This window comes from Xenopus laevis, chromosome 1S (assembly GCF_017654675.1).
Source record: "Xenopus laevis strain J_2021 chromosome 1S, Xenopus_laevis_v10.1, whole genome shotgun sequence".
NCBI lineage: Eukaryota > Metazoa > Chordata > Amphibia > Anura > Pipidae > Xenopus > Xenopus laevis.
The window spans coordinates 202,224,670-202,296,758 of record NC_054372.1 but is presented as its reverse complement, the minus strand read 5'-3'; the positions used below and the strand labels follow the sequence as shown (position 1 = coordinate 202,296,758).

Sequence of the window (72,089 nt, the reverse complement as noted above, 5' to 3'; positions counted from 1 at the left end):
TAGTCTTCATATACTGAGTGCAGGCTAAGAACCTGGACAACTTGCCCTGCTACTGATCAGAAGGAATATCTGTTACTGGGAGAGCAATATCTGTTACTGGGATAGCAATATCTGTTACTGGGAGAGCAATACCTGTTACTGGCAGAGCAATACCTGTTACTGGCAGAGCAAAGCCTGTTACTGGGAGAGCAATGCCTGTTACTGGGAGAGCAATACCTGGTACTGGGAGAGAAATACCAGTTACTGGGAGAGGAATACCGGTTACTGGGAGAGGAATACCGGTTACTGGGAGAGGAATACCGGTTACTGGGAGAGGAATACCGGTTACTGGGAGAGGAATACCGGTTACTGGGAGAGGAATACCGGTTACTGGGAGAGGAATACCGGTTACTGGGAGAGGAATACCGGTTACTGGGAGAGGAATACCGGTTACTGGGAGAGGAATACCTGTTACTAGGAAAGGAATATCTGTTACTGGGAGAGACTGGTGGCAGAGAGATGGGAGGATTCCTCAGAATTAAGAGCTGGGGCTGTTCCTGCTGTACAAGCCATGTTATATAGTCTCTAGTCACATCTTGGCACTAGTCCTGGCATCAGTTCATGGGAGTCACACATTACTTACCTGGTGAGCGGAGTGGCTGCTGCTGGGGATTCTCCTTAATTACTTCTGTGTAAAAGACGTGGTTTCCTCTTAAATAGTCCCATTCCTCTGAGGAGAAGTAGTTGCCCGCTTCCTCGTGCCTTATGGCAACCTGGCACACACAAGGTCACAGTCAGAATCAGGACAGAATTTTTTTTTTCACACCCTGGTACCAAACTACTGGGCCTGGGTGGGGGGCACTTACCTCCTCAGTCAGCATGTGGAAGATGTTGGAGATGAGTTCCAGGACCTTTCGTGCATTTTCCTTCTGTAAGACGGAGCGGGAGGAATGGGACACGGTTGGAATGTGGCGCTGGCAGAATCCGTCCAACAAACAGTCACTGCAGCTCTGTACGACCCTGGCACTGGAACGCTTGCTCACAACATAGTCCTACAGGTTGCACAGCACACGGTCACTATTATTCACCTACAGACTATACCACTGCCATCTTGCTCTGACTGCCACCGAGGTCACAAGGCCAAGGAGGGCAGCCTGATCATGTTTGAGGAAATGTTACCCAGAAAACTGGAGCCAAGTGTCACTTCCTCCTGCAAATGACTTCTCTAGTTATTCTGGGCCACCTACACATCTACCTACCACCCAACTGCTGCCTCGCTCCCCTGATAGTCTCTCCAGAACTGATGGTTTAGACTAGAGGTGCCCAAAAGGTAGATGGGGATCTATCAGTAGATCTTTAGCTGGAGATCAGTAGATGTCAAGACACTGTCAGCAAACAGCTTGACTACTAATTACCTTCCTATTTCATCCTTTTCAGATAATTATTATGTTACGGTTACATAAGGAATAGTTGTTTGATAAATAAAGCAATACAAATGATCTCATAAATCAATATAATATTTAAGTAATATTTTCCATGGTACAGAATACTAACAATACTTTTATGGATGTTACTCATAATGGCACAACATCGCTAAAAGCAGAGCTATCCTCCATCATTCATTGGCCTTTGGTGCGAATTCGATTTCGTAATGTAAGGGCCACATCACAGTATCACTTGTCTGTCTCACGACTCCACTCACAGTATCACTTGTCTGTCTCACGACTCCACTCACAGTATCACTTTTCTGTCTCACTACTCCACTCACAGTATCACTTGTCTGTCTCACTACTCCACTCACAGTATCACTTGTCTGTCTCACTACTCCACTCACAGTATCACTTGTCTGTCTCACTACTCCACTCACAGTATCACTTGTCTGTCTCACTACTCCACTCACAGTATCACTTGTCTGTCTCACTACTCCACTCACAGTATCACTTGTCTGTCTCACTACTCCACTCACACTATCACATGTCTGTCTCACTACTCCACTTACAGTATCACTTGTCTGTCTCACTACTCCACTCACAGTATCACATGTCTGTCTCACTACTCCACTCACAGCATCACTTGTCTGTCTCACTACTCCACTCACAGTATCACATGTCTGTCTCACTACTCCACTCACAGTATCACATGTCTGTCTCACTACTCCACTTACAGTATCACTTGTCTGTCTCACTACTCCACTCACAGTATCACATGTCTGTCTCACTACTCCACTTACAGTATCACATGTCTGTCTCACTACTCCATTTACAGTATCACTTGTCTGTCTCACTACTCCACTCACAGTATCACTTGTCTGTCTCACTACTCCACTCACAGTATCACTTGTCTGTCTCACTACTCCACTCACAGTATCACTTGTCTGTCTCACTACTCCACTCACAGAATCACTTGTCTGTCTCACTACTCCACTCACAGCATCACTTGTCTGTCTCACTACTCCACTCACAGTATCACATGTCTGTCTCACTACTCCACTCACAGTATCACTTGTCTGTCTCACTACTCCACTCACAGTATCACTTGTCTGTCTCACTACTCCACTCCATGTCCACTCTCCATATGAGTGTGCCTCGCAGTAGCACTCACCTCTCCTGTCAGCACATAGACAATCTCCAGTGTGACGTTGAGGATTCTCTCACTCAAGGGGATTTTGTTCTTCCCCCCCATGGCTGAGTCAGTTCCTTTCTTTGACCTTTTCATTCTCCCTGTAATTAAGGAAAAAGAGATGTCAGGGTGAGTTACCCCCAATATAATATCACCCCATAAAGCTCCCACATACCTGCAGGGCGGGCTCCTCTCTTACTGTCTCCAAGCGAGTGGGGCAGGCGCCAGCGATGGGACAACTCTGCCACTGCTGCTCTGTAAGGGGGACAACAAATTCTGTTACAGGGGAGTGCGAATAGAGGCGTAACACAGGGGATTGTGGGTAGAGGAGTGACAGGGGATTGTGGGTAGAGGAGTGACAGGGGATTGTGGGTAGAGGAGTGACACAGGGGAGTGCGGGTAGAGGAGTGACACGGGGGATTGTGGGTAGAGGAGTGACACAGGGGAGTGCGGGTAGAGGAGTGACACAGGGGAGTGTGGGTAGAGGAGTGACACGGGGGAGTGTGGGTAGAGGAGTGACAGGGGAGTGTGGGTAGAGGAGTGACAGGGGAGTGTGGGTAGAGGAGTGACACGGGGGAGTGTGGGTAGAGGAGTGACACAGAGGAGTGTGGGTAGAGGAGTGACACAGAGGAGTGTGGGTAGAGGAGTGACACAGAGGAGTGTGGGTAGAGGAGTGACACGGGGGAGTGTGGGTAGAGGAGTGACACAGGGGATTGTGGGTAGAAGAGTGACACAGAGGATTGTGGGTAGAGGAGTGACACGGGGGAGTGTGGGTAGAGGAGTGACACAGAGGAGTGTGGGTAGAGGAGTGACACAGGGCATTGTGGGTAGAGGAGTGACACAGAGGATTGTGGGTAGAGGAGTGACACAGAGGATTGTGGGTAGAGGAGTGACACAGGGGAGTGCGGGTAGAGGAGTGACACAGGGGAGTGTGGGTAGAGGAGTGACACAGGGGAGTGCGGGTAGAGGAGTGACACAGGGGAGTGTGGGTAGAGGAGTGACACAGAGGAGTGTGGGTAGAGGAGTGACACAGAGGAGTGTGGGTAGAGGAGTGACAGGGGAGTGTGGGTAGAGGAGTGACACAGGGGAGTGTGGGTAGAGGAGTGACACAGGGGAGTGTGGGTAGAGGAGTGACACAGAGGAGTGTGGGTAGAGGAGTGACAGGGGAGTGTGGGTAGAGGAGTGACAGGGGAGTGTGGGTAGAGGAGTGACAGGGGAGTGTGGGTAGAGGAGTGACACAGGGGATTGTGGGTAGAGGAGTGACACAGGGGAGTGTGGGTAGAGGAGTGACACAGGGGAGTGTGGGTAGAGGAGTGACACGGGGGATTGTGGGTAGAGGAGTGACACAGGGGAGTGTGGGTAGAGGAGTGACACAGGGGAGTGTGGGTAGAGGAGTGACACAGGGGAGTGTGGGTAGAGGAGTGACACAGGGGAGTGTGGGTAGAGGAGTGACACAGGGGAGTGTGGGTAGAGGAGTGACACAGGGGAGTGTGGGTAGAGGAGTGACACAGAGGAGTGTGGGTAGAGGAGTGACAGGGGAGTGTGGGTAGAGGAGTGACAGGGGAGTGTGGGTAGAGGAGTGACACAGGGGAGTGTGGGTAGAGGAGTGACACAGAGGAGTGTGGGTAGAGGAGTGACAGAGGATTGTGGGTAGAGGAGTGACAGAGGAGTGTGGGTAGAGGAGTGACACAGAGGAGTGTGGGTAGAAGAGTGACAGGGGAGTGTGGGTAGAGGAGTGACACGGGGGAGTGTGGGTAGAGGAGTGACACAGAGGATTGTGGGTAGAGGAGTGACACAGGGGAGTGTGGGTAGAGGAGTGACACAGAGGATTGTGGGTAGAGGAGTGACACAGGGGAGTGTGGGTAGAGGAGTGACACAGGGGATTGTGGGTAGAGGAGTGACACAGAGGAGTGTGGGTAGAGGAGTGACACAGAGGAGTGTGGGTAGAGGAGTGACAGGGGAGTGTGGGTAGAGGAGTGACACAGGGGAGTGTGGGTAGAGGAGTGACACAGAGGAGTGTGGGTAGAGGAGTGACACAGAGGAGTGTGGGTAGAGGAGTGACACAGAGGAGTGTGGGTAGAGGAGTGACAGGGGAGTGTGGGTAGAGGAGTGACACAGAGGAGTGTGGGTAGAGGAGTGACAGAGGAGTGTGGGTAGAGGAGTGACAGAGGAGTGTGGGTAGAGGAGTGACAGAGGAGTGTGGGTAGAGGAGTGACACAGAGGAGTGTGGGTAGAGGAGTGACACGGGGGAGTGTGGGTAGAGGAGTGACACAGAGGATTGTGGGTAGAGGAGTGACACAGAGGAGTGTGGGTAGAGGAGTGACACAGAGGATTGTGGGTAGAGGAGTGACACAGAGGAGTGTGGGTAGAGGAGTGACACAGAGGAGTGTGGGTAGAGGAGTGACACAGAGGATTGTGGGTAGAGGAGTGACACAGAGGAGTGTGGGTAGAGGAGTGACACAGAGGATTGTGGGTAGAGGAGTGACACAGGGGAGTGTGGGTAGAGGAGTGACAGAGGATTGTGGGTAGAGGAGTGACACAGGGGAGTGTGGGTAGAGGAGTGACACAGGGGAGTGTGGGTAGAGGAGTGACACAGAGGAGTGTGGGTAGAGGAGTGACACAGGGGATTGTGGGTAGAGGAGTGACACAGGGGATTGTGGGTAGAGGAGTGACACAGAGGAGTGTGGGTAGAGGAGTGACACAGGGGATTGTGGGTAGAGGAGTGACACAGGGGATTGTGGGTATAGGAATATTAAGAACAAGGAGGAGGAGGAGACAGAATTAATGAGGATGCACCAGATAACGCAAGGCATTGTGGGTAGATATCAGTCCATACACAGACAAACTAATACCAGCAGAAATAACCAGTTCGAGCAGGGCCCATCTCTATAGGTTCTGGTCCATACAGAACTGTGTGCCCGAGGCCAGTCAGGCCAGACACAAGGAGAAGGTACCTCGCTGGCACCCGAGACACGACCCTACAAACCGATACGAGTCCCAGAACTCCCTCAGATCTCTCAGTACCAACCTGCCGCCAACCGGAAATAACGAAACTCCACTTCCGGCCCATGTGTTCCAAGCCTCGCTGTCTCTCTGCGCGAGTGTTGGGTAGGAGAGATTGGGATGTTGTCCGTATGGCGCAGGCATTGACGAACTACATTTCCCAGAGAGCATTGCGAAACTCCGGAAACGGATGAAAAGCCCATGGCTTGGTGGGTTGTTAAAGGGTTCCTCGGAAAGGACTTTGGTGAGTGTGTAAAGTTATGTTGTACTAGAGGACGAGCCTGCTTCATTAAATACACTTAACGCAAGTGTATCACCCTGCCAGCATTACCTGTGTGTCAGTGACCTGTGGCCTCGGTATTGAGACTCCTCACACTGGACTAGAGACAGAGAAGAGTCGGCTCATTAATAACTCTATAGACTCTGTGTGTGTGTGTCTGCTTCTCTGGCTTTGCTCTGTCTCTTCTGCATATTTCCCCTCACTCATTCCTCTTACTCATTCCTCTCACTCATTCCTCTTACTCATTCCTCTCACTCATTCCCCTCACTCATTCCTCTCACTCATTCCCCTCACTCATTCCCTCTCACTCACTTATTCCTCTCACTCATTCCCTCTCACTCACTCATTCCTCTCACTCATTCCCCTCACTCACTCATTCCTCTCCTTCATTCCTCTCCTTCATTCCCCTCACTCATTCCCCTCACTCACTCATTCCTCTCCTTAATTCCTCTCACTCACTTATTCCTCTCCCTCATTCCTCTCACTCACTCATTCCTCTCCTTCATTCCTCTCCTTCATTCCTCTCCTTCATTCCTCTCACTCATTCCCCTCACTCACTCATTCCTCTCCTTCATTCCTCTCACTCACTTATTCCTCTCCCTCATTCCTCTCACTCATTCCCCTCACTCACTCATTCCTCTCCTTCATTCCTCTCACTCACTCATTCCCCTCACTCATTCCCTCTCACTCACTCATTCCTCTCACTCATTCCCCTCACTCATTCCTCTCACTCACTCATTCCTCTCACTCATTCCCCTCACTCATTCCCTCTCACTCACTCATTCCCCTCACTCATTCCCTCTCACTCACTCATTCCCTCTCACTCACTCATTCCCTCTCACTCATTCCCTCTTAATCATTCCTCTTGTTTATTCCCTCTTACTCATTCCCCTCACTCATTCCCTCTTACTCATTCCTCTCATTCATCCCCTCTTACTTATTCAGCTCCCTCATTCCCTTCACGTATTCCTCTCATTCATTCCCTCTTACTCATTCCCCTCACTCATTCCCTCTTACTCATGCCTCTCACTCACTCATTCCCTCTTAATCATTCCTCTTACTCATTCCTCTCATTCATACCCTCTTACTTATTCCGCTCATTCCCTCACTTATTTCTCTCATTCATTCCCTCTTAATTATTCCTCTCATTCATTCCCTCTTTCTCAATCCTTTCATTCATTCCCCTCACTCATTCCTCTCATTCACTCCCTTACTCATTTCTCTCATTCATTCCCTCTTACTCATTCCCCTCACTCATTCCTCTCACACTCATTCCCCTCACTCATTCCCTCATACTCATTCCCCTCATTCTTGCATGTTACAGATTGAAACATGCCATACAGTCCTGGATGGGGTTACATATTTAAATTGGAGTAGGTCTGCACACATTCATTGACACTGTCAGGGGGCCTATTGGCCCTATAATTGGGCGCGGTTTCAGCGTCCAGGGCGCACTTTTATTACAAAATCCCGGCACCAGCGATGACGTCACCATGCAGCGACGCCGCACCCATGTGTTCCGCATGGGCGCAGCCGTCTTGGATTTTCATTGCGACCGCCGGGAAGGTAAGCAGCGCCATCGGGTACAGCTCTCCTCCCCCACGGGGGGCCACTGGACCACCAAGTCTTGGTTTCGGGGGAAACTTTGTAGAATAACTTCACCAAGCGAGGGGCATGGACATCAGAGTGCTTTTCCTATGAACATACTTTGAGACCGAAGCCTTTCCATTGGATAGGGAATTGTAAAGACCCTCTGGAGAATCTCGAGTCTAGGATCCTATCCACTTCATATTCTTGTTGGCCATTCACGGAGAAAGCTGAGGGGGCGAAGAGATCAGGGATCAGAAGAGAAGCGATTGGAAATTGCTGGTTTCACCAGGGAGACATGAAACATGTTGGGAAGGATTGACAATCTCCATGATGGAGAATGGACCAATACATTTTGGACCCAACTTGGGTGAAGGCACTTTTAAGTGAATGTTCCTAGTGGATAACCATACCTTGACACCAACCCTGTATGTAGAAGAGGACCAGCGTTTCCGATCAGCAAACGTCTTGTGCACAAGATCGCTCTTTTCCAAACTTGATTTGGTTGCAGCCCAAATAGCAGACATATGGGCTGCATGATCTTCTGCCGCAGGGACGTCAGATAAAACAAAGTCTTGTGGGAAGGTTTGAGGGTGTTGACTATACACCATCATAAATGGAGACCTTCCAGTGGAGGTGTGGCATGCATTATTATGAGCGAATTCCACCCACGGGAGAAGATCGGACCAGTCCTCCTGACAGAGGGAAACATGATTCCTCTACAATTGCTCCAAAGCTTGACGCTCAATGTGATAGAAAGGAGGTAATTGCAGGAAGTCCACGGCAGCAAGCTGAGTCTGCAAGTGTATCTTTATTGGGGTAGTGAACAGCACACGAGCTTGACGCTCCACTGCCTCATTGGTTTGGGGATGATAGGCAGAGGAAAACTGAAGAGTAATACCTAAGTCTTTACATAAGGAACGCGAAAACTTAGCTGCAAATTGAGATCCCCTGTCAGAGACTATCTCAGCTGGGAAGCCATGCAACCGAAAAAATAAACTGGATGAAGAGCTCTGATAGTTCCACTGCTGAGGGAAGTTTTCGCAATGGTATAAAATGCGCCATCTTGCTGAAGCAGTTAACAACTACCCAGATCACAGTGTTCCCTCTTGAGGGTGGAAGCTCTACAATGAAGTCCATTGCTAAATGCGTCCATGGACGAGAGGGGATGGGTAAAGGTTGTAATAACCCGCTAGGGCAAGTATGGCTAGCCTTGGAAGTGGCACAAATAGTAAAGGCAGCAAAAAAGTCTTTGACATCTTTATGGATAGTCGGCCACCAGACTAGGCGTCGTAACAGCTCAAGAGTCTTTTCAGGACCAGGATGTCCAGCTTGCTTGGAACAATGAGTCTGTTGTAGGATGGGCAGGCGAAGCTCAGGGGGTACAAACGCCATCCCAATGGGGGTATCCATAGGAGAGGAAGACTGACCAGCCAAGGTTTGTTCAACAAATTGAGGGAACAGAGATGCAATCATTTTGGCAGGAGGAATAATTGGTTCTTACCTTTCAGGAAAACGATCCACCGGAGTGAAACTTTGGGATAGAGCATCAGCTTTACGATTCTTGGAGCCAGGGCGATAGGTCAAAACGAAGTTAAAGCGAGAAAAGAAGATAGCCCACCTTGCCTGTCGGGGATTCAACCTCTTGAAAGTTTGTATGAACTGAAAGTTTTTATGGTCAGTATAGATGATCCTTCAAGAAGGTGACGCCACTCCTCGAGAGCAAGCTTGACTGCCTAGAGTTCACGATTCCCAATATCGTAATTCTGCTCAGCAGGAGAGAATTTTTTGGAGAAGTAAGCACAAGGATGTAATTTCCCATCAGCAGGATGTCTTTGGGACAGGATAGCACCTGTTACAACCTCGGATGCGTCCACCTCAATGGAGAAGGGTAACCCAGACTCAGGATGTCGAAGGACAGAGGCAGAGGTGAAAGCATCCTTCAGAGACTGGAATGCTTCAACAGCTGAAGGGGGCCATGAGCTAGGTTTACCCCCTTTTCGGATGAAAGAAAGGATGGGGGCAATGCGGGAGGAAAACCCCTGATGAACTGTTGGTAGCAGTTCACAAACCCGATAAATCTTTGTATTGCCTTGGTGCTCAAAGGAAGGGGCCACTCCTGGATCATGGACACTTTAGCAGGATCCATTTCGAAACCCTCTGGGAAGATGATATAGCCGAGGAAAGGGAACTTGCCCACTTCGAAGACACATTTCTCAATCTTGGCAAAGAGGGAGTTCTTCCTCAAATGAGAGAGTACCTCCTTCATTTGGGAGTGATGACTCTCCAAGTCCTTGGAGAAGATTAAGATGTCATCGAGGTACACGACCACAAATCTCCTTAAAAGATGGCGTTATTCATGAATTCTTGGAAGACGGCTGGGGCATTACAGAGGCCAAAGGGCATCACAAGGTATTCGTAGTGCCCATCACGAGTGTTGAATGCCGTCTTCCATTCATCTCCTTCACGAATGCAGATCACGTTGTATGCCCCGCGTAGATCCAACTTAGTGAAGATCTTAGCCCCTTTCAATTGATCAAAAAGTTCAGTGATCAGAGGCAAAGGGTAACGATTCTTCACTGTAATCTTGTTAAATCCGCGGTAATCTATGCAAGGGCACATTCCATGCAGCACGCCAATCCCCGTAGTGCTCGTCCGACATCAGGTGTAGCTTCCTCAGTGGGGTCCATGGCCGAATTATAATGTCTGGGGGCCTATCGGCACCCAGTCAGGACAGAGGAAAAAGCCCAACAAGGGTTAAAGTCTGAGTATGCAGTACAAATAAAAATCAGGCACAATTGTTAGTAAAATTCCAGGCATGAGTTCAAACAGGCAGGCAGATAAGGATCAGAGTCAGGATCACAGCAGGAATCAAAACCAGGAATCAGACAGACAATAATACACCCAGGTACTCACAGGATTGAAGACCTATAATTGGGCAGGGTTTCAGCGTCCAGGGTGCCCTTTTATTACAAAATTCCGGCACCAGCGATGACATCATCATGCAGCGACGCCGCACCGATGTGTTTAGCATGGGCGCCGCCATCTTGGATTTTCATTGCGACCACCGGGAAGGTAAGCAGCGCTGTCGGGTGCTTCCGGCAGTCCTGAAAGACACACCCCAATGGTTAGGGTCATACAGTAATCAAAACCCCCTAGACACTGGAAAAGTTATACTTCCTACCCCACCCCAGAGCTACTCCCAGTACCACCGAAGACTGCATTAAATAGAGACAACACCAGAGCCTTTTATAGATATTCTCCTATATTTCACTTCCTATCACTAAAGGATTCCTCCTGCCAACACATGTTTTGCCCAAGTAGCAAAAAAGGTTGCAACCTGACGCTCTCTATTAAGAGTAGCTTCCAACCAATCCATATGATAAGCAAAATCAAGTTTAGTAAGCATCATTTCAAGTGATGGGGGCAGACTTGATATCCAACAGTGAAGTATGGCTTTTTTACTAACTGCTGAAACAATATTTGCTAATTTCTTATCTGCTTTTGAAATTTTTGTGGTATCTCCAAAATTTGCCCAAAGAGATTTGGGATGGAGTTATTTACCTTTTTATTCAGCAGCTCTTCAATTGTATTTTAAACATTCTGGTAGCAAATTCCCCTAGCAAACATGCACTGATGTGAATAAGAGCATACAAATTACTTACATGTGATTGGTCCGCATCTACCCTCGTGGTGGCCCTCCGCCGACTGGACTCCGCTCCAGACATAGTGACAACGTCCAAAGTGATAATAGATAGACGGGAGCCTTAACAACGGGTAGTGTTTGAATAAAAAAAGTCTTTATTGCCAAGCATCTTTAAAAACACAAACAGGTATCTTCCTGGAGCTCTTTAACTAAACCATGACGTGTCTAGTCACCTGATGCGTTTCGTGCCTCTCTTTGGCACTTCAAAAGAGGCACGAAACACGTCAGGTGACTAGACACTTCATGGTTTAGTTAAAGAGCTCCAGGAAGATACCTGTTTGTGTTTTTAAAGATGCTTGGCAATAAAGACTTTTTTTATTCAAACACTACCCGTGGTAGTGTTCACGGTTGGCTTTTTTTTTTTTTTTTTTTTTAAATGTGCCATGAGCTGCTGAAAAATTTGTAGCCTAGGGGCCTCATATGTCCTTAATCCGCCACTGACTGGTTAGGGATCACTGGTTTAGGGGAAGGCTCAGAGGAAGGAATGTAATGAGGAAATGGAAGGCCACAGGCACAGTTGCTGTAAAACCCAGGTCTGACAGGCCAAGAAATATCCAGGAGCGGCATATGCGGAGGATTGTGAGAATGTTACAGACAAGCCAAAGATCATCTCCAAAGACCTGCAAGAAGATCTTGCTGCAGATGCAGGTGTATCTGTACATCGTTCTACAATTCAGCACAATTTGCACAAATAACATGTGTATGGCAGGGGGATGAGAAGCCCTTTCTGCACTCACACAAACACACTCGCTTGTTGTATGGAAAAGATCATTTACACAAGACACAGGCATTTTGGAACAAAGAGCTTTGGACTGATGAGACACAAATTGAGTTATTTTGTCATAACAAAAAGCGCTTTACATGGCGGAAGAAGAACACGGCATTCCAAGAAAAGCACCTGCTACCGACTGTCACATTTGGTGGAGGTCCCATCATGCTGTGGGGCTGTGTGGCTAGTTCAGGGGCTGTGTGGCTAGTTCAGGGGCTGTGTGACTAGTTCAGGGACTACTGGGGCCCTTGTTAAAGTCCAGTGTTGGATGAATTCAACCCAATATCAACAAATTCTTCAGGATAATGTTCAAGCATCAGTCACAAAGTTGAAGTTCCGCTGCAGTGGTTGGAAATTCCAACAAGACAATGACCCTAAACTCACTTCGAAATCTACAAGTACAAAATTCTGGAGTCGGGGGGACTTGAATATCATGGAAAATCTATGGGATGATTTGAAGCAGACTGTCCATGCTCGGCAGCCATCAAATTTAACTGAACTGGAGAGATTTTGTTGGACGAATCGTCAAAAATAGCCACATCCAGAATCCAGACACTCATCAAAGGCTATAGGAGGCGTCTAGAGGCTGTTACATTTGTAACTAAGTATTGATGGAATATCTCTGTTGGGGTGCCCAAATTAATGCATCTGTCTAATTTTGTTATGATGCATATTGTATATTTTCTGGTAATCCAATAAACTTGATGTCACTGCTGAAATACTACTGTTTCCATAAGGCATGTTATATATTAAAAGGAAGTTGCTAACCAATGATAAACAAAACTCCAAAGAATTAAGAGGAGTTCCCAAACTTTTTCATATGACTTTTTAATGAAATTAGTCAATGGTGAGCAGGCAGCAGAGGACAAAGGAGCAGAAAGACAGGGAACTACAGGCTTCATCAAGGAAAACAGCAGTTTATTTTCCCACTTTTAAACAAACACAGTCAATTATGCACAGGGATGATCATTATATCATACAAATAAATCATAAAATAAAACCTAGCCCACTGGGCACTAACTTCACACTTTGGAGCAGTCACTAACTAGGCTGGGCCCCTTGTGGACTATTAGCAAACAAAACAAAGTTGTGGCTCACCCCTGTACTCACAGGTCTCCTTCCTGGTGGTGATTGTTCATCCTCCTGGCACAACTTTGTCAGGGTCACAGGCTCCCTCTGCTTCATGCAGTATCAGGGGGCACCCCCAGCTCCTCTGGGACTTCCTAACACAGCCACGTCTCCTACCTGCTGAGAGACCCACTCTCCCATTCTAATTAACTTTAAATAGCCTTTCCATAGAACAGCTTTCCTGTGGAATGTGAACTCCAATGTCTGGACTGGATCTGTGGAATGGAGTCCCTGGCTACTAAAGTCTTTAAATAGATCACTGATTCTCTGTTTAGTAACTCCCTTCCTGGAGCCTCTCTCAGTACCTGGAGAGAAATTAAAGGCTAGAGTGATCTTTTTCCTCCTTTTCCCAGTCACTCTACTACAGACTGTACATCCAAAAGTCCTGAGTGGCCAAATTAGAACATAGCGCTACATCAGCACCAACATCTGATTCTACCTTCATGTAGTTACATCTTCTGCCTGGATTCCAGCCCATGTGGGATGTGGCACTAATGCCCCCTAAGTAAGTTATGTCTGGGAGGGTGAGACCCCGTTCAGTGTTGCTGCCATGGCTTTCTTCATGTATGTGAGATGCACCCGCAGCAGACACAAAAGGTAACAATCCTTCTACATTCTATTGCACTCTCTCTACAGTCCATAATGATCAATCTATTAAATCAGGGTCAGGGTCCAATTGCAGTTGGAACCATCAGAAATCAGTTGTTCATGGCCATGTGTGTCTTTCAGGCTGGGCAGTGAGAACAAGTCCAACGTGATCTACAAATCAGACACAGCAGAAGACAATCTCGCATAGGGGGGAGATGCCATATAGTGTGTTTGTGAATGTTGGGGTACAGGGCATTAATTTGGGGTGTGGTGTGAAAGGACAGAGGTTTCATAGTTTGGGCAATGTTTTGTTTGCAAGGAACTGGGTTTCTTAGGCGTTAAGTGGAACCCATCACCCTGAGGAATCATTAAAAATCCTATTTTATTTTGTTATTCCACCAAACTTTACTTATTGAAATCCTCTTTTCATGATTCAGTTTAAGTACAATTTGAGTCTATGCGGAGGTTCTATTTGATATCAAGTGATGTCAGCAGAAGCTTTGCATCATCCCCAAATCTTATTGTGCTCCACAAACAAGGAGCTGATGCCCATACCCGAGTAATTATACACTGGGGGGCATCTGGGGGGCAGGCAATACTGTATTTGATTGACAGCTGAAATGTTTCAAAGAGTTGATAACTGCTATAAAAAAAACAAGCATTTGTTTATTTAACTTGCAAATAACTTATTATACAGCTTTTATATATGGGTGCCAAGTCCCCTTCTTGGGGGGTCTGTGGACATTGTTTTCTGAATGGGCTGGGCTGTTCAATAGTAGAGAAATGAGGAGAGCAATCTTTAAGCATATTAATGTTGTGGTTATTTGTTTATTTGCCAACTACCAGTACACAACATGTTTCTGGCCTGTGTGCCCTTTATCAAGTGTAACTTACAATCAGAACGTGAGGGCTGATTGTACACTCCCCTACCATCCCCCACCAGTGTTAAAGTGAGTGATTGGACCCAAAAAGGAGGGAGTTGTGTGTCAAGTCCATTTTTTCAGTCCATGTGTAAATGTCCAGTCACATGTGTATCTTTTTTTTTCATTTAAAAACAAAGTGTCCATTCTGTAAGATTTCCACACAGTTGTAACATAGTATTGTTTCGATTTCCAAGAAAGTCTTTGATGTTACTATCAATCTGCTTAAAAAAGAAAATTGTGAACATATATCAGTTCATATATTATGCATAATACAAATCAATACTAATATATATCTTAGCATTACTTTCTATTCATATATGCTGCTGGTGTCGTCTTTACTCAAATTCATGGCCTGCAAAATGAAAGAGATTGAGGGCTGGGATGTTCCTTGTACTGGGAAAGTGGGGCGATTGACTGGTTCCCTAGGGAAGGGCCACTATTCCCTGGGTTTGGAAAGCTGTAGTAACGTTAGAGAGAGACAGACAGAGGGAGAGAGAGTAAAAGACAGAGAGAGGCAGAGGGAGAAACAGAGAGAGACAGACAGAGAGAGAGAGAGAGAGAGAGAGAGAGTAAAAGACAGGGAGAGGCAGAGGAAGAGACAGACAGAGTGAGAGGCAGAGAGAGTGAGAGTAAAAGAAAGGGAGAGGGGAGAAAGGGAGAGACAGAGAGAGGCAGAGGGAGAGAGAGACACACAGAGAGAGGCAGATGGAGAGACAGAGGGAGAAAGAGTAAAAGACAGAGGGAGAGACAGAGTAAAAGACAGTTTAGTCCAAACAAAACGAAGGTCATGGTTTTCCAAAGGAAGAATAAACAACACAAAAATCCCTCCTTCACACTAAACAACTGCACACTGAATGGCACTGACAGCTATACCTACCTTGGCCTAGAAATCAGCCAATCCGAAAGCTTTAAACCAGCAATAGCTGCCCTAAAAGACAAGGCTTGCAGGACCTTCTATACCATCAGAAGACACCTGTACCACCTTAAACCACCAGTGAGAGTCTGGCTTAGAATCTTCCACAGTCTCATCACTCCAATCCTCCTCTATGGAAGTGAAGTGTGGGCTCCTGTCACTTACCCAGACCAATCCAAATGGGATTTTAGTCCAACAGAAATATTCCACCTGGAATTCTGTAAGTACCTTCTCCAGGTCCCCCGGAGCTCGTCAAACTCTGCCTGTCGGCCTGAGCTGGGCACATTTCCCCTAATGTTTGTCATACACAAGATGGCGCTCTCATACTGACACATGTCCCTAATGTTTGCCATACACAAGATGGCGCTCTCATACTGACATGTCCCTAATGTTTGCCACACACAAGAGGGCGCTCTCATACTGACACATGTCCCTAATGTTTGCCACACACAAGATGGCGCTCTCATACTGACACATGTCCCTAATGTTTGCCATACACAAGATGGCGCTCTCATACTGACATGTCCCTAATGTTTGCCACACACAAGAGGGCGCTCTCATACTGACACATGTCCCTAATGTTTGCCACACACAAGATGGCGCTCTCATACTGACACATGTCCCTAATGTTTGCCACACACAAGATGGCGCTCTCATACTGACACATGTCCCTAATGTTTGCCACACACAAGATGGCGCTCTCATACTGACACGTCTCTGTTTGCCACACACAAGATGGCGCTCTCATACTGACATGTCCCTAATGTTTGCCATACACAAGATGGCGCTCTCATACTGACACATGTCCCTAATGTTTGCCATACACAAGAGGGCGCTCTCATACTGACACATGTCCCTAATGTTTGCCACACACAAGAGGGCGCTCTCATACTGACACATGTCCCTATTGTTTGCCACACACAAGATGGCGCTCTCATACTGACACATGTCCCTAATGTTTGCCACACACAAGATGGCGCTCTCATACTGACACATGTCCCTAATGTTTGCCACACACAAGATGGCGCTCTCATACTGACACATGTCCCTATTGTTTGCCACACACAAGATGGCGCTCTCATACTGACACATGTCCCTATTGTTTGCCACACACAAGATGGCGCTCTCATACTGACACATGTCCCTATTGTTTGCCACACACAAGATGGCGCTCTCATACTGACACATCTACACAACAGCAGCCCCATGAGCCACCACCATAAAGTCTGGCTGAACAACCAGAAGGAAGAAATAGAATTTTCCTGGGTGACGTTTGGACTGTCAGCTCTTTTGGGCAGAGGAGTGATTGTCATTTTGACTGCTGCTCTCTAGTCGGTCTATTCTACTACAACACTAATAACTAGTAACTGGGGGCGGAGTCAGGAAGAGACAGGAGCGGAGTAACTGTGACTGAGGAGCCAATCAGAAGGCAGGATGGGAAAGAGACTGGTCGGGCGCTACAGTAAAGGAGCAGCAGCAGCCGAATGTGTCTCACTGTCCCGGGGCTTGTGCACAAATAAATACGGGGCAGGGAGGCAGATTATAGGGACTGGTAGCCGCCTCTCAAACAAACGTGACTGCAATAAGCCCCGCCTCTCACGTGAGGAGACGTTGCGGCTCAGCGAGTCGCTCTCAGGTCTGTGGTACCTCAAAGCTCCTCCCCTCAATGACTTTCATCCCAGCACATCTACCAGAGGCGGGGCCTGGCTGCTCTAAACCAATAGCAGTTTCTTCCTGTACCGCCGAATGCCCCGCCCCCGGACTAGCGGCCTCCTCTGTCTCAGTTCTCCGCTCCTGAGCAGCGGCACCGACTCTACAGCTTCCCGGGACTCCCGCTCTTTCCTGCCTGAGCTTCAGTCCGTCCGCTCGACTAAGTAATCGGGAGAGAGGAGGAGTTTACGGAACAAACACGGCTGCTCGGCCTGAAGTGTCTTTCACTGCCATGTCCCTCCGGCATTCCCTGGGGCCTCTCCCCGACTCCTCCCTCGCCGACATCCACAACCTGCAGCAGCTCACTTCCCAGGTACCGGCCACTCCCACTGTCACGTGACACACGGGGATGTCCGGGAAACACGGATGTGAGTGACAGGGGGAGGGACACGGGGATGTGAGTGACAGGGGAGGGACACAGGGATGTGAGTGACAGGGGGAGGGACACAGATGTGAGTGACAGGGGGAGGGACACAGATGTGAGTGACAGGGAGAGGGACACAGATGTGAGTGACAGGGGAGGGACACAGGGATGTGAGTGACAGGGGAGGACACAGATGTAGTGACAGGGGAGGGGACACAGATGTGAGTGGACTAGGGGGAGGTAAACACAGATGTGAAGTGACAGGGGAGGACCACTGGGATGTGAGTGGACAGGGGGAGGGACACAAATGTGAAGTGAACACGGGAGGGACACAGATGCTGCATGACAGGGGAGGGACACAGATGTGAGTGACAGGGGATGGACACAGGGATGGGAAGTGACAGGGGAGGGACACAAATTGGTGTGACAGGGGAGGGACACAGGGAATGTGAGTGACAGGGGAGGGACATCAAATGTGAGTGACAGGGGGAGGGAACACAGATGTGAGTGGGACAGGGGGCAGGGAACACAGATGTGAGTTGACAGGGAGGAACACAGGGATGTGAGTGACAGGGGGAGCGACACAGGGATGTGAGTGACAGGGGGAGGGAACACAGATGTGAGTGACAGGGGAAAGGGGGGGGGGGGGGGGGGGGGGGGGGGGGGGGGGGGAGGGGGGGGGGGGAGGGGGGGGGGGGGGGGGGCGGGGGGCGGGGCGGGGGGGGGGGGGGGGGGGGGGCGGGGGGGGGGGGGGGGGGGGGGGGGGGGGGGGGACACAGGGATGTGAGTGACAGGGACGGACACAGATGTGAAGCTGACAGTGGAGGACACAGGGATGTGAGTGAACAGGGCGAGGGACACAGATGTGAGTGAGCAGGGGAGGACACAGCATGTGAGTGACAGGGAGGGACACAGGATGTGAAGGTGACAGGGGCAAGGACACAGATTGAGTGGACAGGAGAGGGACACAATGTGAGTGACAGGGGGAGGGACACAGATGTGAGTGGACAGGCGGGTAGGCAAGACACTGGACTGTGAGTGACAGGGGGAGGGACACAAGATGTGAGTGAACAGGGGAGGGACACAGATGTGAGTGACCAGGGAGGGACACAGGGATGTGAGTGACAGGGGGAGGGACACAGAATGTGACAGCTGACAGGGGAGGACACAGGATGTGAGTGACAGGGGAGGGACACAAATGTGAGTGACAGGGGGAGGGACCACAGGGATTGGAGTACAGGGAGGGACACAGGATGTGGTACAGGGGGAGCGACACCAGGTGTGAGTGACAGGGGGAGGACACAGATGTGAGTGACAGGGGAGGGACACAGGATGTGAGCTGACAGGGGAGGGACACAGATGTGAGCTGACAGGGAGGGACACAGGGGATTTGAGTGACAGGGAGGCGACACAGATGTGAGCTGACAGGCATGGCGGAGGGGAGCACAGATCGTGAGTGACAGGGAGGGACACAGGGATGTGGAGTGACAGGGGGAGGACAACCAATGGAGTGACAGGGGGAGGACACAGATGTGAGTGGACAGGCGGGAAGACACAGATGTGAGTGACAGGGGGAGGGAACACTTGGGATGTGAGTGACAGGGGAGGGACACAGATGCTGAGTGACAGGGGAGAGGGACACAGATGTGAGTGACAGGGGAGGACACAGGCCGATGTGAGTGACAGGGGGAGGGACAACAGATGGGAGTGACAGGGGAGGGACACAGATGTTGATGGACAGGGAGGACACAGATTTGATGACAGGGGAGGGACACAGGGATTGTGGAGTGACAGGGGAGGGACACAGCTGTGCAGTGACAGGAGGGGCACACAGCAATGTGAGTTGACGGGCGGACGGGAACAGGGATGTGAGCTGACACCGGGAGCGGACACAAATGTGGGGACAGGAGGGACACAGGATGTGAGTGACAGGGGGAGGGACACAAATGTGACGTGACCGGGGAGGGACACAGATGTGCTAGTGACAGTGGGGAAGGGACACAGATGTGAGGACAGGAAGGACACAGGATGTGTAGATGACAGGGAGGAACACAGGGATGTGCGATGACCAGGGGAGGGACACAGATGTGAAGTGACAGGGGGAGGACACAGATGTGAGTGACAGGGGAGGGACCACAGATGTGAAGTGACAGGGGGAGGACACAGGGATTGTGAGTGACAGGGGGGAGCGGACACAATAGTGAGTGACAGGGGAGGGACACAATGTGAGTGACAGGGGAGGGACACACGAGTGTGAAGTGACAGGGGAGGGACACAGGATGAGTGACCCAGGGTGAGGGACACAGATGGTGAGTGACAGGGGAGGGACACAGATGTGAGTGACAGGGGGGAGGAGACACAGGGATGTGCAGTGACAGGTGGGAGTGACACAAAATGTGAAGTGACAGGGGGAGGGACACAAGGGATGTGAAGTGACAGGGGGAGGGGACACAAATGGTGTAATGACAGGGGGAGGACACAGATGGTGGCAGTGCACAGGGGGAGGGACACAGATGTGAGTGACAGGGCAGGACACAGGATGTGAGTGACAGGGGGAGGGGACACAGGAGATGTGAGTGACGGGAGGGGAGGACACAGAGTGTGAGTGACAGGGGATGACACAGGGATGTGAAGGACAGGGGGAGGACACAGATTGTGAGTGACAGGGAGGGACACAGATGTGCAGTGACAGGGGAGGGACACAGATGTGAGTGACGAGGGGAGGACACAGATGTCGAGTGACAGTGGGAGGGACAACAAGGGATTGTGAGACAGGGAGGGACACAATGTGATTGACAGGGGGAGGGACACAATGTGAGTGACCAGGGGAGACACAGATGTGAGTGACAGGGAGGGACACTGGGATGTGAGTGACAGGGGGAGAGGACCACAGATGTGAGTGACAAGGGGGAGGGGGACACAGATGTGAGTGACAGGGAGGACACAGGGATGTGAAGTAGACAGGGGGAGGGACACAGATGTGATGACAGGCGGGAGGGACACAGATGGGAGTGACAGGGGAGGGACACAGATGGACTTCGAGTGACAGGAGGGGAGGGACACAGGGACTGTGAGTGACAGGGGGAGGACACAGATTGAGTGACAGGGGAGGGACACAGATGTGAGTGACAGGGGGAGGGACACAGGGATGTGAGTGTGACAGGGGAGGACACAAATGTGAGTGAACAGGGGGAGGGACACAGGATGTGATGACAGGGGAGGGACACAAATGTGAGTGACAGATGGGAGTGGACACAGATGTGAGTGACAGGGGAGGGACACAGATGTGAGTGACAGGGGAGGGAACAAGGGATGTGAAGTGAAGGGGAGGACAACAGTTGTGCAGGTTGACAGGGAGGACACAGGGATGTGGTGACAGGGAGGACACAGATGTGAGTTGGACAGGGGAGGGACACAGATGTGAGTGATCAGGGGAGGGACACAGATGTGAGTGACGTCGGAGGGACCACAGATGTGAAGTGACAGGGGAGGACACAGGATGTGATACGAGTGACAGGGAGGAGGGACAACAGAATGTGAGTGACAGGGAGGGACACAGGGATGTGAGTGACGGGGAGACACAATGTGAGTACAGGGGAGGGACCACAGATGTGATGACAGGGGGAGAGGACACAGGGATGTGAGTGACAGGGGAGGGACACAGATGTGAGTGACAGGGGGTCAGGACACAGGTGACTGTGAGTTGAACAGGGGAGGACACAAATGTGAGTGACAGGGGAGGACACCAGCGATAGTGCAGTTACAGGGGGAGGGACACAAATGGCAAGTGACAGGGGGCAGGGAACACAAGATGTTGATGACAGGGAGAGCGGACACAGCATGTGAGGACAGGGGCAGGACACAGGGCATGTGAGTGACAGGGGGAGGACACAGGGATGTTGCAGTGACAGGGAGGGACACAGGGATGTGAGTGACAGGGGGGCACACAGAATGTGAGTGACAGGGGGAGAGACACAGATGTGAGTTGACAGGGGGAGACAGAGGATGTGAGTGACAGGGGGAGGGACACAGGGATGTGAAGTGACAGGGGAGGACACAGATGTGAGCGCGGAACAGGGAAGGGACACAGATGTGAGTGGAAGGGGAGGGACACAGGATGTGGAGTACAGGGGGAGGACCACAAAGTGGAGGACAGGGGAGGGGACCACAGATGGAGTGACAGGTGGGAGCGGACCACAATGCTGAGTGGACAGGGGAGGGACACAGCGAGTGAAGCTGACAGGGGAGGACCAGGGATGTGAGTGACAGGGGAGGCACAACAGGGATGTGTTAGTGACAGGCGGGAGGGGACACAGATGTGAGTGACAGGGGGAGGGACAAGATGTAGTACAGGGGGAGGGACAGAGGGATGTGAGTGACAGGGGGAGGGACACAGGGAATGAGGGGGTGCAATGGAATGTGGAGAATGTGGGGAATTGGTGAAGTGCTAATGGCGGCACATGAGGGGCATTTAGTCTGCGCTCAATGACATAAATAAAACCCATTGACTCACCAGTTGCAGCTGAAAGTGATTTATTCAGTGAATTGAATGAGTTTTGCCTCAGTGAATAAACGTTTAGTTTCTTCCTTCAGACGTCTCTATGAGTCTGACTCAGGGGCCACCAAATGTATCACATGGCAACTGCTTTATTCTTCCCACATGGGGTGTCAGTACAAGTCCTGGCTATGACTGACATAGTGGGGCTCCCCATGTATCATTTCCACTGCCAACAACTGCCCCCCCTGCCTTTCCTCCAGTCACATCAGCCCTGTCCTTTATACCCCACATGTCATAGGCCTAAAGCTCATCTAGTTCTTCATCCCTAATATTTATTCTCTTTCCTCAACAGCAGGTCTCACGTCTCTGCAACATCATCTTTGTATTTCTAAAGGAGCAGAAGGAGGTGAGAATATCAGTTGTTCCCATTCTCCTACTTATTGATGTTCTTATTATTTATTGATGTTCTTTATTGAGATTGTGACGGGGATGGAGAGAAATCAATAGTTGGATAAATTGGATTCCATGGGAAGGTCATTCCTGTCCTTTTAGCTTAATACCAGTTGGTCGACCCCAGATTCAGCCTAAATGATTTTGGATCCACTGGATTCTACACCTACTGATCCAACAGACCAATCACTGCACTGAAGTGTCCCCATAAAGAGTCAGTCAGTCTGTGATTGGGAATCTGTGTAAATTCAAGGCCTTTTCCCAGAATTTCTTCTCTTTCATTAAATCTCGTTCTCTCTGACTTTCCTTCTCTTCTTGTCTTGATTTTGTCACTGCTGTTTCCCATTTGCTTCTCATCGTCTCCCCCTCTCCCGGCAGCAGGACTTCCAGCCTCAGATTGATGATTTTGCCAGGGACAATGGGATCAGCCTTGGGCCATTGAAAAGCATTGTGAAAAGTACCTTCCTCATCCTCAATGGTAAGAGAAGGCCTGGAGCTAAAGGTAGAGGGTTAGAATGGCGGAGCTGATATAGATCCAGGAGCTGCATGTGCTACTTCATATGATGATCTCTATACAAGTCCCAGATCAGTCCATTGATGTGTTGCTCTGTCTCATTGTATTGGGGCACAAGTCATGGCATGAGGGGGCTCTAGATTAGCACTGACTCCTTCTCCAGTCACTAATTATTAATGAATCGTCCCCTGTCAGCACTTTCCTTGGTTACTGAGTCTGTATGTGGGGGAAGCTGCAGCCCCGGATAATATCACTACAACTGGAATAATGACAGTTTTGGATGGTTTTATAGAACACACTGCAGAGCCTTAGGGTCAGGCTGGGGATATTTCTAACTGTCATTTTCTTTACTTTCAGATGCATTAAAAAGGAATGTGAGTGCGGAGCAGCTGAGAGCAGATTTGATAGGTCTGGGTAAGTGGCTGGGCTTGTGTTATTTAATTTGTACGTCCAACAGATCACATAGAAATATTCACTGGCACAAGATCTCAATAGAGCTTACAATCTAAAAGGAGAAGGGACTGTGAGAGAGGTGGCACTGAACACTTAGCAGGGGTCGTGGTGTATAGTGAAGGAATGTGTGCAAGGAGGAAGAGACCTGAGTTAAAGGGGAACAAAAGCTTAACAAAGAAGTAGGGTACAAAAGCTGCCCATTGTTTTTTCTGTATCAGCCCAAGGCAACCGCAACTATTGGAAATGCCCCAGTAGCCCCCCATTTTGTTTTCTGCTGACTCCCAGGACATGCCCTGGGCTGCTGTCACCTACCTGAGAGCCACTGACAATATATTGTATGTAGAGACTATAAAAGTCACAATGGAGGGTTGGTTGGGATATAATTCAGATTCTCATTACATGACAGCTCAGAAACCAGCTCAACTAGCATCAGAATTTAATGATCAGCCCTGTAGCAATTTGCAACAACTTCATAATGTCAGCTTCCCAACAGTTTCCCAGAGACCCCTGAGCATGTGAGTCTCATTCATTTTGTACACTGATGGAAAGTGGCCATTGGAGACTGTGCAGTACAAGAGAAGATAATTAGATGTCATACTGACTACTTGCTTCCACATCACATGTGACTCTCGCTGACACTTGTAACTAAATCCAAGGTAGTGACAAAGCTGAAGTCCTGGATCATTACTGAACCTTTAGACTGGTTCAGAAACTAAAATATAGCATTTTTAGCTACAATATGGTTTAGTTCTCCTAGGGGAGTGTCTGGGGAAACACAGGGGACCAGTTGATGTGTGTGAATCTGTTCTCTGTACCTAGAAGTTGTTGCCCAGGACTTATTATTGAATTCCAGGCTTGGAGGCAAGTTTTAGTTGTATAAAAACCAGGTGTAATGCCAAACTGAGTCTCAATGTAAGTTGACAATCCACATAGGGGCTACTAAATGGCCAATCAGAGCACTTATTTGGCACCCCAAGAACATTATTCATGCTTGTGTTGCTCCCCAACTCCTTTTACTTCTGAATGTTGCTCACGGGTTCTACAGGTTGGGGATCCCTGTATTAAACAAAACAGCTTTTTGTACAGAATCGTATTGCGCCATCTACTGGCAAACTCATTACACGTTTGTTACAATATTCAGTTTGTTACATTGTCACCAGGTGACTTCCCATTAACTCTTAGAGGGCTGAACAACCAAAAGCTAAGCCAAGTACTAAGGTATCTCGAACACACAAGAGTTAAAAACAATTCAACCCGGAGAATAGCCTGTAAATCATTATATATGTTTTTATGTATCTAGATATGTGTGTGTGTAGCTTTATGTCTGTGCTGCTACTGGGGTACAATTGTACAACATGTATTTAATAATAATAATAATATGTATATCATAATAACATGTACCAGTATATAATAACATGTATATAATAATAATAACATGAATATAATAATAACATGTACCGGTATATAATAATAACATGTAATAATAATAACATGTATATAATAATAATAATATGTAAATAATAATAATATGTATATAATAATATGTACGCGGTATATAATAATAATATGTATATCATAATAACATGTAAATAATACTAATATGTATATAATAATAATAATAATAATAATAACCTGTATATAATAATCTGCCCATTGTGTGACCCACAGGACTCGATGAAGAAAAAGCCTCGTACTTTGAGCATCAGGTGAGAAATGTGCCAGTGAATACGTCAGAGAGTTGGGGGGTCAGTCCCAGTCCTGGGCAACAACCTCTGGGTACAGAAACAGATTCACACACAATTGGTCCCCTGTGTTTCCTTACCATTGTGAGGGGGAGACATTGGGGGTTCAGGTGTGTGTGAATAATACAGAATTGGGGGGTCAGGGTGTGTGTGAATAATACAGAATTGGGGGTCAGGGTGTGTGTGAATAATACAGAATTGGGGGTCAGGGTGTGTGTGAATAGTACAGAATTGGGGGTGTGGGGTGTGTGTGAATAATACAGAATTGGGGGGGGTAGGATAGTATGATTTTAGTTGCCCTTTAGCCCTGGCATTAAACTGACTGGTTGACGGCTGGTATTTGCTTTGCAGTGGGGCACTGACCTGTCGCTGCTCAGTTGGATGGCTGCAGAACGAACATTACTGATAAATCAATTGGTCGACATGGAGTGGAAATTTGGAGGTACCGGTGGTGATTGTTTTTGTCTGCTGGGTGCCCTGTGCCCACCTCTTATTTGCACCCCTTAATGTCAGTTCTTGTGTCGGTTCCTTCCCATTGTAGTTACAGCTGCCAGCAGCGAGACGGACAAATCTGGAAGTATCTTTCTACAGGTAAGTACTTGTGTGTCTGTTAGTAGGGCCCATGTGCTGTACATATAGGGACACACGTACGTTCCATATAGAGGCGACTGTGATTGGACGATGTCACAATGGGCACTATATGGAGTGAATGCAGTGGGTGGGACAGACGGGTGTATGTGTGGGTGACAGACATGTTCTGATTGGAAGGAGGGCAGGTGGTACTTATTACTCTCCCTCACAGTATGTCAGGGGGGTTCATTTTCTTAATTAAATGGGGGAACTACATCTGCCAGACACATGTACACTGGGCCCTGGGTTACACTGAACTACATCTCCCACACTCCCTGGTCAGGCCCAGTCACTTCCTTGTGTTTTGTTTCAGCTGAAGATGATGATACGGAGAGGCAGCGTCACTGAGCCCGTGTATGTAGGTAAGTGTCATGTTCCCACAAATCTGTAGGTAACGATAGTGATTCCAGGATCTGCACTTCCATGTAACCTTGTAGGATCTATTTCCCAGAGCTGTGTCACAGTCTAATAACGTTTCTCTGGCTCTTTCCCACAGAGCTGACGCTCCCTCAGTTCTACAGTTTCCTGCATGAGATAGAGCGTGCCAAGAACAGCCTGGAATGCTTCAGCTGAGGGGCCTCATGAGGGCTCACTCCCTGCATCTCCACTGGCACCTCCACTGGCACCTCTCAGGTTCCACCGCTGGCACATAAACTGAACTGATGAACTTCCCATACCAGTGACATAAGGAACTCACCCCCAAACTGGAACAGGGGCTCATGACTTTGTACACTGGGTGCCCTGTCTCACCACATTTATATACTCTATACTCTACTGTATACTCTACTGTATACTCTACTGTATACTCCACTGTATACTCTACTGTATACTCTACTGTATACTCTACTGTATACTCTACTGTATACTCTACTGTATACTCTACTGTATACTCTACTGTATACTCTACTCTATACTCTACTGTATACTCCACTCTATACTCCACTCTATACTCTACTGTATACTCTACTGTATACTCTACTGTATACTGTACTGTATACTCCACTGTATACTCCACTGTATACTCCACTCTATACTCCACTCTATACTCTACTGTATACTCCACTGTATACTCCACTGTATACTCCACTCTATACTCCACTCTATACTCTACTGTATACTGTACTGTATACTCCACTGTATACTCCACTCTATACTCCACTCTATACTCCACTGTATACTCTACTGTATACTGCACTGTATACTCCACTCTATACTCTACTGTATAGTCCACTGCAGCAGTAACAGGCCCCTATCAGCCCAGTAGCAGTGCACTATTAGGAGATCTGTCCCTTTTCGGCCTCTGGAGCATTATTCCCCCAACATCATTGTGTATTCAGGCTGTTTAATATCCCCCCGTACTGTATATAGTCCAATGTGCTTGGGCGGTTTTGCCAATTCCAGTGTTACTGTCTGACCAGCTGGGCGAGGCCAATAATCCTGTGACACCAGTTGATTGAGAATTCTGGGCCCTGATTTCTCTCCGTCAGCTGAAAGGGAGTCTCAGCTCTGTGGATCCTCCACTGCTTGTCCATAGGGGCATAAACTGACCAATCAGCTGTGCCAGCAGCTCAGTGCCATCCACACCAGCCAATCATGTGTTTGTACAGAAGATACATTTCTTTGGATTGCATTTCAATAAAGAAAGATGTAAATGTAATGAGGAAATGTTGAGTCTCATTTCTATGTGTCTCATAAGGTGACAGCTGGGACACTGACAGTCAGTTCATCCCAGAGAAGGGAAAGAGTCTCAGCAATGGCCCTGCCCATAGTGGAAACCTACTCCAGCCTGTAGCTAACTGGCTTTTTGGAAAGGTCAATGGTACAGGTTTCCCCTTTATATGAAGTAGTTGGGGGGTCACTGCTCTCTGCCCCTCACTGGATCATGTATTTAGGGTGCGGGGATATTGTACTTGAAAGTCACTGTACCATTATCTCCAAGTGTATGTATGTGTATATATATATATATATCATCCTTTAATGTACATGTATCGGACCTGTTATTCTGTCTTTCTTTAATTCGGATCTTCTACCAAAAATCATTTAGACATTTAATAAAACCCAATAGGATTGTTTTGCCTTCAATAAGGATTAATTATATCTTAATTTGGATCAAGTACAAGGTTCTGTTTCATTATTACAGAGAAAAGGGAAATCATTTTTAAAAATGTAATTATTTGATGAAAATGGAGTCTATGGGAGATGGTGTTCTGCTGGAGCTTTCTGGATAACAGGTTTCATACCTGCTGACCAATCACAAGAGGACTTTCCAATCCATGTCAGACAAAGGCCCTTTTTCACTACTAGAGATTACCCACTTACATGAAAAGTATAGGAAGAGCCAAACACTTCTTGTACTAGAGCTGTCAGTCTGTGGTTTCCTCAGTAGTAAAGTAAACTGCAAGATAATCCAGCCATCACTTTACACCATCATTTCAAACCAATATTTTAATTGTTTTTTTTTACCAATTAAATGACAATAACAAAAAAAAAAAGACAAAACTTTATTTTACTCCATCAAGTCAACTGACGAATGGACCTGATCCCTTATTTGTGACTCTGGAATTCTATCCACATCCAGCGTAGTATAGAGCTCACGTCTCTCTTCTTCTGACCAACAAAGTCTCACATTTCATTATCAGTTTTTTACTTATATTGTTCAAAACCATCTCACTTCTTGTTGTTCCTTTCTTTTTTCTACTTGTTTAACTGGAGAGTTTAGCTGCTGTATTGGGACTTCCATTTGGGAACTCTCCGCTTTATCTTTCTTTTTCTCCTCTTGTTGACCTGAGAGCTTCACCTGTTGTACTGGGGATTCTTTTTGCAAACTCTCACTTTTGGCTTTCTTTTGCTTACCGCCTATTCCAATTTTGGACACATCCTTTCTTTTAACGGACAGCTCCTCCGCTTCTTGATTTGTCTTCTGAAAAGACATTGGCTCCAAAGAACTCACCTCTGGTTCCTCAAAGAGGACTTGTGTCTGCGTAGGTTTTCTTTGGCCATGAAGCTCACATATGACCACTTTCAAAAAAAAATTGAATTTTTTTGGCTGCAAATAACTTTTAAAGTCATGACCAGTTTCTGGCATGTCTCACACTTTTCCAAAATGTGGCCATAACTCCTGCACCCCCCACAGAAGGCAGGCATATCATTGAAGTAACAGTCTAAGTTTATCTTGCAAAGTTTAAACCTGGCAGGCGGGTAACAGTCTCTCTCATACACAATCTTAAATCTGTACTTCAAGGTCCAGAGACCTATCTCGTTCATTATCTTACCAACATAAGAAACTTTTTTGCAAAACTTACCCAAACCACCTCAATTTCCTTTTGTGGGACAAAGGGCAAATAGATCATAACCACCACATTTGTCTAGTTTTGCTTAAAATGCGGAAAAACCTTGAAGTCTTTCAAGCGGCCATCTTCCAGATTCTCCTCCAGGATCCTCAGGAAAACTCCTTCTCCATTGAAAGTGATGTCAAAGATTCCGCTTCTCGGATAATCCTGCATTGCCAGGATATTACTCTTCCGTACTCAGCCTAATTCTCCCAGGATTACGTCCACGATGTAGGACATCCTCTTCTCCAGGCTCACAGCATCACCAGCAACAACACAAACAGAGTGCTTGATTCAAGCATATCCAGGAACTTCCTCCATCTCTTCGAAGCACTCCCAGCTTCCACCTCAAATCAAGGATTCCACTGGAGCGAGGAAGGATCGCCTCTCGTTGCCCAGAGTAGGAAGCCCCCAAAAGCAGCTTAAGACAAAATGTGCCAATGCTACAAGGCCAAGGAGCAACATCTCCAGGCACCCCACGACTCAGACCAAATTCTTCACCAAAAGGCCGAGAAGCGACCAGGGTACAACTGACAAACTATGTGTCAAGCTGTACCCAACAAGCTTCAACCTTCCCATTTCTTACATTACTTGGCCGTTCAATTTTCCCTCATAGCCATAGGGAGAGAACAACCCACCAAGTGTTCTTCATTTCCATATCAGTCAAAGTTGACCAATCACAAGAGGACTTTCCAATCCATGTTAAAGACTGCCTGTCAAACAACATAGCCTTTTGCCTACTATAGATTCCTCCTTGCCATACAAAGAATAGGAAGACCCACAGCCTTCTATGACAAGAGCTGTCAGTCCCATATCCCTTTGCCTAGGCTCTATGGCAAATTAGCCATCGCCTAAGCACTCCCATGATAAAATCTAACATTCCAACACATGACCATGTGTTGACCTGTGCCTAGTAAGCCTCAACTTCCCTATCCCGTAACACCATAGGGAGAGAAAAAACGGCAAAGTCTTCTTCATTTCCATATCGGTCAAAGTTGACCAATCACAAGAGGACTTTCCAATCCATGTTAAAGACTGCCTGTCAAACAACATAGCCTTTTGCCTAGACTCTATGACAATTTGACATTGCCGCTATCCCGTAATACCATAGGGAGAGGAAAAAAATGGCAAAGTCTTCTTCATTTCCATATCGGTCAAAGTTGACCAATCACAAGAGGACTTTCCAATCCATGTTAAAGACTGGCTGTCAACAACATAGCCCTTTGCCTACCCTCTATGACAATTTGACATCGCCGCTATCCCGTAATACCATAGGGAGAGAACAACACACCAAGTCTCCTTCATTTCCATATCGGTCAAAGTTGACCAATCACAAGCGGACTTTCCAATCCATGTCAAACACTGCCTGTCAACAACATAGCCCTTTGCCTATTATAGATTAGCCCCTTCCATACAAAAGAATAGGAAGACCCACAGCCTTCTATCACAAGAACTGTGAGTCACAAAGCCCTTTGCCTAGGCTCTATGACAATAAGAGATTACCCATTTACATGAAAAAGTATAGGATCACACAAACACTTCCACCACTAGAGCTATCAGGTCATCACCACATTTGTAAATCTTTACTCATCAAACTTAGCCTTTCCAATCTCTTCCATTACCTGACTTTTTACCTTTCCATAGGAAGCAATATCCTACCAAGTCATGAAAAAGTGTAGGAACCGACAGACACTTGCATCCTAAACATATTAGTCAAAGTTGACCTAATCTAGCCTTCACCATTACTTCCATTACTTAACTTTTTTAACTTTCCCTCATAAACCATAGGGAGAGGAAACCTACCAAGTCATGAAAAAGTATAGGGAGAGACACTTCCATCCCTAGAGCTATCAGGATTTCAACTCCGTAATAAAACAACAAGCAAGATAAACCTGCCATCGCTCTACAACATCACTGTATTCACCCATTAGTTAAAAAAATAACATACTTTATTTTTATGATACCACTTTATTTCAAATTTCTTTTCTCTAGTCGGCCCCCCTGTCCGTGCAAACGTTTGGGTTAATGTCAATCTCATCTCTGGAGGCAGGACAGAAGAATACGACTCTTGACTCCTCCCCTGGTATAAAAGTTGTGGCTCCACCTCCCATTGCCAGTTCTTTGTCCTGCCTCGGAGCTGAAGGACAGAAAAGTTTTCTTTCTTCCTTATTTTCTTTTTCCAAGCTTTCGATTTCTACTTTCATGGATGGGGACATGCTGTGCTGTATCCAACGTATGGTGACTGTAACGGTCGGCACCCAACATCAGAACAAATGCCAAGCAGCCTGGTCTCGGCTTGTGCTTCACCAGTAGTGTCACCACCTTTGGCTTCGGGAGGAGCCCTCAGCTACTTGGATGCCACCTGGATTTAAACGAGAGGTGCAAGGTTAGAGGTTCTGGAGGGGCACGACTGTTAGCGACAGTCTTTGGGCAGAAGGTCATAGTACAAGGCATTAAGCAATAGAGTAGTCAGATCAGGCCGGTTCGGGGCAGGCAGAGAATAAACTTAGTCAGGCAGGCAAGGGTCAAACCAGGAAGTCAATCAGAAGGGTTAAGCAGAATCGAAGTTGGTAATCAGGCAAGGGTCAGGATTCAGAATTCAGGATCGTCAAATAGCCAGGCAGGAGTCAAAACAAGAATCAGAATAACTAGTTAGCACAAAGCTCAGAAAGCACCAGGAACAATTCTTATAACGGGCAATGAAAAACTTTGCTTTGTGGCTTTATATAATTGAAATTTCGCGCCACTGCGTCAGCGCGCAGTTAAATCATGAAGTGGCGTCCTAACAGTGGCGCGCACTAACAGTACACTCATTGCGGCCGAGAGGAGCGCCGGCGAGGCGGGCGTCCCCTCCCCTACATGTAAGGGCAACCAGTATTGTGCCTGGCCTTTGCGACATTTTCCGCAGGAGGCTTTCGCGCCATTTGCGTGACTAATTTTATGCTGCGGGCGTCAATTCGATGCGGGCATTTGTTTTAGACACAGGCGTCAGTTTCGACACGGTCGTCAGTTTTCAACGTGGGCATCAAAATGTCTGATGTTATAACATCACCAACTGAGTGGTCTTCTCCATGGGGCTAAACACACACCAGAGAAGCTCAGCAGAGGCAATTTACACACAGGAGCCCCATATCACGGCTCTAGTTGACTTAACATCACCCATAAAGATCTCTGTATTACCAGAACCATGGAAAGATCAGATTCCCTTATGGAGCTGAGGGCAGAAAAAGTGGTGACATTGAGGAAATACAAACATACACAAAAGAAACCTCAACACAATTATTGTTATGATTATAATCCATCAGGGGCACCTATTTGTCTCCACCCCCTTTCTCTCAGGGGAGGGCCCAGGAGATCTTATGAGACTCCTCTGAACCTGAAGCCAAAAGAGGAGAGGGGTTCGGCAACATTTGGCCTGCAAACATTAGACCACCACGAATCACAATCACATAGGGGCCAATTCACTAACTTCGAGTGAAGGATTCAAAGTAAAAAAAACTTCGAATTTCGAAGTGTTTTTTGGGCTACTTCAACCATCGAATGGGCTACTTCGACTATGACTTCGAATCGAAGGATTTGAACAAAAAATCGTTCCACTATTCGCAGGCACGTTTCAGGGGCCCAATGCCGCCCCTCCTCCTGCTCCGCTCTTCTAACTACCAGCGTCGGAGCGGGTGGAGGAGGGGCCGCATCGCTAGTGCAGTGAGCGCTATTGCGCTCGCTGCGCTAGAAGAGCCGAATTTCAGTTTTAAAAAACGGAAATTCGGCTCTTAAAGTTACCAGAGGCGGCTTTTTGCCGCCCCTGGTAACTGGCCGCTCCGTGCCGCCTGAGGCAAGATTCTCACTTTGCCTCATGGCCGGAGCGGCCCTGACTATTCGACTATTCAATAGTCAAAGTACTGTCTCTTTAAGAAAAAACTTCGACCCCCTAGTTCGCCATCTAAAAGCTACCGAAGTCAATGTTAGCCTATGGGGAAGGTCCACATAGGCTTTCCTAAGTTTTTTTGATCGAAGGATATTCCTTCGATCGTTGGATTAAAATCCTTCGAATCGTTCGATCGAACTATTTGCGCTAAAATCCTTCGACTTCGATATTCGAAGTCAAAGGATTTTAATTCCCAGTCGAATATCGAGGGTTAATTAACCCTCGATATTCGACCCTTGGTGAATCGGCCCCATAGTGTTTCCAACACAGAACAAAAATTCCTTTCCTTTTATACCAAGTGTTAGAGGCAATGAGAGAAAGTCTATAAATGCGAGAGGAGTCACAAGACACCAATTGGTCACAGTCACATTATCGCTCAGTTACTAACGAAGCCATTTTGTAACACGACCCTATTCCAACAACAGGGGTAAAATAGGAGAAAAAACTCCAAAAAATAAATTCTGTGATTACAAGCCAATTAAAATGAACTGCTCCTCCAACAGAGGAGGCAGCATTAAAGGCCCCAGGATTAAAGTCAACTCATAAAAGATCTTCTGCACAATCAGCAGCAATACTACACCCCAAGAATACTACACCCCAGGAATACTACACCCCAAGAATACTACACCCCAGGAATACTACACCCCAAGAATACTACACCCCAGGAATACTACACCCCAGCAATACTACACCCCAGGAATACTACACCCCAGGAATACTACACCCAACAACCGCAGCAGCGGGACTGGCACATACGGCAACACTGGGCCCAAGAACTGAGGTGTCAGCACCTAAATAAGCACAAGAAATTGTGGAAAAGGTGGATAAACTTCATACTACACCCACTTTCCTCGCAACTTCTGAATTCCCCTTCCCCCGACTAACGGCAAGATCCGCCGCTACTACACTGGTTACCAAAAGAGTATCCCTTAATATCTTGGAATACAAACAAAGTAAATAATGAATGTACATAACAAAAGTGCTTAGAATAGTCTACTCATCAGTTCTACAGGTTTACTTATCCTTTATTAGCAGATACAGACCCTCATCTTCATCAAGTCAGTCAGTGAAGAAATGAAAAACAAAAGTTGTATTGTGTCCCAAGGAAAGGATTACTATTGAAATAATGTCGTAATGTAAAACCAAAAAAGATTCTCTAGTGTCTCTAGTTATACAAAAAAGTATTCTTTTACTTTGCAATACAATATACATATGTAAATACATCCACTAGATCTGTCATTATTTATTTAGGAAATGTTATTTTAATATGTAGAACAGGCTTATTTGCCTCCATAGAGAAATCACTGATATTTAAAGGAAATGCAACATTTTTCTTCTCTCGATTTAACCCAAACAAGCGAATTACCGAAAGTGAAGTTGACCAACAAGACATCAGAGCAAAGCCAAGTCCATGTCACTGAGTGGGAAGTTCATACACAAGTAGAAATATTGCCGTTACGTCTTCTTTCCAATTTCCACGCCCTGCACTTAATGTGTCTCACAGCAAATGAGCTCTAACACATTCTGTGAAATATCCAACTTCAGAACATACAAAGAGAAGACCTGTCAATAGTGACAAACATTTCCAAAATGACAATAACACCAACACAAGACTTCAAGTCACCTGTGGGGAAAAAAGAATCCAAGTCAAATATTTGACAAAGATGTCGTTGTTGGTGACGATTCTCGTTGGTCCATCTCAGGCTACATCTAGTATAGGTCAATCTGAAATAAGTGGACTTGCTGAGTAAACCTTGAGGACGTTTCACTACTCATCCGAGGAGCTTCTTCACTTCAACGGACTGATGGCTTCACCAGACATTGGAACTGAAGAAGCTGCTCGGATGAGTAGTGAAACATCTTCAAGGTTTACTCAGCAGCTCCAGTTGTTGTTTTGATGTAAAAATCATAATAAAGGAGCAGAAATACAGGATTGGCCTTTACAAGAGTCTGAATTAGAAGATCCTAATGTTACTCTACTAAACCCAAACCAAATCCATTTCTTCTACAACAAACAGTGGACATAAACAATGAATGACATAAAAATATGAACTTTCTGCCTAGATACAATACAGGTATGGGACCCCCCCCCAGACCTGGGTCTTTCTGTAATTTGGATCTTCATACCTTAAGTCTACTAGAAAATCATATAAACATGAAATAAAGCCAATAGGCTGGTGTTGCCTCCAATAAGGATTAATTATATCTTAGTTGGGATCAAGTACAAGTGACTGATTTATTATTACACAGAAAAAGCAAATCAGTTCAAAATGTTGTCCTAGTGAATGTCATTATGAGCAGCAATCAGCATGGCTTTATGAAGGATAGGTCATGTCAGACTAATTTGATTGCATTTTATGATGAGGTAAGTAAGATTCTGGACAGTGGGGGGGGCAGTAGATCTATTTGGATTTTGCCAAAGCGTTTGATACTGTGCCCCACAAACGACTGCTTTCTAAACTAAGGTCTGTTGGGCTTAATGAAGTCGTTTGCACATGGATAGGAAACTGGCTACAGGATCGGGTACAGAGGGTGGTTGTTAATGGGACATTCTCTACTTGGAGTAAGGTTCTTAGTGGGGTCCCCCAGGGCTCAGTATTGGGGCCACTTTTATTTAACTTGTTCATTAATGACTTAGGGGAGGGTATTGTAAGTAATGTATCAGTGTTTGCAGATGAGACAAAACTATCAGCCCAATTAATTCCATCCAGGATGTGGCACTTGCAACAGGATCTTGACTAACTGGCAATCTGGGCAGCTAAGTGGCAAATGAGATTCAATGTTGATAAATGTAAAGTCCTGCACCTGGGATGTAACAATAAATTAAGGGGAGATATGATAACTATGTATAAATATATAAGGGGATCATATAATAATCTCTCTAATGATTTATTTACCAGTAGGTCTTTCCAGCTGACACAAGGTCACCCATTCCGATTAGAAGAAAAGAGGTTCCGCCTAAATATTGGGAAGGGGTTTGTTACAGTGAGAGCTGTGAAGATGTGGAATTGTCTCCCTGAATCAGTGGTACAGGCTGATACATTAGATAGGTACAAGGAAGGGTCGGATGCTTTATTCACCAGTAGCTCCTCCCAGCAGACAGGAGGGAGCCAATGAGATTAGAGGAGGGAAAGGGGTGTTACAGGGAGAGCTGGGAAGTGAATCAGGGGTACAGGCTGATACATTAGATAGGTACAAGGAAGGGTCGGATGCTTTATTCACCAGTAGCTCCTCCCAGCAGACAGGAGGGAGCCAATGAGATTAGAGGAGGGAAAGGGGTGTTACAGGGAGAGCTGGGAAGTGAATCAGGGGTACAGGCTGATACATTAGATAGGTATAAGAAGGGGTTGGATGGTGTTTAGCAAGTGAGGGAATACAGGGATATGGGAGAGAGCTCATAGTACAAGTTGATCCAGGGACTGGTCCCATTGCCATTTTGGAGTCAGGAAGGAATTTTCCCCCTTTGAGGCAAATTGGAGAGACTTCAGATGGGAGTTACGCAGGTTATATTTAGACTAAAATGGTTGAACTTGATGGACGTGTGTCTTTTTTCAACTCAACTCACTATGTTTCTATATTACTATGGGCCATAGAGGGTCCATTTTCAGTCAATCATTCTGCTGTCCCATTAGATGATCAGACGTGTGCTGATGAATGGACCCAGGACATGTTTATATTTTCAACTTTAACACCAACAGTGACATAATTGTGCACAACTCTGGTTACACAAGTGAACATTCAGCTGCACAACGACATCGTGGGACACACAACAATAAAGGTAAAACAAGAGGTTGGCGAGTGCGCTGGTCTCCAGGTGAGACTCACAAGTGTAGGGTCCATGGGGTTAACTTCTCCTTTATTCTGGAATTCCCCTACTGATTGGAAATTCCCTGGCAGCCAAATGTTGGGCCTAATTTAGAGAAGGGGGGGGTTCCTTTTCCAGGTTGAAGTGTGCGATGGCAGTTCCACATGTGACCAGGAGGTGTCACTGTTACTGAAGTGTTTATAAAGGAGAGGCACATGTTCTGTCTCACACTAAGGAAAGTGAAGAGCTTGGGCTTTGGCCCCAGTAAGGAAATGATACAACGGAGAAGAACATCGGAGAAGTTGAGGAGCAGCCCCTGTGATTGAGATATTATTATTATTAACATGTATTTATATAGCGCCAACATATTGCGTAGCACTGTAAGACAGTGGTAATGTAGCTCTTGTCATCAGGGCTTCCATCAGAGATCACTGGGGCTCACATGAAAACATTTTCTGGGCCCCCTGATCTCCACCAACCCAGCATGGCCCCCAACACAGGCCGGCCCCCAAGCTGCACCCAGATCCTGCCCACCTCACAGCACAGTAAAAAGGTCGCACAGACATCAGCGCTAAAACAATTACCCCCTACCCCCCCCAAGTTATAAAAGCGATTGGCGGCCAGGGCCCAAAATATTGGGGGTCTGGGACCCATTTCAGTTAAAAAAAATGGTGGCCAGCCCCCAAATTTATAAAAAGCCTTTGGTGGTCAGGGCCCCTCTATAAGTTAAAAAAAAAACATTGACGGCCTGGGTCCCCCATAAAAGTTTTTGTAAATAACATTGGTGGCCAGAAACCCTCAAAAATGTCATTTGTTTTCAGGGGTTAAAAGAAACAGACAATTTGTGTTGAATGGAACTTACCTTTGAAGGTTTTCTTCATTCTCTTCTACTCTGGGTCTATTTGGCGACTCCTCTTCGTTTGGCTCTTTTTGCAGCGTTTGGTGACTTTTTCCAGCTTTCCAGGTAATTATAGCACAGTCGGACCCCCAATTAATGTAGGAGGGTAGATTGGAGGTGTCTCTCCCAGGTGATATTGTCTGTACGGACCTCTCCCTTCCCCCACAGATGAATGTGAGGGCCCAGCTGAGACTGGTGTAACCAATGCTCTAGATCAGGGATCCCCAACCTTTAGAACCAATGAGCAACATTCAGTCAAAAGAGTTGGGGAGCAACACAAGCATGAAAAATGTTCTTGGGGTGCCAAATAAGGGCTGTGATTGGCCATTTAGTAGCTCCTGTGTGGATTGTCAACCTACATTGAGACTGTGTTTGGCAGTACAACTGGTTTTTATACAACCAAAACTTGTCTCCAAGCCTGGAATTCAAACATAAGCTCCTGCTTTGAGGCCACTGGGAGCAACATCCAAGGGGTCGGAGAGCAACATGTTACTCACGAGCTACTGGTTGGGGATCACTGTTCTTGAGTACTTGGGTGGAAATAAAGGGTTAGACATGAAGAATGTGTTGCTCATTCTAATTGTATAGTAGAACAGATGTGTAACAACTGAGCATGTGCAGTGCCACTGACTCACAGAAGAGGCCTAACAAGACCAGGAGATGGAGAGCTACTGGGGGCACTTGGGCTGGACCATTATTACTTCACTATTTGAAATACATTTCCAGGCAGATTCCTTATTAGTTATAACTGGCACCTCGTAGGCACTAACCCCCCCCCCCCCAAACTGTTTAACTGGAACCCAAAATGTGATGAGAGAAGAGAATGAGCTTCAGTTTCCCACACTCACTACTTGTGCCGGGAGCAAGTCCCATGGGAAGACTCATTAGAATGAGGAAACAGTGACAGCCGGGGGATTATCTACAGATGAATCTCATTCTATATAAACTCACAGCTTTACTTTATGCTCCAGGCTGGGGGGACTCTGCGCCCCAATCTCTATTTCTCATCATTATATCCCCCCAATAGTCCCTTTTCCTTCTCTGCTTATTTCTAAATACCATAGACACCGAGCTCTAGAAAGAACCAGTGGAACACACTGGCTCTCATTGGCTGCTGCAGCAGGGGCTCCCTCTGTAACCCTGTGCAATTGGCTCCAAAGCAAGACACTCCTCTGGCTCCTCCTCTTCCATAGATGCACTGGGGCTCCCAGCCAATGAGATTGCTCTCCAGCCTGTAACTGGGCTGCATGATGTCACAGAGGGAGAAGACTTATCTGATCCCCTACATAGACATGGCAGTTTGGAAGTGGACCACCAGTTAGCAAAGCTCATTATGATCCATTATTGCAGTGACCCCCCAACCAGGCCCGGACTGGCAATCTGTGGGTTGTGGCAAATGCCAGAGGGGCTGCTATAAGGTCCCATAGAAAGTCACTATTTAGTGGGCTGGTGGGGCTGTTTGGGCCTCTGAGTGGACTGATTGGGCCTCTGTGTACCTGAAATGCCAGGGCCTATTTTAATTCTCAATCCGGACCTGCCCCCAACCAGTGGCTCTGGTAGAACATGTTGCTCCCCAACCCATTGGGAATTGTTACCAGTACAATAATGTCCAGAGGTTCTGCAATTCACTCCCTTTGCCGGTGTTAAAATCTGTTCTCCTTCAGATCAGTCACAATAAAAATCTTTCATTCATAAGAAGAAACACCAGCGCTACAAGCTCAGGGGTAGACACCAAAGAAAACAAAGAAATAAAATATAGTGTAGTAATTTGTGGAACAGTTTACACCTCTTTGTGCATTTACTATGGGAAGTGTTTTGATTTCTTCCACCGGGGGGTTTAGTTGCCCTTTAACTGTGGTATTTTAGCAATATACGTGACCACCTCCTGTGTGTGAGTAGTAAATACAAACGTTTACTTGTACCACTAGCATAAAATGTAATTTCTCCTCCAATACAGGACGTCATTCAGTTTCTAGGAAGGATGTGCTAAAATCGTATAAAAACTTCTTTAATAAAGAGGAGTTTATTTTTGAGTTAATTGAGTTATTTTTGAGTTCCAGACTTGGAGACAAGTTTTGGTGAATAATAACCAGTTGTGCTGCCAAAGAGAACCTCCTGTAGCTGCCAGTCCTCATAGGGGTGAACAAAGAGCCAATCACAAGCCTTATTTGGTGCCCCTTAATAGTTTGTATAATTGTGTTGCTCCCCAACTCTTTCTACATGTGGCTCAGAGGTACAACAAGGTTGGGGAGCCCCACATTATTGTGCGTATAAGTGTCCTAGACGCAGGGTAATTGTTTTATTTGGGGAGGTTAAGTCTAATGTTACTTCAACAGTTTCTTCACCAGAGATTTAGTCCCATATCATAAACATTAGCAAAAATTCTAATTCATCTGTCTGAGGAGGGAGGACTTTTGTCTAATAATTCACCACAATCTGAAATCTGTCCCAAACATGGCTGACTTAAAGGGGAAGTTCACCTTCCAAACACTTTTTTTTTTAGTTCAGTTGTTTTCAGATTGTTCCCCAGAAATAAAGACTTTCAATTACTTTCAATTATTTATGTTTGACAGTTTTTCCAAAATCAACGTTTAAAGTCTAACGTCCGTGTCTCTGGTGTTTGAGTCTGACAGTTTAGTAATTCGGGTGCAGATTCTGCGCTGTTAGAATTTTACAACATTTAGTTGATCCATTTCTCAGCAGCGACCCCCCCCCCCCAGAGCTGATTTAGAAGGTGAAAAATGACACTTTACACTTCAGTATTAGAAAAACGGTCACACGTAGAAAATAGAAAGTAATTGGAAAAAGTCGTTATTTCTGGTGATCTGTCTGAAACCAACTAGTTGTGTGAAGGTGAACTGCCCCTTTAAGAGCGTGTTCTGTAAATTTTTATCTTTTTCCAGATGAATGTTCCAAGTTCTCCTTACTAATTAATCAGGGACTGTCTCTGTGTAGATATACTAAATATATATTTAATCTATGTGATGTTATTTATGCTCAGTTTGGTTAATGTTATGTATTTATTAGTAACTTTTTGCCAAGTTGCACCACTGGTTTTTTTATCACTTTTCTCACAGTTTGGACTTTATTCATAAATCAGCTTGGCCACATTTTACGGGATGGAATAACGTTGGATCAACGATTGGACAATTTACTGGGTTTTTTTTTTAAAAGGTGATCAAGCTCTTAATTGAGGGCGTCTCCCTCTCGAATTTGCACTTTACCAATTGGTGGATCTATTATGACATGTGGATTATTGTTGGTCTATTTATACGCACTACTTTGTATGTTCTGTATGTTTGACAAAGGGGTCTTCCCCGAAACGTTGCTCTGCGCTCCGTAATAAACACTTAGTCTTTCAGGAGACCTGTGGCCACTGGTATTTTCTATTGGACTATTGTTGGGAGGTTTCTGAGCCTCCACCTTTGTGCACAGACACCCGTGTTCCACGTAGGAGGTGCGCAAGGTCCAATAACTATTAGATCCAGTACAATTTATAGTAACACACACAATCCTGATCATTAAATTAAATCAATGCACTTTATTCGTTTATCTCAAAGAATAATAATTAGTTACTCACTAGAGACTGGAGGTTTCCCAGTAGCCTTTCAATTCTTTGCCTTCCTAGAGCAACATGTAGTAAGTCTCTGCCCCCCCATTCATCTGTAACATACGGTTGCCCTGGAGACTATAAATTCAGGACTAGGCCTATGAGCTTGCAATCTGTCAATGATTAAGGCCGGCCTTGGTGAACACTACCTGCATTTTATGTTTCGGCTCGTGGAGTGTTGGAGTGAGCTCAGTGTGGGGTTTGCATGAAGGGTAAATGTTGGGGGACAGTAAGTGCTGCAATCAGTGCTGCAAACCCAGGCCGTTACAGTATAAAGTCTAAATTGGGAGGAGGAAGATGAAGAAGCTTTTCTCCAGGATGAAGTACGAGGGTGAGTGAGGGTCCAGCTGCAGATACTGGGAATGTGATCAGGGAATGTTGTGATACAAACAGATCCGTTTCACACAAAGTGCAGTCATTACATGGAGCACAGAAGTGAGGACAGGAGGGAGGACTTCAAGGAATAGTGGGAACATCTACATGTTGTTCAGCTCCACTAATGTCTGGTCCAGGGTCTGGTCAAGTTCAATTTTCTCTTCTTTAGCAGCAGTCAGACTCTCTAGGGACACAAATCACCATTGTCCACATGAGTTTGTGGGACGAGCCCAAAATAGGGACAGTGAGAGTGGGAAAAAGAACAGGCCAAGTCACACACAGTGTCCACTCACACTCAGCATTCATACACTCACTCACACCTCCTCTTGCTTTCCAAACCTTGATACTAGTGGACATGTCTGAGACCAGTCAATAGAAAATGAAGGAGAAAAGAAAGAAAGAATGAAATAAAAGTTTGGAGACAGAGGAGAAATGTTTATTGATTTAGCAGCACAGGATTAAACAGAGAGATGTAAGAGGAAGGGGAGATGGAGCTCAAGGGAGTTCACCATCCACGTCTCAAAACCAATTCTAATGACCCTCAGCACCCCGTGTGCTGCCGCACCCCTTATCCATGCTATCGGACCCAAAAGCAGAGGATCAAACATACAGTTCCACCAGAGGAAAGAGACAGGAACAGAAAACCTGAGGTACATGGGAAGAAACACAGGAGGACAAAGATACAACAGGGGCCACGGGAGTCCTATCAAAGCTTAACCACAGTGACATCCTGAGACAGAGAGAGATGTCTCTCATGCAGTCAGACAGCAACTGCCACACAAAGATCTCAGTGACAGTCAGGAATAGAGCGAGTCAAGCCAGTGGTGACAGTACCATAGAAATGAGAGGAAATTACCCAAAATAGAATACTAATGTCATTGATAAGTAGAAACTCCTAGGTGTTGGACATCAATGAAATAGAAGTAACGTGGCAGTCAAACAGTCTTTTCTGGTGAAACATGAGACATGCAAGTGGTATAAGACTCGAGGAAGTGAACACGTGTGAAGACTTGGTGGGATGGGAGCTCATGACACGAGAAGATGTTGCAAGTGAGGCTTAAAGAGAGGTGATGTCATTGAGAGCATTGTCCAAATCCTCACTGATGGCTTTATATCTCATCTTCTGAGAATAGACCTCATCTAGAGAGAGTGCAAGCACGAGAGGCAGGGAGCAAGAATGAGAGAGATACAAGAGATAGCATAATGAACAAGTGGTAGAATTTAGGGAGAGTAAGGCCATGAATTAGACATTGAGAAGACAAGAAAGAAAAGATAGAAGGGCAGTGTATGGGATTTACAGTCCAACAGAAAAGGAGAAGAACATAAGGAGAGTAGAGCCAGGGGGAGAGAATGGAACAAAGAAGATTATGGGAGATAGTATAGCACATAAAGGGTGTAAGAAATAGGTAGAGTTGAGTAACAAAGAGGAATATGGGAGAACAGGCCACATCAGATACATAAAGGCACAACAGAGTTTGCAGAAACAAGATCCAGTGTAGTACAGAGACCAGAACTTAATTAGCCATGAAATGATGAAAGGGCAAATGGGAGAGTGCAGGTAAAAGTGGCAGACATAGGGTTAATATAGAAATTAGGGTTATTCACAGTGATTGATGATGTCAGAAGGACAAACACTAAACCAGAACAAAAGGGACAATCAGTAGCTGAGGGGTCTCTACCTTCCAGATCATCAATGGTCTTCTCTAGTTTAACCACAGATTTCTCAGCAAACTCAACCCGACTCTCAGCCTGAAAGGGAAAATATAAAGCCACAACTAATCATTGTCTATTGCCCTTACCAACCCTACCAACCCTACCAACCCTACCAACCCTACCAACCCTACCAACCCTACCACCCCTACCAACCCTACCAACCTGCCATTTGGCCAACTCCAACCATTCCTGTCCCATCTTACACCTTCCTGACCTTGTGTCTCTATATACTCACCCCTACCTACTAGGGATCCAGAATTCTGGATTCAGCCAAACCCCTTAATCCTTCCTGAAAGATTCGGCCGAATACTGAACCGAATCCGAATCCTAATTTGCATATGCAAATTAGGGGTGGGGAGGGGAAAACATTTTTTACTTCCTTGTATTGTGAGAAAAAGTCACACGATTTCCCTCCCGCTCCTAATTAGCATATGCAAATTAGCACTTGGATTCGGTTCAGCCGGGCAGAAGGATGCGGCCAAATCTGAATCCTGCTGAAAAAGGCCGAATCCAGGCCGAATCCCAAACCAAATCCTGGATTCGGTGCATCCCTACTACCTACCTTGGCACATGCCTTGTCCTTCTCATCACCACTTGCCCCTACTTTCTCCTGTTGGACCTTATTCTTCCACCCGTCTCACCCACCAAGGTTCCTCACTCCAGTTTCCAACCCCTTAACTTTCGTATTTGTTGTAACTCGAAAGGAATTTCCTTATTCATTGGTTTTGTGTTCCAGATCCTCCAGATGTAGAACCATTTTCAAACTGCCCAGTCATGTCCCTTCACTAACCAGTCCATTAGCAGGTCCCATTCCCCTCTCATTCCCTTCAACTCGGCCTGGTCTCTCCCCATTTTCCTCCCACTTGGCTCCATACTCACTTCTTTTAGCTTCTCAGTCAGCTGATTGACCTCCTCCTCATATTTGTCTTCCTTTGATGAATACTATGAAATGAAAGAAGACCTTATGAGTCATTGTCTGGGATAGACCAGATATAGCTGGGGGGGGGGTCTAATAAAGAAACACCTAAAAACTGACAAAAGGAGATCCCACTGAGAATACGATGAATGTAGGAAGGACAAACAGGCAAGACTTGGGGCCAATGTATTGTTATTTATCAAAGGCTGAGGGAATTTTCCCAGTGGTTAATGGAGAACTACAGACTGGACAGAGGTGGTGGTTGATGGGTGTTACAGAAGGAAACTCGATACCTTGTCTGCTTGTGCCTCAAGGGATTTCAAGTTATTGGTGACGTTCTTCAGCTCTTCCTCCAGATCCCCACATTTACTGTTCCCCAATGATCAGACAGACAGAGGAGTGAGAGGGGGGTTTGGCATGAGAACAGGGTCGGGGCGGGAGAGGAAAGGAAAGAAGAACAGTGGGTCACAGAGAGAGAGAAGGAGAGAATTTAGAGAAATTAGATTATGAAACAGGAACTCATTTCTTGGGGTCGGTAATGGAAAATAAAGCCCTGGACCCTGGGGGCAGATATGTTGAAAGCAAATCAGTTTTTTCTTCCTTAAAACTGCAATTGGTGGGCAGTTAGTTGTGTGGCCTTTCTTTCCATCTACTGCATGCAGAGCAATAGCACAAAGTACAGAAGTGTTAACTGGCTCACGTATTGCCCTGACTCAATGTATGGGGGACTCATGTGAGTAGGGACCCGGCAGCAGGACAGGGTGTGCGAGGCAAGTTGGTCTGGGCAGGAATGTCATCTTCTCTGCTCAAACCATATTTGCCACTGAATGTCACATGAGAGAAAAAAGTGATGTCAGAGAAAGGACAGGAAGTGATGGCAGAGGAAGAACAGGAAGTGATGTCAGAGGAAGAAGAGAAGATGTATGAGGCACAAGATGCTTCTTCCCCTCCAGTACCTCTTCCTCTGCTGCAATTAGAGATTTCAGACTCTGATCCATGATCCGAAGTTCCTCTTCCAACTGCCTGAACCGACTTGGGGAGGAAAGATTCAGGTTTAGAAGCTCAGCTCAAGAATAACATCAGATTGTGGACGTGTATAAGAGCCTCATCCCATGACTTTCTCTATGTAACAGGTTAATGGAAACACAGCTCCTCCACTGCCCCTGCCAGATATTATCCCCATGGGAACAGCAAAGTGGTCATTATAATGTTACACACATTGCTCATGTCTCTATGAGTATTTAGGCTGATCCTGAGCCTCCCGTCTGACAATAAGCCATTTCCTAATCGCTATGTAATAGTCCCACCCCCTGATGTCATTGTTGCGGCCCCTGACATCACCCATCTTGCCCTGTGACATCACCATCTGAAAGGTGGCTAACCAAAGTCTTCTTCTGAATCTGCAACCATAGTCAGGTAGGTAAGGAGTAGGTTGTGCCTGGCCCTCAGGGTATTCTGCTTAACTCAGAGGTCAGGGAGTGACTTATCCTCAGAATATTCTGTTGGACTCAGAGATTAAGGAGAATAGGGAAGGAGTGGGTTGTGACTGACTTTCAGTGTATTCAGTTTAATTGACAGATTAGGGAATGTAGGTGAGGAGAAGAAGTGCCTAAACCTCATTCCTTCATTCTATTTTATGCAGAGATTAGGAAGAGTAGGTAAGTAACAATTTAGTCAGTCCTTGTAGCCAACAGCTGGGTGTAGCAAACACAAGATGGCAGCTATATCTGTTTTCTCAAGCTCTCCGGGTAAAGAGATATTCCATGTAACACTTGGGACTTAGGAGGATCAGAAATGAATCCAAATCAGCATCCAAATGTGACCTCACATGGTCAGCACTGGACTAAGAAGTAGCATGACTAAAGCATACTCCGACCCTGAGGGTCATTATTCCTTCACTGAATTCAGAGTAATATAAAGTTATAATTGGCACAACAACTGCTCTATTATCGGGGGATTCTTCTTAATCTGTTCCCTTCTCACCTCTCAGCCACCTCAGCTCGCTCTTCAGAACGCTCCAGGTCCCCCTCAATGCCGACAAGCTTACGGGCCACCTGAATGAACACAAATGAAGGAGAAACTCATATCTCACCCCTGTATTCCCTGGTTATCCATTTCCTTCACTAATCAGAAAACTCACCTCCTCATATTTGCGGTCTGAATCCTCTGCTATGGTTTTAGCTTCTTTCAGCTGCTGATCTTGGTCCACCATCTTCTCCCCATCCTTGGTGGCCCTGTTCTCAATGACCTTCATGCCTCTGAGTGAGAGCAGAGTGATTGAAAGTGAGTCCAAGAGAAACACTGAATACAGTATTGAGGCAAAAACGTATCCTCTTATGTGGCAAACTTGAGAAAAATGTAAATGGGCTGGAGCACAATACTGCTCTTGCTAGCCCACCCTATCTCACAGTTCAAGAGAGTGCTGTATTGGCTGCTATTCACTGGACCAACTTCCACAATGGTGTCTACCCTACCACAGGGACTAGGCCTCTCCTTTACTAAGGCTTCAGCCACACAGAAGAGGGGGTTAACGCTGCTACACTTGCATTATGGGAAAAACATGGCTCAGAATTACCCAGCCCTTACCTCTCGCTCTCATCCACTGCTTTCTCTGTTTCTTCCAGTTTCTGCAGAGCGGTGGCAAGACGTTCCTGAGCACGGTCCAACTCTTCCTCTACCAGCTGGATGCGCCTGTTCAAAGATGCTACTTCAGCCTCAGCCTGCAAAGCCAAGAGGGATTGTGGGTTCAGTGAGTTCATGGGGGGCTAATGGAAATTTCCCATTAATTTAGCACTACAAAGACACAGTCAGACACAGTATGAGCCACAAAATGCTATTTGTCTGGTGTCTAGACCAGTGCAGAATGTTCCAAGTACAATGAGGTAGGAACGTGCTGGAGACTTGACACTGGTCCTCACAATTATTTATTGTTACAAATCAGACAGATCAATTATTTTATCAAGTTGCTGCACCATATTGTTGTCATTTGGTAGGGATGCACCGAATCCTTCTGCCAGGCCAAACCCCTAATGTTTTCCCCCTAATGTTTTCCCACCCCTAATTTGCATATGCAAATTAGCGTTCGGATTCGGTTCAGTATTCGGCCGAATCTTTTGCAAAGGATTTGGGGGTTCGGCCGAATACAAAATAGTGGATTCGGTGCATCCCTATCATTTGGTAACATAAATAATTCAGGAATTGCATTAAATAAGAAAGAAGCTCTCCTTCATGATGGAAGGCAACATGAAAAATAAAATTGGACCCCTTAAGATTTTCTTAGAAGCTGATTTAGGGGGCAAACAACCCATAGGAAAATGAAAACTGGTGATCAACAGAGAGAGGGGGGTTGTGGAAGCACTCCTAAGGCTAAATCAAAGTATATTTAAGTATAATGGAAGTGCTACTTACTTTGATTTAGCCTTAGGAGTGCTTCCACAACCCCCCAATTTTGTACATTGTATTAGCCTGAAGCTGTGGCTTAGCTTCATGTGGTTTTTAATAGCACCCCATACCCATCCCTATATACTAATTGTGGTCCTATGCTTTAAAATATGGGCGTTGGTTTGGGCAATCTCTCTCTCTTAAAAGCCTTAACTGGCGGGGGAGGATCTAGGCTCCAGAGTGAAACCAATGTTCCACAAACACTGAATACAGGTAATGCTATTATGCAGAGAATTGTCTTTTTATATTATGACCTGAGAATAAACAAGTTAGGGACCACCATATGGGGCTTACCTTGACGTGGTATGGTGGCTCTTCAACTTTATGATCATAACTTTGTAACTAAAAAACCCCTGTTTTTGTAAACACATGCACTTGCATTTATATTGAATTACTTATGAGACAGGGGCCCAGGGAAGTGCATTGTAAGTAGCTCTTCCATTATACTTAAATATACTTTGATTTAGCCTTAGGAGTGCTTCCACAACCCCCCAATTTTGATCAACAGAGAGACCCTTAATGTCTCCTAGATCTGCCTCTCCAAATCCCCAAATCTCATTTCCCTCTACAGCAACCCCGCACCCTCCTCACAACTCTCCACCTCATACTTCAGGGTCTGGATATTCTTTATGTCCTCAGTGAAACGGGGCTGAACCTCACTGCACCCAAGAGAAGACATTCCATTGCTGAAGTCCCAAAACATAAAAAACAGATTGCCTAAACTGATTCCCACTGCCTTATCTTCCATTAGACACTGGCTGATCTAGAACATGAGCAAATCCAATCTTGACAGACTCAGGTTATGCCAATATCCTACTGTTATACTTTGGATGATCGAGTTCTAGATTATAGAACATGGGCCAGTCTAAGCAAGAACATGGGTTACTAAACTAGAAAACACTCAGGTTCTGTCAATATCCTTCTGATATAAACTGGCTGAGCTACAGCATGAACCAACCCAAGTAAGAAAGTGAAATACTAAGCTAAAAAACTCTCAAGTATTGCCAATATCCTTCTGCTCTACAATGGATGGTCTACTCTAGAACATGGATCACTTTAAGCAAGAACATGATACATCAAACCTAGAAAACACTCAGGTTATGTTAGTATCCTTCTGCTCTACACTACAGGATGGACCAATACAAGAAACAATGGTATAATAAGTTAGAAAATACTCAGTTGTTGCCAGTATTGTTCTGCTATAGACAGGCTGAGCTAGAACATGGACCAAACAAGTTATACTGAGAGAGGGAATCCTGTGGAATTAGCAGCCTCCTCCTGTTACTGGACAGTGTAGAACATGGACCAATCTAAGTACAAACATGAAATACTAAGATACGAGCTGATACCCTTCTTTATAAACTTTCTTCTCTTGGGTCCAGTGAGGGGGCAAATGCTGAGCTAGAACATTGACCAACAAGAACACTCAGTATACTCAGCTAGAAAATACTCAGGTATTGCCAGTATTCTCCTGCTATACACATGGAATGGACATTTCCATAAAGGTCCCCTAAATCCCAAAACCCTACGTGGTTCTCTTTTCCATTGTTGTGTAACTTCCGGTTCCTTGGGATTATGGATTTTATTCCCAGACTCTGGAGGCTGATGGAGGTTCCTAAAGTTGTACTTGAGGTCTGTTTCTGTACCTGTTAGTAACCCCCTCCCCCCAGAATATTCACAGGTAACAGAAATCCCTTAGTTAAGCTCAGAGCCATATCTCTTTGGGGGTCTCATATTTCAGATAAATTGGGGCAGACGTTGAGGTGCCACCCCACCTGGCAGGAATTAAATGCTGACATATTAATCACATGACCTCATGGACTGTGGCCCCTCCATATTTATACAGAAACCTGAGCCGTGACCCCTCCCCCCTGCTCCAGCACCAATAATTTCACACCCTATAAATACGACGGGTTCATGCCAAGCCCTCTGCCCTGGCACAGAAAGAGCTTACTAAGGGGGCTGCGGGGGATCAGGGAATCATTCTTCATGGGGGGGCATAGTCAGTGGGTTTTATTAAAGGGGTGCACATGTGCAAAAAGAGTTGTTAAAGGGTAGATTGTTCTGGGGTACAAAGTGTATTTCAGGGGGGCAAATAAACTGGGGGATGCACTAAATATGTCAAATACCCTCCCATAAAAGATTTCAAACCAAAGCCAGAATTTCCATATTCTAAATTAAGAAGAATCATTCACGGGCCCCGGCCAATAATGTGCCCCCTTCAGCTGCCTGGAGCTGTCCGGCCATTAATGGATCGGCTATAGTTAGAAATCCTGGTCATTTTGTGTGTAACTGTCTCCCCCCTCCAGGGGCAACAAGATAGGGGGCGAAATTAGGGGGAAACATGGGGTCACTCACGTCAGTCGCCTTCTTCTCCGCCATCTCCAGCTTCTCCTGAGCATCTTTCACTGACTCCGAATATTTCTCCACCTCATCCTCCGTCCCCTTGGTCTTCTTCTGCATAGCCAACACCTCCTCCTCTATCTGTGGGAAGTGAAGGAATTAAGTGTGAGTGAGGCTGTGAGTGTGAGTGAATGTGAGAGTGAGTGTATGAGTTGTACAAGAGTGAGTGTGAGAACATGTGAGTGTGAGTGAATGTGAGAGTGAGTGTATGAGTTGTACAAGAGTGAGTGTAAGAACATGTGAGTGTGAGTGAATGTGAGTGAGAGACACTTGGGTCTGGAAAACAGAATAAGGTTAAAAAAAACTTGTTCGAAGATTTGCCTCCGTTTAGTGAATGAGGCCCCATATCTACCGATCCTCTTTCACCCCCAGTATTGTTACAAAAGTGCCCCCCCTTTCAGATCTGGGGTAATAGGGCGAATGTCATACACATAATAATAAGCCCCATGTGTGCGACTATAACCCCCCCAACATGCGGCAGATACAGGGACACCCCCAGCAGCAGTAGCTTGGCCTTGTATTGTGGGGGGGTTTAGGGGCCCCTTGCACTTAATCTACTTGTCCCACTCCTCATTGGGAGGGTCACCAAATCAATGGGCCCCATTTAGCCACTAATATGGAGATGTAGCCCAGGCTGGTCCAGTCGTGAGCCCCCCCATCTCAGGGATATAATCAGATCACTACTGGGGGTTTAATGTTCAGACTAGGGAAGGGCGAATTTTTTCACCTTGTTTCGCCGCGGAAATGACGCTTGTAGACTTGTTTGGTTTTGTGAGTCCAAAAAAATGAAAGTTTCGCTGCGCGTCAAAAATTAGACTTTAATGGACGTCGACGTCATTTCACCAGTGGCTAATTTTATGGCTAATGAAACGGGAAATTCACCCAATCCTAATTCAGACCTGCGAGCGACCAATCTGGCCACAGACATAGTTGTACAAGGGCCAATAAGGAGAAGACTATGGCCATTCTAGTACCCGCCCACTTCTCTATATTAATGGCATTAGAGCTTCTATATAAATATATGTTATCTGCCCTGCTGCCCCCACTGTCTCCTCACACAGGGCCCCCTGATCCACTGCCTGGGGGTCAGAGCTACAGCTTGGGGTCAGAGCTAAAGCTTGGGAAGCTTTGGATTCTTATATGTAAATTGCTCCTATGGTGCCTGAAGCCCTTTTGCTCTGCAGGAGTTCAGATGATTCCGTGTGATTTCATTGGTGCTTCACAAGCTCAATGTTTCTCTCCCTCAGTGGAGCTGGAGGAGTCACACTGGGACTGGGGCATATATAAGGACTGAGTGCTGTTCTCATTTCTACCACTAGGTGGGGAGCATTTCTAGCAATGCAGGTGCCAGGGAGTTGTCATTTGTTCTGGGCAGTTTGTCTCTGTCACAAGCGGGGGAGGATTAATCTCATGGAACCAGTGCTGGGGGTCTAGGTTATCTCTCCCCTTTAAAAGCTAATGGCGGGGGAGGACTAAGCCCTATGATGAAAACCAATGCCCAGGTCGGGAGACCTTTTATTTCAGGTAATTCTCTTATGTCGGGAGGCTTTAGCATTTGATATTATGACCAGAGGTAAATAGTTAGGGACGGCCATATGGGTTTTACCTTGACGTGGTTTGGTGGCTTATCAACCTTATGATCATCATTTTGTAACTAAAACCCCTGTCTTTGTAAATACATGTATCTGTATAGATTACTGACATGACCGGGGACCAGGGAATGTGCATTGATCTATTTTTCTTAATTTGGTTACTTTCCCCTTGTTCTATTGGTTGGCTGCTGTGGGCGGGGGAACAGGAGGGGGTGATATCAGTCCAATTTGCAGTACAGCAGTAAAGAGAGACTGAAGTTTATCAGAGCACAAGTCACATGACTGGGGGCAGCTGGGAAACTGACAATATGTCTAGCCCCATGTCAGATTTCAAAATTGAATATAAAAAAATCTGTTTGCTCTTTTGAGAAATGGATTTCAGTGCAGAATTCTGCTGGAACAACACTATTAACTGATGTGTTTTAATAAAATAACATGTTTTGCTGTGACAGTTTCCCTTTAACTAGAGCAGTTACATTTAGACTGTAAGCTCTATGGGACAGGGACCTCCTGCCTACTGTCTCTGTTACCACATGGTACTTCTATAGATTGAGTGTATATATTACTTGTCCTCCTGTGAGCACTTATATACACTCTAATACTCCTCTGGGCAGTACACTGAAATGAACACTAGAGGGAGCTAGAGAAATGGCTTTGGATTAGAGGGAAAACAAATGTGACCCCAATTATTTCCTGAACAATTTGACTGGAGGGTGAGAATAAAGTTACAGTGAGAGGGTTAATATTCAGCCCCTGCCAAGTATCTGCCCCGGGGAGGAAGCCGAGTATTTTCTGTCAGTAGCAACTGTCACTTTTATCCCTTCCGCTCTCCTCGGGCACATGCCATGCGGGGGCACATTCTTCCCTGGAATTGTCAGCTGCCCGAAATACACCCCAAGTCTGATCCCCCGAGTCTCTTCTATTCACATTCCTCTCCCAATAACTGTCACTTACGTTTCACTTACCCCTCATGGGTTAATTTCTTACTATTCTACTGGGACTTACTTTATTCATCTCACCCACAGAGCTCACACTCCTCTGTCTCCTTAGTGTAACCCCCTGCAGCCTTTATATTGTCACAACCCTCAGTGACTTCTAATATCCTTATCATTTACAGTAGGGGGTACATTATCCCTTATAATACAAGAGTGATACTCAGAGTTCCCTGTATAACTCAGCCTGCAGCCTTGTGCCTTTATATGGTCACAGAACAACCCCTCAGTGACTTCTAATATCCTTATCATTTACAGTAGGGGGTACATTATCCCTTATAATACATGAGTGATACTCAGAGTTCCCTGTATAACTCAGCCTGCAGCCTTGTGCCTTTATATGGTCACAGAACAACCCCTCAGTGACTTCTAATATCCTTATCATTTACAGTAGGGGGTACATTATCCCTTATAATACATGAGTGATACTCAGAGTTCCCTGTATAACTCAGCCTGTAGCCTTGTGCCTTTATATGGTCACAGAACAACCCCTCAGTGACTTCTAATATCCTTATCATTTACAGTAGGGGGTACATTATCCCTTATAATACATGAGTGATACTCAGAGTTCCCTGTATAACTCAGCCTGCAGCCTTGTGCCTTTATATGGTCACAGAACAACCCCTCAGTGACTTCTAATATCCTTATCATTTACAGTAGGGGGTACATTATCCCTTATAATACATGAGTGATACTCAGAGTGGGAGAAGTTGGGGGGCTGTTGTTAGTTCAGGGGGTGGGGCTGGTGCTTCTCTATTAGATGAATGGGGGGGGGAATTTAGTGGGAGATGTTAGGGCTCCAGGTATAAAGTTATGGGGGGGAGGCTCCAGTTAAAGTATAAAGAGGGGGGTCATTGAGGCAGATTGTGCTGCTCTCCCCCCTGGTAGTGGCCCCCAGATTTGCAGATGAAGTGGGGGGCATTACAGGATCAGAGAGTCCCAGTGAGGAGTTTTGGGGAGACTGAGGTTGAGGGGGGAGGGGGGATTTCTCAGTAACAAAGGGGGGTCTCCTCTCCCGGATGAGTTTTGGGGGGGAACATCTGTGAGACTGGAACCTCTGGTACTCGGGGTGGGGGGGAGGGGATGAGAGGAGACAGTGGGGGAGGGGCGGGTGACATTCTTGGGGTCCCCCCATTACCTGCTTCCAGCGATCCTCCGCCTGTTTCTTATCCGCCTCGGCCTGTTCCGCGCGATCAATCGCATTCTCCTTGTCCAACTTCAGCATCTGCATCTTCTTCTTAATCGCGTCCATAGCTGCGACTGCGACTCCGAGAGCGACCGGGACAGAGAGAAAAAGCGGAGAGTCCGGGACTGGGGCAGCGGGACTGCGGGGGAGAAGCTTTATATGCGGGAGGGAGAGAGAGAGGGAGCGGCCGACCCTGAGCGACTCCTTGTAGGGACTCAACCCGCCCGGGGAGGGGAATAGTAACGGGGCCAAGACTCGAAGTAATAATCGGGCATCAGGGCTGGGACTGAACTGTCTCTCCACTCACTTTACTTCTACTCATACCTGTAACTACACTCACTTTACTTCTACTCACTAACTACACTCACTTTACTTCTACTCACTAACTACACTCACTTCTACTCATTAACTACACTCACTCTACTTCTACTCATACCTTTAACTACACTCATTTTACTTCTACTCACACCTCTAACTCCAGTCATTTTACTTCTACTCACTAACTACACTCACTCTACTTCTACTCGCTAACTACACTCACTCTACTTCTACTCACTAACTACACTCACTCTACTTCTACTCGCTAACTACACTCTAATTCTACTCACTAACTACACTCACTCTACTTCTACTCGCTAACTACACTCACTCTACTTCTACTCACTCCTTTAACTACACTCACTCTACTTCTACTCACTCCTCTAACTACACTCACTTTACTTCTACTCAATAACTACACTCACTTTACTTCTACTCACTTACTACACATACTTTACTTCTACTCACTAACTACACTCACTTTACTTCTATTCACTAACTACACTCACTTTACTTCTACTCACTAACTACACTCACTCTACTTCTACTTGCTAACTATACTCACTCTGCTTCAACTCGCTAACTACACTCACTCTACTTCTACTCGCTAACTACACTCACTCTACTTCTACTCGCTAACTACACTCACTCTACTTCTACTCGCTAACTACACTCACTCTACTTCTACTCGCTAACTACACTCACTCTACTTCTACTCACTAACTACACTCACTCTACTTCTACTCACTAACTACACTCACTCTACTTCTACTCGCTTACTACACTCACTCTACTTCTACTCGCTAACTACACTCACTCTACTTCTACTCGCTAACTACACTCGCTCTACTTCTACTCACTAACTACACTCACTCTACTTCTACTCGCTAACTACACTCACTCTACATCTACTCACTAACTACACTCACTCTACTTCTACTCGCTAACTACACTCACTCTACTTCTACTCACTAACTACACTCACTCTACTTCTACTCGCTAACTACACTCACTCTACGTCTACTCACTAACTACACTCACTCTCTTCTACTCGCAACTACCTCTACTCACTAACTACACTCACTCTACTTCTACTCGCTAACTACACTCACTCTACTTCTACTCACTAACTACACTCACTCTACTTCTACTCTCTAACTACACTCTACTCTACTTCTTCACTCTACTTCTACTCACTCCTCTAACTACACTCACTTTACTTCTACTCACTAACTACACTCACTTTACTTCTACTCACTAACTAGACATACTTTACTTCTACTCACTAACTACACTCACTTTACTTCTATTCACTAACTACACTCACTTTACTTCTACTCACTAACTACACTCACTTTACTTCTACTCACTAACTACACTCACTTTACTTCTACTCACTAACTACACTCACTTTACTTCTACTCACTAGCTACACTCACTTTACTTCTACTCACACCTCTAACTACACTCACTTTACTTCTACTCACTAACTACACTCACTCTACTTCTACTCGCTAACTACACTCACTCTGCTTCAACTCGCTAACTACACTCACTCTACTTCTACTCGCTAACTACACTCACTCTACTTCTACTTGCTAACTACACTCACTCTACTTCTACTCGCTAACTACACTCACTCTACTTCTACTCGCTAACTACACTCACTCTACTTCTACTCGCTAACTACACTCACTCTACTTCTACTCGCTAACTACACTCACTCTACTTCTACTCGCTAACTACACTCACTCTACTTCTACTCACTAACTACACTCACTCTACTTCTACTCGCTTACTACACTCACTCTACTTCTACTCACTAACTACACTCACTCTTCTTCTACTCACTAACTACACTCACTGTACTTCTACTCACTAACTACACTCACTCTACTTCTACTCGCTAACTACACTCACTCTACTTCTACTCGCTAACTACACTCACTCTACTTCTACTCACTCCTCTTAACTACACTCACTCTACTTCTACTCACTCCTCTAACTACACTCACTTTACTTCTACTCAATAACTACACTCACTTTACTTCTACTCACTAACTACACATACTTTACTTCTACTCACTAACTACACTCACTTTACTTCTACTCACTAACTACACTCACTTTACTTTTACTCACTCCTCTAACTACACTCACTCTACTTCTACTCACTCCTCTAACTACACTCACTCTACTTCTACTCACTCCTCTAACTACACTCACTTTACTTCTACTCACTAACTATACTCACTTTACTTCTACTCACTAACTATACTCACTCTACTTCTACTCACTAACTACACTCACTTTACTTCTACTCACTCCTCTAACTACACTCACTCTACTTCTACTCACTAACTACACTCACTTTACTTCTACTCACTAATTACACTCACTTTACTTCTACTCACTAACTACACTCACTTTACTTCTACTCACTCCTCTAACTACACTCACTCTACTTCTACTCACTCTTCTAACTACACTCACTCTACTTCTACTCACTAACTACACTCACTTTACTTCTACTCACTCCTTTAACTACACTCACTTTACTTCTACTCACTAACTACACTCACTTTACTTCTACTCACTAACTACACTCACTTTACTTCTACTCACTCCTCTAACTACACTCAGTCTACTTCTACTCACACCTGTAACTACACTCACTTTACTTCTACTCACTCCTCTAACTACACTCACTTTATTTCTACTCACTCCTTTAACTACACTCACTCTACTTCTACTCACTCCTCTAACTACACTCACTCTACTTCTACTCACTAACTACATTCACTTTACTTCTACTCACTCCTCTAACTACACTCACTCTACTTCTACTCACTAACTACACTCACTTTACTTCTACTCACTAACTACACTCACTTTACTTCTACCCACTCCTCTAACTACACTCACTCTACTTCTACTCACACCTGTAACTACACTCACTTTACTTCTACTCACTCCTCTAACTGCACTCACTTTACTTCTACTCACTAACTACACTCACTTTACTGCTACTCACTCCTCTAACTACACTCACTTTACTTCTACTCACTAACTACACTCACTTTACTTCTACTCACTCCTCTAACTACACTCTCTTTACTTCTACTCACTCTACTTCTACTCACCAACTACACTCACTCTACTTCTACTCATACCTGTAACTACACTCACTCTACTTCTACTCATACCTCTAACTACACTCACTCTACTTCTACTCATACCTGTAACTACACTCACTCTACTTCTACTCATACCTCTAACTACACTCACTCTACTTTTACTCATACCTCTAACTACACTCACTCTACTTCTACTCATACCTCCAACTACACTCACTCTACTTCTACTCACTAACTACACTCAATCTACTTTTACTCATACCTGTACATATACTAACCCTGACTGTGCTGTGAATTGATGTTGGCAGGTTAATATTCTTAGGCTAGTGAGGCTTGGGAGTCTATTGCCCTTATGCTAACGAGGCAAATGAATTGATTGGTTACTGTTCTGAGGCTGGTGAGGCTACTAAACCGAGGGGTTTCCCTGGAATGATAAGGCAACTGTCATCCATTCTCCTGCGCTAAAGGCCTTCCATTTGGGGCTGGGGTGTGCTCCGAAGGGGTGGGGCTACTATAAGTTTCTCCTGCAATTGGAACCGTCCAAAAATAAACTTCTGTTTTGTTCAACCCTTTACATTTGGCAATACAATAATATTGGGGATCTAATAAGCAATAGTGGTAAGTGGTCTGTACAGGTAAGTGACCCGGCTGGAGGGTCTCCCCACCTTGGCCAATGAGCATGAGGCTCCCAGTCCTGCAGAGGCCACAGACATTATGGACCACGGGCATTTAGTCCCTTGTTGTCCTACAGTTTTCCCCACCAGCAAATCACCCAATAATAATAATAATAATAATAAAACTAATAATAATAATACACTTCTCTCCTGATGTGCCCCACCCACTCATGAACATGAAGGGGACGAGGCTCAACTCCTATTGTGAATAGAAATGGCTGCTAATTTGGGCAAAGTAATGATAATTGGTTAATTAGCCAGATATTGACTGGAGCAACAGTACTGCCAGATCAGTTAATGGGAACAAGTTTATAAACATGACAATTTTATGCTAATCTGGATCTAGTGATCTAATGAGCCAGAACTTATAGCATTAAACCTTTACTGTTCCCAATTTATTCTATAAAGGAAGTAAATATAAGGGGGGGAGAAGTTGAGTTTAATGAATAGAAATACTATAACAAATGTTGTAAAGCAGAAGGTAAAGATAAAAAATGAGGAACTGATTGCAGCATAGTCTAAGACTAACCCCAAAATGTTTTAAGTAGACTAATAGTAAAAAGATGCAGGGTGAGAGTGTGGCTTATTAAATAATGGAAATAATGGGCTTATAAAGGACACAGAAAAGGCACATTTTATTCAGTGTATAGAGGAGTCAGAGGTCCAACACCCACCTGATAGTAGCACTGTTGGCTCAGTCAGCTCAATCTAGTCAGTGGCTGATGAAGGATATGGTACATAAACGGTTTCTCAAAATGAATGGAAACAAGACACCAGGGCCAGATGGAATACACCGGGGCCTCTATTTCTGATTTTCTCCCTTTCATCTGGTATGGTGCCTATGGCTTGGAGGAAAGCTGAGGCCATTCCAATAATGTCAATCCAACATTATATTCCAATAAATAGAATTATGGGTCGAAATCAGAATGACCTTATGAAGTATAGTTGTTGTCAGTCAAATTTAACTGCTATTTATAACGAGGATATTAGGAACTGTGGGGGTGCAGCAGTTTGGGTTGTACCAAAGTGTGTCACACTGTGCCCCATTCTAACTAAAATCTGATGAGTAATGTTATTACTATATATAATGGGGATATGATCACTATATATAAATATATAAGGGGGATATGATCACTATATATAAATATATAAGGGGGGATATGATCACTATATATAAATATATAATGGGGATATGATCACTATATATAAATATATAAGGGGGATATGATCACTATATATAAATATATAAGGGGGATATGATCACTATATATAATATATAAGGGATATGATCACTATATATAAATATATAAGGGGATATGATCACTATATATAAATATATAAGGGGGATATGATCACTATATATAAATATATTAATGGGGGATATGATCACTATATATAAATATATAAGGGGATATGATCACTATATATAAATATATAAGGGGATATGATCACTATATATAAATATATAATGGGGGATATGATCACTATATATAAATATATAATGGGGATATGAATCGCTATATATAAATATATAAGGGGATATGATCACTATATATAAATATATAATGGGGATATGATCACTATATATAAATATATAATGGGATATGATCACTATATATAAATATATAAGAGGGATATGATCACTATATATAAATATATAAGGGGATATAATCACTATATATAAATATATAATGGGGATATGATCACTATATATAAAATATATAATGGGGATATGATCACTATATATAAATATATATAAAATATATAAGGGGATATAATCACTATATATAAATATATAAGGGGGATATGATCACTATATATAAATATATAAGGGGGACATGATCACTATATATATAATAATAAGGGGGTATGATCACTATATATAAATATATAAGGGGGATATGATCACTATATATAAATATATAAGGGGGACATTGATCACTATATATAATATATAAGGGGATATGATCACTATATATAAAATATATAAGGGGAATGATCACTATATATAAATATATAAGGGGGACATGATCACTATAATATAATATATAAGGGGACATGATCACTATATATAAATATATAAAGGGATATGATCACTATATATAAATATATAAGGGGGACATGATCACTATATATAAATTATATAGGGATATGATCACTATATATAAATATATAAGGGATATGATCAACTATATATAAATAATATAATGGGGAATGATCACTATATATAAATATATAAAGGGGATATGTGATACGCTATATATAAATATATAAGGGGGATATGATCACTATATATAATATATAAGGGGGATATGATCACTATATATAAATATATAATGGGATATGATCACTATATATAAATATATAATGGGGATATGACACTATATATAAATATATAAGGGGATATGATCACTATATATAAATATATAAGGGGATATGATCACTATATATAAATATATAAGGGGATATATCACTATATATAAATATATAATGGGGATATGATCACTATATATAAATATATAATGGGGATATGATCACTATATATAAATATTAAGGGATATGATCACTATATATAATATATAGGGGATATAATCACTATATATAAATATATAAGGGGATATGATCACTAATATATAAAATATATAAGGGGATATGATCACTATATATAAATATATAAGAGGGATATGATCACTAATATATAAATATATAAGGGGATATGATCACTATATATAAATATATAGGGGGATATGATCACTATATATAAATATATAAGGGGGACATGATCACTATATATAATATATAAGGGGATATGATCACTATATATAAATATATAAGGGATATGTCACTATATATAAATATATAAGGGATATGATCACTATATATAAATATATAAGGGGACATGATCACTATTATATAAATATATAAGGGGATATGATCACTATATATAAATATATTAAGGGATATGATCACTATATATAAATATATAAGGGGATATGATCACTATATATAAATATATAAGGGATATGATCACTATATATTAAATATTATAAGGGGATATGATCACTATATATAAATATATAAGGGGATATTGATCACTATATATAAATATATAAGGGGATATGATCACTATATATAAATATACAAGGGGATATGATCACTATATATATAAATATATAAGGGGATATGATCACTATATATAAATATATAAGGGGATATGATCACTATATATAAATATATAAGGGGATATGATCACTATATATAATAATTAAGGATATGATCACTATATATAATTAAGGGGATATGATCACTATATATAAATATACAAGGGGATATGATCACTATATATAAATATATAAGGGGATATGATCACTATATATAAATATATAAGGGGATATGATCACTATATATAAATATATAAGGGGATATGATCACTATATATAAATATATAAGGGGGATATGATCACTATATATAAATATATAAGGGGATATGATCACTATATATAAATATATAAGGGGATATGATCACTATATATAAATATATAAGGGGATATGATCACTATATATAAATATACAAGGGGGATATGATCACTATATATAAATATATAAGGGGATATGATCACTATATATAAATATATAAGGGGATATGATCACTATATAAATATATAAGGGGATATGATCACTATATATAAATATATAAGGGGGATATGATCACTATATATAAATATATAAGGGGATATGATCACTATATATAAATATATAAGGGGATATGATCACTATATATAAATATATAAGGGGAATATGATCACTATATATAAATATATAAGGGGGATATGATCACTATATATAAATATATAAGGGGATATGATCACTATATATAAATATATAAGGGGATATGATCACTATATATAAATATATAAGGGGATATGATCACTATATATAAATATATAAGGGGATATGATCACTATATATAAATATATAAGGGGATATGATCACCATTTATAATCATATTACCTGTCACCCTATCAAAGTTACCCCAGAAGCATCAGCAGGTGCTGCAGGAGGATCCAGTTGCCCCAATGGAAGCCTCATCCTATTATTCAGCTATGAGTGGAATGACTGGGGTGGTACATGGAGATGATGTTGGCAGGAGTGATGGTGCAAGAGAAGCTGAGTTGTGCAAGAGACTGTGAGAGGTGGTGGGTGCACAGGCAGTTGTGGGGGTGGGGGTAATGACAGGAATAACAGGTTGTAAGAGAAGAAGAGAGAGATGGTCAGCCCAGGCAAAGACTCAGAGCACAAGCAGAATAATTAGGGTCAGTAACCTGGAGAACAGGCCTTAAGTTCTGGGGCAGTTTGGTACATCAGGCAGTTTCTGGGAGCACAGAAGGTTTTTCCCTGGAGGTTCTTCTTTTGGAGACTAGACTTTCGGCAGACAAAATTGCATGGAACTTGTGTGGGTGGAAAATAGAGAAGCTCCTAGGAGATCCTACATTATTGGGACATTGCTGGAAGGATCAGCCAAGTTTAGGGCCAGTGATCTGGAGGTCTGCAATGTGCAGTCCCCTACAGAGTAGGACATTGGCTTCAAAATCCCACATGGTTTAGATGTGATAGAGATGTGGCATCTCTTTGAGGAATACCAGCCATCGATGTTACAAATAAAGGGATGAGCAGCTGATGATGTGGCGTCATGGTTGCAGCCACTTACCAGGGTCCACAGATCGGATGTATGGATGGAGGGGTGGAGGTAAAACTCAAGGTGGTTGACAACATCCCCCAACATCTGCCCAACACCTTTTTCATTGGCAAAGAGAAATGCATTTGTTTCTATGCCCACAATCAAGAAGGGCTTTAAGTGGGGTTCACTGAGTCATCTTGCTCCTGTCTGGTGGAGAGGTGGGGCTTTCTGTGGGAGGCCAAGTGGGTAAAAGCATAAAGTGCAACCTCTGTGGTAAGATAGACCACCTGTGCTCTCAAGCCTGGCCTCATGCCCAGGAGGAAGATATTGTAGGGCAGGAGGAGGATCAGCTACTGGTTGAGGCACTTCAGGAGATGGAGCAGCAGTGCTGGGAGGAGCTTAAGCAGAGACAGGAAATTGCACAGACCAATCAGGCTCAGCAGGAGGACCCCCAGAAAGATCAGAGCAAAAAGGCACAAAATCAAGAAGTCAGAGGGTTGATGAACAAACATCATCACCACATTGGGATAAAAAAGGCCCAGCAAACGCTGTAACAAACCTTCCCTAAATGCCCCAGATTCAAAACCAGGGATGTCAAGAGCAGTAACTCCCCCAAAATCTCATGAATCTATTCTGAGCCCTGCGCCCACAAAGTGAAGCTCATGATTCATGTGAAAGTGATTTTTGGTTCTTAAAGGGCCAGTCAGTTATAGATCAAAGCATCGAGTTTCTTCTTCCTTTTCATCCTCATCTGGCAGCGACAGTGAAGTAAAAAAGTCTGGTAAATTGTTGTCCAAAAAGACTGTAGTGGCTCAGATCCATGAGCCTAATTTTGTTTCAGCACAGAAGAGATGAATGATGTGGATCACAACATTAAAGGGAAAGTAAAACCTATCCTTAGAGGGAAAAAAACTTTTAGTTTTTTCGCAGGGTGAATTTCCTTCTCTTCCTTCTACACTGCAAGAGGAGAATCTCCAAGCCCCCCCCCCCAACAGCTTGTCAGTCAATAAATGAACCTGTTGGAACATCTGGGACCTCTTCCCCTGTGCCGGGTGCTTCATTGGCCATTGGTCAGGAGCATGAGAAGTTGACGACGTGCCACCAGAACAGTGAAGTGTGTGGGCAGGAGAATGTGAGTGTGGAAGGAGAAGTCACTTGTATTGAGTGTGAGGGGATGAGAGAGAAGGTGCCAATGAAGTGTGTGGCAGTTGCCTTGAATGAATCAAACAATGAGTGTGCGCAGCAAGTAACATCACTGAAAGATGAACTGTCCTCTCTGCTCAACCTTCTGTCTCCAACCTGTCTTCTTCTTCTTCTTCTGAAATTCTTCTTTCTACATCTAATATTGTCTCTGCTCCTACTCCCCCTATTACTGTCTCTGCATCAGCAGCTCCTCCTGTTACTGTTCACTCCCTGGTCAGTCTGTCTCAGCTTCTACTGCAAAACCAGCCAGTTCTTCTCATCCCAGTAGCTCAGATGTAGGGAATGCCCCTCCCCCTCAACCAAATGAATGGCATCGAATAAGGGTTCCCAGAGTAAAAAATAATATCACAGGACAAGTTTTCAAATATAAAAATACAATAAGGCTGAGATGGGAGAGGGAGAAGGACTTAATGCCGACAAGGTGTGAGATATCCAGGGAGAAGCTGTTGAAAGAAGCCACATTAGCACCACACAAGTCACGGCCTTTATCAAGTTCTCTGAGACGTTGAATATGACATTGTCTTCAAAACTTCCCAAGGATTGGGATCTTTCTGGTGGGATTATGATGATTTTAGGAATACTGGTTTATGGAAAGATTTCAGGGTCATTCTCATAACAAAACCTGAAATAAAAAAGTTACCATTCTCTTTAGGAATGATTGTGTCCCACCAGAAGACATTGGAATCAGGATAAAAAGTGTAAAGTGCTCCCAGCTCTGAGGCTATTGAGGAACTTGTTTATAGGCCAGGAGGTTGGTGTCTCCAGGTGGACTTATACCTGAGATAGAACATTCCTCAACATTTACCCAATTCTCTCTTTATTGGTGATGAAAGGAGAGTAGTGTTCAGGGTCAGCCACGGGCATGTTTCATATGTGGTTCCTACGGTTACTGGGCAAGTGCTGTGCAGCAATTAGGAGCTCACTTTGTGGTGATGTGAGACATGTTCAAAAAAACAAGGAGAACGAGAAAGTGCCGCTTAGACAATGTTACTTGGCAGTTACTTATATGAACAATTACAACACCTGTAAATTGGAAACGTAATATATTTAAGTGCAATCCCTGATTGTCGTTAGACCAATCACATCAATTATAAATTCTAAAGTGCAGGGCTAAAAAATTTATTGTACAATTAATAAGAATTAGACGATTAAAGTTAATTGGAGATAAAGTGCAGTGCAATGAAATGCATTCAATTAAATCGATTTAAAAAGTTTTTAAAAAGCATTAGATCATTTTGCCCACAGTAGAATCAATTATAAATTGTGTATAATATTATTTGATGAACGATTATTATGCCTGCGTCCTAATTGGACTTGAAATGAATTGAAAAAGGTTAAAGTGCTTTTCAGTGCTAAATCAATGATTAAATAGAATAAATTGGTTATAAATTCATTAAAGGGATACTGTCATGGGAAAAAACATTTTTTTCAAAACACATCAGTTAATAGTGCTGCTCCAGCAGAATTCTGCACTGAAATCCATTTCTCAAAAGAGCAAACAGATTTTTTTATATTCAATTTTGAAATCTGACATGGTGCTAGACATTTTGTCAGTTTCCCAGCTGCCCCAAGTCATGTGACTTGTACTCTGATAAACTTCAGTCACTCTTTACTGCTGTACTGCAAGTTGGACTGATATCACCCCCCCCCCAGCAGCCAAACAACAGAACAATGGGAAGGTAACCAGATAGCAGCTCCCTAACACAAGATACAGCTGCCTGGTAGATCTAAGAACAACACTCAATAGTAAAATCCAGGTCCCACTGAGACACATTCAATTACATTGAGAAGGAAAAACAGCAGCCTGCCAGAAAGCATTTCTTTCCTAAAGTGCAGGCACAAGTCACATGACTGGGGGCAGCTGGGAAATTGACAAAATGTCTAGCCCCATGTCAGATTTCAAAATTAAATATAAAAACATCTGTTTATTCTTTTGAGAAATGGATATCAGTGCAGAATTCTGCTGGAACAGCACTATTAACTGATTCATTTTGAAAAAACATGTTTTTTCCCATGACAGTATCCCTTTAAGGTAACCGCTTTAACTAGGACAAATACTAAAAAAACAATACTCAGGTTCATGAATTGCTACATAAATAAATGATGATGATGATGATGAATTGAAATAGGAATATGGAAAAAAAAGGAGAGGTGGAGTTGTCCCAAATCTACTCAATAAATTATTTCTAATCCCTGAGACACCACAAAGGAAAAGAAGGCAGAGCAGCCGGGACTGAGGTGTCGAGGGTTAATCTAAGGCCTAAACTGTAATGGCCTAAAAACCACAAATCCACGGCCTCCTGTAAATTTCGTATTCGGAGAGAAGAGAAAAAGTGAACCGAGTACTTATTAAAACCTCCACCTCCCCTTCAATTACTATTCCACCCAATTTTGTTAAAAATATTGTAAAGGTTCAGATCAAATGAATTCAAAACGCCGACGCGCGTTACGCAATACTGGCTTTGTCAAGGCGTAACGGATAAGTCCCGTAAGAGGCGTGGTTTAAATCACTTCCGTGTTGTGCGTCATTCAGTGGAGGATTGCGAGGGTTAATACCTTCCTACAGTGTCTGCTTCTCGCCAGAGATCTTCTTTATATGTCGCCAAAAACTATAATAGTATTGCGCGGGATCCACGTTCAATTCATTTCTTAGCCCTGCACTTTATACATTTATAATTGATGTGAATCAGGGATTGCACTTAAATATATTACGTTTCTAATTAACCGGTGTTGTAATTGTTCATATAAGTAACTGCCAAGTAACATTGTCTGAGCGGCACTTTCTCTTTGTATTTTGGAATCAATAATTATTGACTTAGGTCAGACCTCTGCTTCAGCCTAAGGAGAAAACTCTATTTATTAGAAAGGGGGTCGTTGGTGGGTTTCTGCTGTGGGACCTGATGTGAAGGAAATGTAATGATATAAAATGTGACCTTGGTGGGATCTCTGGTTATTCACACGGGACTTGCCCACAGGCCCTCAACAATCTCATGGAAATCTGCTCACGGCTGCAACAGCAGAAACTATAGGACTTATTGGACTTATTGTATAGGACTTATTGGACTTATTGTATAGGACTTATTGGACTTATTGTATAGGACTTATTGGACTTATTGTATAGGACTTATTGGACTTATTGTATAGGACTTATTGGACTTATTGTATAGGACTTATTGGGCTTATTGTATAGGACTTATTGGACTTATTGTATAGGACTTATTGGACTTATTGTATAGGACTTATTGGACTTATTGTATAGGACTTATTGGAAGAAATGAGGTTTCAGAGCCCTCGTCCAAGAGAGAGTTCACCAAAAGGGGATGAGGCTTCTCAAAAGGTCCTTAATGACAGCGCAATATAAATAAATGATGATGATCAATGACGATAGGCAGGAACTTAATGCTACTTCAGCAATGGGAACTGATATAGAATCTGATATGGACAGTGAAAAACAACATATTAACCAAAAACACATTCGGAGTCACAGACAGTCAGATGTCTAAAAGGTGCCAAAGGGAAATCAGATGATTCTGAGGAACTCATTGCTCTTGGGGGTGAGGACCCAATACCATCAGGGACTCACGTTAGGGGATCAGGAGGAGGAAATTAGCCAGGAGGAAAGGAGTAAAGGAGGAGAAGGAGGAGGAGGAGGAGGCGTAGGAAAAACAATCATAACAACTAATTATGTCTTTTTTAGCCCTCAGAATAATCTCCTCCAATGTCTCGAGCATTAAGGCTCCCAGATCAATGTTTCAAGCCTACCAAACTCTCTGGCAAATTTTGGCCAACATCATATTTATCCAGGAGACCAGGCTGACTACTACTGCAGATATTAAGAGCACAACAAGGGAATGGCGTTGGGGTCCAACCTTCTTCTCAATTGCTGCACAACCAGGTGCTGGAGTTGGTGGGAATAAAGGTTCATCATCTCGTGGAGGTAGAGGCTTCTCCCATAAACACCTTTATTCCAGAGCATCATCCGTTGGATGCCTGGTCAGAAGCCTTCTACTGTTTTACTTTCCCTTCTTTATTCATTACTTTGGGGGGTCCCAGGCACTTTTATGGGTGGGGGATGGGTTAGGGAGGGTGTGGTTATGTGAAAAACCAAGCAAACATTGATGGACTTGGACTTGTGGGTTTGCTATGGGAGGGGGAGTTTGAGAAATGTCTCTCCTCTGATTGGAGGTTGTGGGTGGGTTTGGTGAAGGTTTCATCACGACCTCGTGAATCTGGGAGATAAGTCTCAATTATTCGTTTTCTGTTCGTTTTGTTTTGTTATCTGTCATTCTGTTTGTTATTTTCATGTTCTACCAATCCCTATTTGTGTAGGCAAATGTAAGTGGGACACATCAGAGGAAAACACTGGGGAGTAGAGCATGCTGGGATATGGGAGAAGGGGCTGTGAAAGAGTTCAGCAGAGCATGCTGGGAGCAGTGAGGAGCAGTAGGAATAGGGGGGATATTTATAGAGAGGTTGGAGGGGATTAGGGAGGGACTCAGAAGGTGACTGGGAGATGGATCAGGACTGGTTTAGATGAAGATTTGAATGTCACATTCCCAGAGGCCCTGGCACATGTGACTACTTGCTGACAGCAGAGAGATTATCAGCTCAAATCTGGCCTCGTTCCTCTCACAGAGCAGGTGTTTTGCCTTTAGGGTTGATGGAAATCTGCTCTGTGCTACTGCCTGCACTCTATCCATGCTGTCTCTCTCTGCCCTATAATAGTGTTGTCTTTCTGCACTTTAACTCTACTCGCTCTCCTTCTATACTGTCTGCATACTGTCTCTGTGCGGTCTTTCTGCATAATGTCTCTGAGCTGTCTCTCTGTGTTGTCTCTGCATACTGTCTCTGTGCTCTCTCTCTGTGCTCTCTCTCTGTGCTGTCTCTTTGCATACTGTCTCTGTGCGGTCTTTCTGCACTGTCACTCTGCATACTGTCTCTGGGCTGTCTCTCTGTGTTTTCTCTGCATACTGTCTCTGGGCTGTGTATCTGAGCTGTCTATCTGAGCTGTCTCTCTGTGTTGTCTCTGCATACTGTCTCTGGGCTGTGTATCTGAGCTGTCTCTCTGAGCTGTCTCTCTGTGTTGTCTCTCTGTGTTGTCTCTGCATACTGTCTCTGTGCTGTCTCTCCTCACACTGACTCTGTCCTCTCTTTGCACCAGTCCTACACCCTCACTGGACTGTTACCCTCCTCCGATCTCCTCAGGTGCCTCCCCTCCTGTGACCTTTCGAGGGTGTCTCATTTGATGTCGTATTAGGTGTCTGCTCAGGTGCCCCCTCCTGTGCCATTAGTCTCTTCTCATGAGTCTCTTCTCAGGTATATTTCATGAGGAGAGTGTTTACTATTGTAGTGTCTCCACAGGTGGACTCTCATACGCTCTTATGTATGTCTCTTCCTGGGAGCAGCTCCATAGAGACTTCCTTGTGGGATCCAATGTTTCTTGGGGTTACACAGGAGTTTCAGTAAATGAGAGATTAGTACAGACCCCCCTCCTTGCCACATAAGCACCTGCCCCTGCACCTCCCCAAATGCCTCAACCTTTCCATCTTACATTCAGCTCTACTGGTTATACCAGTTCTGTGCCCGCTGTGCCAATTGTGCCCCCTCTGGCCCCGGCCAAACCAATAAGAAAGAGGTGCAGTTGTACAGACAGTGTTAGACCCAGCTGTGCCCCCATATCCTGACTGGTATAGACTGGTATAGACATGTATAGACTGGTATAGATGGGTATAGACTGGCATAGACTGGCATAGACTGGTATAGACTGGTATAGACTGGCATACACTGGTATAGACTGGCATAGGCTGGTTTAGCTTGGTATAGACTGGTATAGACTGGCATATACTGGCATAGCCTGGCATAGACTGGTATAGACTGGTATATACTGATATATACTGGTTTAGACTGGCATAAACTGGTATAGACTGGCATAGGCTTGTATAGACTGGTATAGACTGGCATATACTGGTATAGACTGGTCTATACTTGCATAGACTGGCATAGACTGGCATAGGCTGGTATAGACTGGTAAAGACTGGTATAGACTGGCATAGACTGGTATAGACCTCAAGACTGTCATCTGTTTATAGGCATAGGCTGGTATAGACTGGCATAGGCTGGCATAGGCTGGTATAGACTGGCATATACTGGTATAGACTGGTATAGGCTGGCATAGACTGGCATAGACTGGTATAAACTGACATAGACTGGTATAAACTGGCATAGACTGGTATAGACTGGCATATACTGGGATAGACTGGCATAGCCTGGTATAGATTGGTATAGACTGGTATAGACTGACATAGACTGGCATAGACTGTCATATACTGGCATAGACTGTCATATACTGGTATAGACTGGCATAGACTGGTATATACTGGTATAGACTGGCATAAACTGGTATAGACTGGCATAGACTGGTATATACTGATATAGACTGGTATAGACTGGCATATACTGGCATAGACTGGTATAGACTGGTCTATACTTGCATAGACTGGCATAGACTGGCATAGACTGGCATAGGCTGGAATAGACTTGTATAGACTTGTATAGACTGGCATAGGCTGGTATAGACTGGTATAGACTGGTATAGGCTGGCATAGACTGGCATAGAGTGGTATATGCTGGCATAGACTGGCATAAACTGACATAGACTGGTATAGACTGGCATACACTGGTATAGACTGTCATAGACTGGTATAGACTGGCATAGACTGGTATAGGCTGGCATAGACTGGCTTAGACTGGTATAAACTGACATAGACTGGTATAGACTGGCATACACTGGTATAGACTGGCATAGACTGGTATAGACTGGCATAAACTGGTATAGACTGGCATAGACTGGTATATACTGATATAGACTGGTATAGACTGGCATATACTGGCATAGACTGGTATAGACTGGTCTATACTTGCATAGACTTGCATAGACTGGCATAGGCTGGAATAGACTGGTATAGACTGGTATAGACTGGCATAGACTGGCATAGACTGGTATATGCTGGCATAGACTGGCATAAACTGACATAGACTGGTATAGACTGGCATAGACTGGTATAGACTGTCATAGACTGGTATAGACTGGCATAGACTGGTATAGGCTGGCATAGACTGGCATAGACTGGTATAAACTGACATAGACTGGTATAGACTGGCATAGACTGGTATAGACTGGTAAAGACTGGTATAGACTGGCATAGACTGGTATAGACTGGCATAGACTGGTATAGACCTCAAGACTGTCATCTGTTTATATCGATATTATTATAGGGTGTTATATATACAAGTTATACTTGGCTGTGTCTGTGCCCCATTTCCATGCTCTTTCCTGGTTACGGCCCCATCCCGCCCCTTTGGCTCAAACTATGTGACATCGAGGGGACAGGTGCCTGGGGGGTGCCATTCTCCTCTCTATTTCCAGTTCTGATCTAAGTGAAGGATTCCCTTACTATCACATCCAGAGTTCAGCAGCCCCTCCCCCTCTATATCCATCCCCGTGGGACATGTTTCTTTAATAGGAGCTGTGATGGAGAGGGGATTATCTGCACTTTATTTAACTCTACTTGATATGCGACCCCCAGCCACAAGGCATCTCATTTGTGCAGAGCATTTCACCTGCTGCCTGTCAGTGTCTCTCCTCATGCAGAGTACTGCAGAACATTGCACCCCAACCTCTCATCCTGCAGAGCATTGCACCCCAACCTCTCATCCTGCAGAGCATTGCACCCCAACCTCTCATCCTGCAGAGCATTGCACCCCAACCTCTCATCCTGCAGAGCATTGCACCCCAACCTCTCATCCTGCAGAGCATTGCACCCCAACCTCTCATCCTGCAGAGCATTGCACCCACTTCTCCTCCTGCAAAGCATTGCAACTTAACCTGTCATACTGCAGAGCATCTCACCCCCTGTACTGTAGCTGCCTCCATCTGGGCTGATTAGACTGGAGGGCATTGCATCGGTGTGTTTCCCATCATGCAGTGCTGCAAGCAGATTAGCAACACAATATAGTGGTAATGTCGGGCAGTCATTCT

General features: G+C 44.6%; 3 protein-coding genes and 1 pseudogene across 12 annotated transcripts in view; 1 reads left to right on the top strand and 3 right to left on the bottom strand.

Moving 5' to 3' along the window:
* LOC108705093 (oocyte zinc finger protein XlCOF22-like) overlaps positions 1–5,772 on the bottom strand; it is an 11,518-nt gene extending 5,746 nt beyond the window's left edge. For 2 of the 4 annotated variants that reach the window (XM_018241891.2, XM_041580733.1), the window contains exons 1-5: positions 5,627–5,772; positions 2,774–2,853; positions 2,581–2,699; positions 846–1,031; positions 623–752 (exon numbers count right to left, since the gene is read on the bottom strand). In XM_018241891.2, the coding sequence (XP_018097380.1) occupies positions 623–752; positions 846–1,031; positions 2,581–2,699; positions 2,774–2,853; positions 5,627–5,772 (661 nt within the window). The other 2 variants (XM_018241892.2, XM_018241893.2) reach the window with 2 other exon arrangements.
* commd7.S (COMM domain containing 7 S homeolog) lies at positions 5,712–27,513 on the top strand. Of its 4 annotated transcripts, none has more exons than XM_041580737.1 (9): positions 5,712–5,845; positions 22,420–22,473; positions 22,899–22,995; positions 23,389–23,445; positions 25,153–25,190; positions 25,578–25,668; positions 25,768–25,817; positions 26,170–26,218; positions 26,353–27,513. In XM_041580737.1, the coding sequence occupies exons 1-9, from the start codon at positions 5,792–5,794 to the stop codon at positions 26,427–26,429; spliced, it is 567 nt and encodes a 188-aa protein (XP_041436671.1). In that variant the 5' UTR covers positions 5,712–5,791; the 3' UTR covers positions 26,430–27,513. The 4 variants fall into 4 exon arrangements, with proteins under 4 accessions (XP_041436671.1, XP_041436670.1, XP_041436669.1 ...); XM_041580736.1 differs by having other exon boundaries at positions 22,896–22,995; XM_041580735.1 differs by lacking the exon at positions 5,712–5,845 and adding an exon at positions 16,735–17,518.
* A 985-nt stretch (positions 27,514–28,498) lies between these two features.
* LOC108705076 lies at positions 28,499–29,506 on the bottom strand (annotated as a pseudogene).
* An 11,828-nt stretch (positions 29,507–41,334) lies between these two features.
* Positions 41,335–54,185, bottom strand: tpm2.S (tropomyosin 2 S homeolog). Of its 4 annotated transcripts, none has more exons than XM_018241867.2 (9): positions 53,994–54,185; positions 50,227–50,352; positions 47,014–47,147; positions 46,568–46,685; positions 46,411–46,481; positions 44,721–44,796; positions 44,391–44,453; positions 43,478–43,547; positions 41,335–41,982 (listed from the first exon to the last, which is right to left on the bottom strand). In XM_018241867.2, exons 1-9 carry the CDS (start codon positions 54,105–54,107, stop codon positions 41,900–41,902), a joined length of 855 nt encoding a protein of 284 aa, XP_018097356.1. In that variant the 5' UTR covers positions 54,108–54,185; the 3' UTR covers positions 41,335–41,899.
* Positions 54,186–72,089: the final 17,904 nt, after the last annotated feature.

Coding starts and splice junctions, on each gene's coding strand:
- commd7.S (XM_041580734.1), top strand. CDS start 17,438: ATGTCCCTCCGGCATTCCCTGGGGCCTCTCCCCGACTCCTCCCTCGCC. Junction 23,446..25,152: donor AGCAGATTTGATAGGTCTGG/GTAAGTGGCTGG, acceptor TGTGACCCACAG/GACTCGATGAAGAAAAAGCC. Junction 25,818..26,169: donor CTGGAAGTATCTTTCTACAG/GTAAGTACTTGT, acceptor GTTTTGTTTCAG/CTGAAGATGATGATACGGAG.
- tpm2.S (XM_018241867.2), bottom strand. CDS start 54,107: ATGGACGCGATTAAGAAGAAGATGCAGATGCTGAAGTTGGACAAGGAG. Junction 47,148..50,226: donor CGGAGAAGAAGGCGACTGAC/GTGAGTGACCCC, acceptor TTGGCTTTGCAG/GCTGAGGCTGAAGTAGCATC. Junction 43,548..44,390: donor TGACTGAGAAGCTAAAAGAA/GTGAGTATGGAG, acceptor TTTCCCTTTCAG/GCTGAGAGTCGGGTTGAGTT.